This window comes from Octopus bimaculoides, chromosome 8 (genome assembly GCF_046866305.1).
Source record: "Octopus bimaculoides isolate indiv1 chromosome 8, ASM4686630v1, whole genome shotgun sequence".
Lineage (NCBI taxonomy): Eukaryota > Metazoa > Mollusca > Cephalopoda > Octopoda > Octopodidae > Octopus > Octopus bimaculoides.
Window position 1 is genome coordinate 75386878 of NC_142935.1, and position 66316 is coordinate 75453193.

At 36.0% G+C, this 66316-nt stretch overlaps 1 protein-coding gene across 1 annotated transcript; it reads right to left on the reverse strand.

Moving 5' to 3' along the window:
* Positions 1-40387: 40387 nt before the first annotated feature.
* Positions 40388-60520, reverse strand: LOC106875673 (acyl-CoA-binding protein). The gene is made up of 5 exons (XM_014923914.3): positions 59671-60520; positions 49205-49319; positions 46038-46100; positions 44642-44727; positions 40388-40494 (listed from the first exon to the last, which is right to left on the reverse strand). Exons 1-4 carry the CDS (start codon positions 59677-59679, stop codon positions 44657-44659), a joined length of 258 nt encoding a protein of 85 aa, XP_014779400.1. The 5' UTR covers positions 59680-60520; the 3' UTR covers positions 40388-40494; positions 44642-44656.
* Positions 60521-66316: the final 5796 nt, after the last annotated feature.

Here is a 66316-nt window from a genome sequence, read left to right on the forward strand (position 1 = left end):
TTCATTGGTCACTTCTATCACACCTCCACATATGGCGGTTTACACTTTGCTTTGCTCGACATTATTTATTTATTTATTTATTTTTATTTTATCTATTATTTTATTTATTTGTATATAGATACATATAATTATTATTATTTATAAACATACAGACATGTATTCATACATAAGCACATACGTATATACATACGCACATACATATAAAAAATGTGTTCGTAGATTATAGACACGTAAATATATACATAGATACATGAATATTCACATACGTACGTTATACATACATACATGCATGCATACATACATACATACATACGTACGTACGTACGTACATACATACATACATACATACATACATACATACATACATACATACATACATACATACATATATACATACATACAAAATTTTCTCCTTCACACCCAATTTCATATGGTTTGCTTGTCCGGTTGATTCTGTACTATACTATACTGCAAAGCTTGGGGGGGGGGGGCGTGTGCAGAAATTCATGGAACCCTTGATTTCTATATTACACAATTACTAATACTACTATAATAATAATAATAATAATAATAATAATAATAATAATAATAATAATAATAATAATAATCTTTGTTGGCCACAAGGGCCCAACATAAAACCGAAAAGAACAATACAAACAAAGGACATGGGGTTTTGCACAAAAATACGTGTATACAATAAAAACAATATCAATTAACAGCAAAACTTAAACGATAAAATTCCCCAAAAGGGGGAGTCCCATGCAGGGCCGACCAAGGAATCCCAAACATTCTGGTCAGCCCGGCCACCAAGGGCACCTCGGACATGTACTTCTCTCCTCCACAACCCCTCCATCCTACAAGCGTATGTTCAAAGTAGACCCATTCACACAGTCCATCCTCGCCATATTCACCCAGCTTTCAACAAAAATACTGGGAGACAGCCCTTTCCTCCCCACCCTCACTTTCCTTTTCAAGTGGAACTTTAAAAAGTTGATGAGAGCTTGACCGAAGAGGAAAGTATCTGTCTTCAGTCTTTTCATCCTCATCCAGCACACTACCTCTTTTACTATAGCCACCTGACAGAGGAAAACTAGCTTTTCTTCCCGCCCAAGAGAAGGCAACGGTGCTATCTTCACGATGGACTCGGTTAATAACCGGATTCGTCCCACACACGTCAATTGTTGTTCAACAAAGCTCCACATGTCAGCAATGCCCGAACACTGGATAAGTGCATACAGAGGGTTTCACCACCCTGCGTGCATTTCGGACAGGTTGGTCTGACAGCACTTTCATGGTTGTAGAGCTTATCTCGAACCGGCAAAGCTTTCTGGTAGCACTGCCAGGTCAGGAATTTCTGGAAATTATCCATAGGCCCTAGCCCGAAAGTCCTCCGGAAAGACCAGCTAACTTATCTCTCCCGACTCCCAGAGTTACTCCGATGACGCCGTCGCTTTTGCCCGCCACTAATCCCCTATAGAACTTCAAAGTGAGATTTCAACCGACTGCATTACTCAACTAGAGAAGTGGTGTGAGCGCTTGCCAACACTCCAGATGCCAAACAACTTTCCTCGGTCTATGCTTGATCCAAAACTGTAGCTCAGACAAAGAGACGAGCTGCAGAAAATCCAATCTGACTAACGGTGGCCACACCTACTCACCATTAAGGAAACGTCAGATATATCGCCGACTCAACGCATGCCTGCGCATCATTAGCTACCGTATGCCCAGTCCTTCACTCAGCAGCTACTGACAACGGATGTATCGTCTGAACGCGTCCCCTCCACAGAAAGTGGAGGAGCAAGCGCTTCAACTTGATCAGCCACGTAACAAGGCAAGGAACGACGGTTAGGCAGTAGTAGATAACGAAAGCAATGTACACATTCGCCACCTACGCCCGACTCTTCAGGGATAGCTTCCTCTTTGCCCATTTCTGAATGAAGTTGGCCGCGCTGCTTGTCACCTCCCCTCAGTTCTTGTTCACCTGGTGGTCCGGACCCGACCAGACCCTGAGCAATTTAACTAGCCCTTCTATCCAGCGCCCAACAACGCCGTCGGTCGGCGTGGACCTGCCTCTCCAGGCACCGAGCTGCAGTCCCACACTGCTTCGTACTCTTTTAAGGTAGTGCCGATCATCTCGATTTCCGAGATGTCTAACACTATGACAGTGATGTCATTCGCATAAGCCGATACGAACCTCCGGCATCCCATTTCACGCGGGATATCCCTCTAAACATCCAGCTTCCATAGCAATGGCTCGAGAGCCAGCATGTACAGAAGGGGCGAAAATGAGCAGCCTTGATGGACCGAACATTCGATACTAAACTATTCTGGTAGGTGGCCGTTTTCTTTGACCGCCGAACAGATGTCGTTGTAAATTGCAGCGATCTAACCTCTGAAAACGGGACCGAAACCAGCCACCGCGAGGACATTTTCCAAGTATTGGTGTTCGACCCTATCAAAAGCTTTTGATAGATCTTAAATTGATCAGGGCCTCACCCATGCCAGTTGTCACATTCCTTCCATACCCTTTATATGCTTTATATGGTTGTCGTGGATATATCTGTTCGGGATAGCACATGTCTGTGCATCACTATCTAGCTTCTCGGCAACAAACGCCAACTTCTTGGCTAACGCCTTGTCCAAAATCTTATAATCTACAATCAGCATAGTTATGGGCTTAAAATTGTCTATCTGATCCCTCTTGTTTGGGTCCTTTCTCAAAAGCAGTACCACACCACAGCACACAGTACCGGGAATTCTCTTGTTCTGTTGCCAGTTGCGATAGACATCTCCCAGCAGGTCCCCGAACAAGTCTGACATATGAAAATAAAGATCATCTATTGTGCAGCTAAAAGGCACGGCATTGGTCGTCGATCGGAATACCAAGTCCACGTACTCGAATGATGAACCAGATTCGTTGCAAGAAATTAGCTACTGGTTCAAATCTTCCCGAAACACAGGAGCTGGAAGTACCCCACAACAGGAATATTCCAACAGATGGCCATCCATGCTTGTCATCAAATAATCAAAAGAAAAAGAATGAAAATGGTCAAGGGGAGATAATAAAGAAGTTCTTACGGCCTTGTACCATGCCATATATTTCCCCACACATAAATCTAATACTGTACAAACCTTCTTAAACTGGAGACAGAAACACCTTGAAGTAAGACCCTACATAGACAGTAACAAACTTGTCAACGTCAGAAGAAACATTATGAAAAAGAAATTACTAACTGAAGTAGAGATTGACCAAATTAAACAAGCAGTAAGGGATAAAAGGAACGAAGCTGCAGCTAAAGAAGATACTACAGAGGAAATAATTATAGTCCAGCCAAGGGCTGATGAAAATACAGTAATGATTGAAAGAGTTAATGTAACTGATAGGCAAAGTGATATACTCTCTGAACTAACCATAAACACTAAAATCAAATAGATGAAGAAAGTCACACAGAAATTGACCCAACAGAACTACATGATCTAAAAAATCAAATCATGGTTGAATGGCTGAAATTAAAGAAACCAATATGAATGAACGCGACATTCCCCCAAAAATTCGCAATTCTAACCAAAACCTGAAAATAATTGGTAAAATCCACCTTGCACTTAAGGATATACTTTCAGCTAATGATGATATTACAGATCTCAACCACCTGTACTATGCATCCGAGAAAATCTCAACGATTCTATGTTGTGAAAAGATTAGAAAACGACAACATTCCAGTAAAAATCCTACTTGGCAAGAGCGTATTCAACACCAAATTCAGTTACGTAGGTCTGACATAGAGTGTTTTAAAAAAAACCTTAAGTTTGACAAGACTATCAAACCTACAAAAACCCGAAAATTAAAGAGAAAATGTAATATGAAAACTATATTTGACATTGATACCACCATAGAAACCATCAAGCAAAAGGTATGTGCTAAAGCTGCCCGCATAGCAAAGTATGAAAAGTGCGTTAGATTCTTCGAGGACAACATGTAAAAAAATAACCCAAAAAATTTTTATAGGAAGATAGGAAAAATACCAGTTACAGTAAAGTCTGTCCCATCAAAAGAAGAAGTGCGGGAATTCTGGAATAAAATTTGGACAGAAGAAAAAAACACACAATGAAAAGCCCCTTGGATTGATAGAATATCAACAGGCTTAGACTCCTTAGAAGAGCAAAAGTGGGAGGGTATCAAGGTATAGGATGTAATATCTGCTCTCAGGAAATCAAGCAAATGGAAGTCTCCAGGAAAGGATAAAATTCCTTACTTCTTGTTGAATGCCTTCCCAGAGAGCCATGAACTGCTAACAAAATTTTACAACAATGTTTTGCAACAACCTAGTATGATTCCTTCTTGGCTAGTTAATGGTGTAACATTTCTAGTTACAAAACATGAAGAAACAAATGAACCAAAACATTATAGGCCCATAACATGCTTAATAACAATGTACAAAGGCAATGATGATGATAATAATAAAAATAATAATAATAATAATAATAATGATGATGATGATGATAACAATAATAATAATGGCTTTAAATTTTGCCGCAAGGGCAGTAGCTTTGGGGGAGGGGTTAAGTCGATCACATGGACTCCAGTGTTCAACTGGTACTTATTTTATCGACTCCGAAAGGATGAAAGGCAAAGTCGACCTCGGCGGAATTTGAGCTCAGAACGAAGCGGAGGACGAAATGCCACTAAGCATTTCGCCCGGCGTGCTAACGATTCTACCAGCTCGCCTCCTTAATAATAATAATAATAATAATAATAATAATAATAATAATAATAATAATAATAATAGACAGGAAAACAAGAAAAATAATGACAGGATATAGGATGCACCACCCAAAATCTGACATAGAAAGGCTATATATACAACGCACAGAAGGTGGCAGGGGTCTTATACAGCTAGAAAACTATTATAAAATAACCACCATAGGACTGCAAAAATACCTACTCCAGAAGCAAGGGAAACTAATACAAATAGCCACAAAACACGAGCAAAACAAAAAACTGTTTTCAGTATTTAAGGAAGCTGACAAATACAAACAAGAAATCAATCTACCTAACAAATACGAAGAAGAAGAAGAAGAAGAAGAAACAACAAAAGCTATAAAACAAATGAAATCCAAACTAAAACTAGAACAGCAACGGACCATGATAAAACGATGGCAAGAAAAGCCCCTACATGGTAAATACTGGGCTAAACTAAATGCGAAAGAAATAGACAGAGAAAAATCCCAGCAATGGCTGAGAAGCTCAGGACTCAAAGCAGAGACTGAAGGATTTTTAATTGCTGCACAAGACCAAAGCCTCCCCACCAGAAATTACCAAAAACACATAATGAAAAGAAATATAACAAGTAACTGTAGAATATGTGGAGATCGACAAGAAACAATAAATCATATTATCTCTGGCTGCCCAGTCCTGGCTAAGAAGGAATATATTCACAGACACGACAGAGCTGGGACCTATATACACTGGAAGCTATGCCAACATTATGGAATAGCAACAGAAAAAAGATGGTATAAACACACGCCAGAAAAGGTCACAGAAAACGAGAAAGCAACCATACTCTGGGATATGCCAATACACACAGATAGAGAAATTAAGGCAAATAGACCAGATATAGTTGTCAAAGATCATGAAGAAAAAAAATGCTTTCTAATTGATGTATCAATACCAGCAGATGACAACGTTTCTCTAAAAGAAATGGAAAAACTTTCAAAATACAAAGACCTGGAAATAGAGATAACTCGAATGTGGAATCTAAAAACAGAAACAATTCCTATCATAGTAGGTGCCTTAGGTATAATAAAAAAAATATTCAGACAAATACATAACAAAAACACCAGGACTTAGAAATATATATAACATACAGAAAATTGCACTACTGGGTACTGCACACATTCTACGCAAAACACTTTCAATACAGTAAACATAAGAGCACCACAGCAAACCACAGCACATACCCAAGGCGCACAGAGCTGCGCTCGGTAGTGAAGTGAAAGCACGTTATAAAAATAAAACTACTGAATAATAATAATAATAATAATATTTTGCAACAACCTAGTACGATTATAATACTAATAATGTTTTGCAACAGCCTAGTATGATTCCCTCTTGGCTAGTTAATGGTGTTACATTTCTGCTTCCAAAAAATGAAGAAACAAATGAACCAAGAAAGTATTAAAACAATACTTGTTGTCATAGGTGCCCTAGGAATGATAGCAAAAAGTGCTGATTGCTACCTAGCTCAGATACCAAGGAACCCCAAAGTGGCAGAAATTCAAAAGATAATGCTCATGGGAACTGCCCATATCCTATATAAAATACTGTCTATGTAATCTCAAATTTTAAAACAAACTCATAATTTTCTTGTTTTCTTAAACATTCTCTAGAACAATACTATGTACAAAACCAAATATATGACACCCTGGGAATAACACCAACATTGACTTCTAACTTGTTGTCTCTTGAAGGTCTCTGGGTGAGACTTGGAGCCAACTTGTAGAAATACAAAGCAAAAGTCAAGCATATAACAATAATAATAATAATAATAATAATAATAATAATAATAATAATAATAATAATAATAATAATAATAATAGTAATAATAATAACGATGACGATGATGATGATGATTTCATTTATTTGTCACAAGGGCGAAGGATGAGGGGGACAATACAAAGACAGACATAAAGTGTGGGGATTAACATATAATGAAAAGATGAACTTTTAAAAAAAGATTACGTATACATAGTATACACTGAAAAAGAAGGGACATATACATAGTATACAAAGGTTAGAAAAAATAGTATGTGTGATAGAAATGCAGTACTTCCCCGCCACTATAATAATAATAATAATACCAGGCAGTGGCTCTCATGGCTTTTGATCTTAACAAATTGGAAGTGTATATTGTATATTGTTTTTGTCTTAGTATAAAAGATGGGCTAGAGCAAATAGTCTGCCCAAGACCATAGATTTGCTTTATCAGTTGCTTGACCTAAACCAGTTGAGCATGTCGCTTAGTGGCTGACGATATGTGCATCTCTGATCATGAGCAGAAGTAGTGGGAGAGCATCATAGCCATGTTTTGAGAGGAATTCTTTGGGGTTTGAATAATTCACCTCTGGAAACTGGGGTGTTTTGTTCAACATCCTTAAACAAACCTTATTCCGGGACCGTTTGAGCGGGATAGGTTACTCAACTTGAAGAAAATTCTAACTGGACCCCACCTGCAAGGTCATGCGCTGTTTATTTTGATATAAGATCACCCAACTTCATTTGGGTTCCTATCACCTTCTCAATCAACAACACATTGTTATTACTTTCGTCTTTCTTCATTTTGTTTATTCAGTTCTTCGTTTGTTTTGTGAAGAACTGTGAACTTCAATTTGACATCAAGGGAGATGAGCTTCTCTTCACAATTTTTACTTTGCCTTAGTCCGGGTTCTTTATCTATTCTTTCTTACGGTCTCCTGCAGTCTATCACCTATGTTGGCTTCATTATCACAAGACGATGGAGTGGTAATGCCCACCTCCTGGCCAGCACCTGAAAAATAAAAGCAAAGCGATCTCCGACAGCTTACAAAAAAACAATCAACCACACAAACTCCAAATTTGGTGCTAGTGAGGAGGTCCAACAAAGATTTGATTTCCTTCATAACCCAAAATAAAGAGATTGAGAGAAGGGGTGCAGTATATGACACCAATACTTTTAAAGTGCTGGAAAAGTTATTGTTAATGCGTATACCGCTAACAGTATTTAAAAAAAAAATTAGGGAGGTTTTCACTTACGACGTGGAACCCCTAATGTAAAAGCCACCAACGGACTTTTAAAGAGGTTCCCAGGGGAACCCCAACCAGAGCCAGAGGTCGGTCCATCCGACCACTAACAACACCGAGTGGTTATGTAACCCCGCCCTTCTCCTTCTTCTCAACCCTTTTCGGCCGACATAGCGACTATTAGAGTAGGTTCTATAAATGTTCGTGGCCTGGAGTTGTCCTGGAAGCAGGGTTGCTTGCTCCATGGCCTCAAGTCGCTAAGGTTGGATGTAATAGCCGCCAGTGAGACCAAGGTTTCAAACATGCTCACACTATCCCCCATTTTTAAAGGCTTTGAGATCTACACATTACTGGCTTGATCTAGAATGGGAAGCAGGGTAGCAGTGCTGTTTAGGAAAGGCTTGGATCTCGAGGTACGGACGATCTTTCTTGACCCGGACGGTAAGTTGATGGTCCTGGGTGTAAGAAATAGCGAAAGCGGTGTTTTATATTTGTCGCTGTGTACGTCCTGACTGGAGCGGGGAAATCAGATTTCTCAAGTGAATCATCGCTCTTCGTTTCACAGAAGTAGGATTTCTAACGTTTTACTATCAGTCGCAGTAGATATCTATCAAGAGGCTCCCGATCAAGCTTGGCATATGATGATAAAGGTATATGGGAAGACCATCGATTCCCCGGCGACTTCTCCCTTGTGCAATCAGTCATCATTTCTCTTATTTCATAAATTGTTAACTTTTCGCAGAACTCTACATCACTTGCCGACAGTCGCAGCAGATCGTCAAAGTGAGCGGTAAAGTCCATCCCGCCTCCGATCAACCACCCGTCCCAAACAGTTGAACAAAATACCTCTAAAATACCACACATAACTGCTCTTCCTCATGTAGCACGTGTCCCTCTTGATCCGTCAAAACCTTGTTGCCACGTTGCCCCTCTCCCATGAGGGCTCATCGAACACCTTTCGTTCTTCCAATTCTTTAGAGCACCGCCCTAGCTCTGATAACACAATCTTCGTGATTCGCGTTGAAGAACCTTACCGCCAGTACGTTAGTCGCAATACTTTTCCTAAGCACTTATTCGTGTTGCTAACTAGCTCTTCTGCTCGAGAATTCTCCGTCTTACTAACCCTTACCTACTCTAATGTAATAGCCATTTTCAGGATTAATCAAAATCGGTTACTGATGATTGCCCAATCCGTTCTCTAATAGTCTCGTAAACTGTATGTGCTGGGGAAAACGCGTTTAGTTTCCAATATCCAGGTCCCTATCTATGCAACCTGAGATCGATCATACAGCCTTGTGGTTTGTGTAGCCGATCAATTTGAATTGTGGATACACTATGCTATCCTTATCTGCTGGCCAACAGATGTGGCACCTCGGTCGTCTGCCCTCCACAATTATTCTTAACTCCTCCCCATTCGGCAGGGAGATAAGGTCTTCTTGGGTGCTAAGGCTTTACACAGAGGAGCGTTGTGGTACTAAACTAGTTCTCCTGCTTCGTTCTCTTCATATCCAGTGATGTTCCACTTCCCGCAGCATTATGCAATATACACCAGAACTCTAGCTCCTGTAAGACTTCATTACTGTTACCTTTACTGCCTTTCTTTCCAAATAAGTGGGCAAAAGAGCGAAATCTGCGGCGAGTGACTACTGAATGTTGTATTGCAAGGCCGGGCTTCAGTCTTAAAGAGGACCTCGACCGGCCAAACAGCAATGCTCAAGATATATCTTGTCACACATCGTGGAGTCCGCTTTCTACTGTCTCCAGGCGACGAGGTGTTAAACTCACGCAACATTATGTAACAGTCTTTCTAGCAATCGCTCAATTTTCCTAAAATCCTGTGGCGTCTTCTAATTTGGTAAAAGTTGCTGCTGCTGCTATTGCTGTTGTTTTCCGCAATAGCTGTGGTGCACTTAACTGGACTTTGAACTTACAAATTTTTGCTCTTTTTGAAGACTGAAGGGGATGACATTGACACGTACTGCACTTGTCTTTGTGAGTTACTTCTCACCTCTCCTTTCAGTTTGCTGGTTGTGGAAGCCGACATGATTGTAAGAAATTGTATTTTTCAAAACAAAATTTGAAAATTTTGTTTTCTAACTAGCATGAGCTCCACACGGGTGGGAAACGAAAAAGCCAGCTAGCCGTTTTCAGGTTGGTTTTAAACAAATGTTATATAATACAATTTCAACAATTAACAACTTCTGAACATGTAAACAGACGAAAACACGAACGACTCGAAGCGACATGTTACTGCCACCACCATCATCACAACAACAATAGTTAAAAACAACAATAATAATCCTTTCTACTATAGGCACAAGGCCTGGATTTTATGGGGAAGGTGATAGTCGATCACATCGATCCAAGTACTCAGCTGATACATAATTTATCGGCTCCAAAAGGATGAAAGGTGAAGTCGACCTCGGCGAATTTGAACTCAGAACGTAGAGACAGACGAAATACTGCTAAGCATTTCGCGCAGCGTGCAAACGATTCTGCCAGCTCGCCGCCTTGATGATAATAATAATAATAATGATAGTAATAATAATAATATTAATAATAATAATAATAATAGTTTCAAATTTTGCCACACGGACAGCAACTTTGGGAAGAGGTTAAGTCGATTAGATCGACCGCAGTGCACAACTGGTACTTATTTTATCGACTCCGAAAGGATCAAAGGCAAAGTCGGCCTTGGCGGAATTTGAACTCAGAAGGTAGCGGCAGACGAAATACCGCTAAGCATTTCACCCGGCGTGCTAACGATTCTGCCAGCTCGTCGCTTCAGACGGGTAGTCATGATGGGTATAATGGGCTTCGTATATTTTACCCCAGTGTCACTTTGATGGCATGCACTGCTCTCTCACTCAATAATAATAATGATAACAATAATAATAATAATGGCACATGGCCAGCATGTTCGCGAGAGAAATTTTTAGGGAGTAAGTCTCTTACATCAGTACTTGACAGATAATATATTCAGCAGAGCCTAAATGGAAGAAAAATAAAGTTGACCTCGCTGGAATTTGAACCCAAGACATAAAGAAACGGAACAAATACCACAAAGTTTTTCGCTTTGTTTTGTTTCTTCCAATGTTCTAACAATTCTGACAATAGTTTCTAACATAGGGACAAGACTAGGAATTTTTGAAAAGAGATTAGTCGATTATGTCGACCCCACGAAGGATAAAAGAAAAAGTTAACTTCGGCGAGATTTGAACTCAGAAGGAATATTGTCCAGTGCCGTGGGAATTCAATGTTTTATAAAATATCTTATTCCTATTTTGAAGTATGTTTATTGGTCGTTATAATATAGATTCATTATGTTATCAATCAATTTTTTGTTAAGTCTTGCTCTCTCTAGAATATCTCCGAATGGTTTGAGAAGGTACAGAATAGAATAGTGTGTTTTCCTTTCCCTTTCTCTTTTAATCTTTATTGCGAAAACTTTGGTGTCTTTAAAAGTTTCAATTAACTGCCCTTCTCTTACGAAGTGACATCCAAATTTTATTTTTTATTTTATCTACAGAGCAGGAAGCTATATAAAATAAAATGCGAAAGCGCATTAATCAAGTTATTTCCCTTGTCTAACCTGTCATTTAACGCAATCTCGTCCCTGTTTACCTCTGTTAATTGCACGAATTTATATGATTAACGATTTAGTAGAGTTCTTTGGATAAACAAACCGTTTTTTTTTTTAAGAAATAAACTTTCAACTACATAGATACTTAAGTGTCTTCTACTTTAGCCTTGATTTCGCCAATAACATACAAGAAGAACCTGGAAACGGAAATTATAATAAATCCTTACTGAGTTTCATGGTTCAATACTAAAATAATTTATTTCGATTTAAACTGTTGGCGATGGCGCCCAAGCAAGACCACAGTCGAATGACTGGGAGTAGTGAAAAAGTAAACAAATTAAATAGAGGTTTACATATTTTGATATAAACGTTTGACTTTTTGACGAAATTGGTTTCATTTGGCCGATAGCAATAGTAAACTGGCTGTAGTATTCATGTGGAGTGGTTTATATTATTGTTTTATGATTATAATGAACAATAAACGACATTCAGGCTCCACTTGCATAATCTTCGGACGAAATCGTTCGAGTTATTCTGGTTAGAATAAAAAAAAACTTGACTAATTAGAAATTATATATCATGTTTATTTTTATTGATATTCTTTTGTTGTTGTTGTTGTTGTTGAGATGGCAGTGGTGGTGATGGTGTAGTGGAGGAGGAGGAAGAGGACGACGACGACTGCGATGACAAGTACGAGGTCCACAACGACGATGATCGTGTTGTTCTTGTTGCTACGTTGTTATTGTTTTAGCTGTAATTTTTTCTCTAATTACATCTCTTATCATTTTTTTTTTTTTTCAGAATCACTATTCATAATGTTATTGGCGCCAACATTAGTAATACTGAAGGAACGAACACTAAATGAGTTGTGTTCAGCTATTATCTCGCATTAAAAAAAATAATAATAACTGATCAATATTTAATGCAGAAAGATATGCATACAGAAATGGTAGGCTGTCAGACTAAATATCTTTGTTTCGTCTCTCTTCGGTCTGAGTTGAAACCCCACAAACTTTGACCATACCCATCATCTCAATGGAGTGGATATGTTAGCTATTAGTTTTCTTACGAAAATTATTATTGGTGCAGGTGTGACTGTGGGGTACGATGTTTGTTTCCTGTTCATTATACAATCCCACGGTGTGATACCTTTGGCAACTGTCTTCAACTATAGCCCCGGGGCGATTTGATAGAGTGAAAAATGAAAGAAACCTGTCGAATGGCTCGCCACTTCATCCTTCGTGGATATCTTCTCACCACTATCTACACTGCTCTTGCCAGAGCACATTCCGTAGACCGTGCCTCTGCTCTTTCTCCCCGCACCCGCCCCGTCATTGCCCATCTCCCGTTTCCCCTCACCTACCATCCGTCCACCCTGCCCCTCTAACACACCATTCTCTGAGTCTTCCGGCGACTCCAGTCTGACTCCTTCACCTCGCACACCTTCCCCAACCTATTCCTTCCCTCCTTCAAACGAGCCCACACCCTGCATAACCTCCTGGTCCACAGTTTCTTCCCTAACCCCAACTCCCAGCCTGGCTCGTTCCCCTACTCCTGCCCATGCTGCCGTACTTGCCCCTACCTCTCCAACACCACCATCCTCACAGGCACCCATCATCGTTCCTACCACATCACCGACTCCTTTACCTGCACTTCCAGTAAATTCATTTGCTGCATATCCTGCTCTTTCTGCCCTTCCCTGTACATCGATCAAATGGGACGCCGCTTGGCTGGCCAGTTCGCAGAGCACCTCCGAGACATCAGATTCGGTAATGACACCCCGGTCTCGCGCCATTTCCGCTCTGCCGGTCATTCACTACATCTGTCTGTGTTCCGACTGTCTTTACAAAGGGGCCATCCGAACTCCTGCCTTCACCGTGAACAGGAATTAATCTTCTTTCTTTGCTCCTTTGCGCCATATGGACCCAACTCCCCTCCTCTTCATCTGACTCTCCTCATCTGATTCCTCTCCTCTCTTCATCTGACACCTACTTCCTCTCTTCATCTGACATCTACTTCCTCTCTTCACTCCTACCCACCTCCTCTCTTCATTGATACCACCCCACCCGACACCCCACACTATCACCCCACACCCACACTCCACACCACTCCACACACTAGCACTGACCACCCCACCCGACACCCCACACCTACACTCCACACCACTCCACACACACTAGCACTGACCACTTCCCAGCACCCACATCACACACGATCATCCACACACCCATATACCATCATCCACACACCCACACACAATCTTATATTGCAGCATGCATGCACACACAGTTGCAAGAAATTTTGTATGCATAACACTTGTAACTTCAGAAAGGTCTGCACATAACCATCTGTCATATCTTCAGTTAATTTTTTGATCTTGGTCGAAGTTTTTCTCGTTTGAGAAAAACCAAATCTTCTGCTGGATTTTTAAGTTTAAAAGCCTTTATATCTGATGTAGTGCGTTTCTTTTGTTTTTTCTGACAAATTGGCTTTCCTCATCATAAAAGATTTTTATCTGATGTCTTCGTGGACAACATTTCTGACTGTTCCTTCTGATATATGGAGATCTTTTGCAATTGACTTCATGGAATTTTTGTGATTGTAATCAATGATCTGTTGAACTTGCTGGATAAACTCAGGTATTCTGATGATTTCAGAGCGTTGAGAATGCTTTTTATGTTTTGATACTGTTGATATGTTTCCATCTTCAGTCTCTAGCTCCATACAAACTTTGTAGACAAAAGATTTCGCAACTTTTAAAAATCGAGATATTTCTCAATCGCTATGCTCAGCCTTTATAACCACAATATCAGCATGCCTCTTCATTTCTTGAGTAAGCTGAGGGTCTAGCATTATTATTTTCTGAAACAAAGATTATACAGAGTGAGCAAAAAATGCAACGTCCCCAAAAAGGTGTGTCCTTAAATACCTTACACACCCTATATATATATATATATATATATATATATATATATATATATATATATATATATATATATATATATATATATATATATACATACATACATACATACATACATACATACATACATACATGCATACATGCATACATACATACATACATACATGCATACATACATATGAATATATATATATATATATATATATATATATATATATATATATATATATATATATATATATATATATATAGGTGAGAAAATTGGTATGTGAAAGCACGTGGTTGGATGTATAAAAGATAAACAAGAGTGAAAAAAACTACATAAGGCTTGCGTTACATGGTTAAAGTATATATTTAAAATATGTCAGAAAAATGTTATAAAATTCTTTTGGTTTCTAAACATTGTATTTGGAGAAATATACCAAAAAAAATTTATAACATTTTTCTGACATATTTTAAATATATACTTTAACCATGTAACACAAGCCTTCTGTAGTTTTTTCACTCTTGTTTATCTTTTATATATATATATATATATATATATATATATATATATATATATATATATATATATATATATATATATATATATATATATATATATATATATATATATATATATATATATATATATATATTAGACAAGAACAGATAACAAAGCCAAGGCTGTGAGGAGTTTTCAGGACTTCCATACCAAGGTCAACGCTTAGCCTGTAAGTTATGCCTAAAAGAGGTATTCCACATATTAAAACACAACTCCTCGACACTACTAAATAAATATAATGAAGACCTAGATACATGCAACCACCGCTTTTTTCTCGTATCTGAAAGAATTGAGATGAGCAGCATATCGCTGCTTAAAAATTATGGTTAACTCGATATATATATATATAGCTGTAGAACTGTGTAATGTGTTGGGGCGGTGCATTTATAAATTACATTAGATCTTCTACAATGGGTTTGTAGAGGGAAGATGGACCCAGGACGGCAGTTACAAGTGGGTGTATTTTGGGGATTATTTTCAGGAATGGAAGAGGTAGTATTATCCAAGGGGAGGTTAGAGATGGGAGACTAAATAGGCACAATTCCAGGGGTGGGGGCTAATGCAGATTCGCACCTCCCCTAGAAAAATGCATTTTCGAAAGGGAGGTGCGAATCTGCATTAGCCCCATCCCAAAAATCTAGTGATTTTAGCGGATGCATCGAATAGCTTTTCCGCCATCCTCAAAAACTTCATGGATGCGAAAAACAAAACCGACGTATATGACTGGTATGTAGAACATATTTCTCTACTTTCTCAGTTTATTCGTATAAGTCACTGAAATTGTTGCTCGCGCACACACAAGCACAAAATTTCTCCAGGCATTTGGCTGTTATTTTTAGCATATTGACATTTACAGTTTCAGTCCATTTGGAGATTTTCATAGAAAATTTGAGCTTAAAAAAAAAGAATTTTCCATGTTCTTAATTTCCGTATTTTTCTACGTACATTGAAAAAGAATTTTTAATTTTGAAAAAGTTCAGCGATAAATATTCTCTCTCTCTCTCTCTCTCTCTCTCTCTCTCTCTCTCTCTCTCTCACCTCACGCACAAAGATATATTTATTTTAAATGGCTTCTTTGTAGAGAGACAACTTTTATTTTCTCTCTCTCTCTCTCCACTCTCACAAAAATTATTTTGGGCGCGAAAGATTCCCTAAAACGCTGGTATAAAGCTGAAAATATTTAGTCGAGGAAAAAAGTGTATTTTGTTGAGAATTAATCCATTTATTTGACAGCAAAGAGGTAAGTAGTACTTTGTCGGTGAATTTTTACCTGTCTACATACATTCACATACACGCTATTAGATATATATATATATATATATATATATATATATATATATATATATATATATATATATATATATATATATATACATACACTACGACTTCATAAAAAATATGTTCAACGTAAAATATACACAATATAAATGTCACATTCTCTATATATTTAATAACGAACCATGTAATTCACACTCTGGAAAATGTATTTCTGTAAAATGTTGGGAGTGGGTAAATTTCCGAGGGTTCCATTCCACTCCACCCCGTTTTTCGGACCCAAAAGAGGGGTAGCATATTAGGAGGTCACTCGAATTCATTCAACGAAAAAAAAATTTCCAATGATTCTGGGATATGGGGGATCCGGTTTCCCGCCACCCATCCACCCCTTTTCCAAACAAAAAGAAGGGGTTTGCAGCATATTAGGAGGTCAGGGTACTTGATTCCACGCAAAAAATTCCAGCTTTTTTTTCTTCTTTTTTTAGAGAAAATCGTGCGGGTGAAAGGATAAAAATTTACCAAAACAAATTACATCTTCCTTGTTTATAATTTAATGAGTTTATATTGTGCTATGGTCTATATCTTTTATATTAAAAACTATACAAAATGTTCAACGTGACACACTTTCGGTATTAATAGGTAGACCTTCTCTCCCAATTAGTATTGTAAACAGAGGGTTTACTTTGTGTGTGTATGTGTGTGTGTATGAGAGAGACTTCATTTAATTCCTCATTATCGGGACATAAGTATCTCATTATTCTTGGGTAGTAGCGGCCCTTTTTACTAATTATAATAGAGTAAATAGATGTCTGGTGGTTATAAGTTCCTCGTGCAATATCATAACAACAAGAATATCTTAACAATGTTCTAAACGATAACAGTATTTTAAGAATATACGTATAGGTGATATCTCAAATAAAGCTGAAATTCTTGTATCTTAATGTATTGTGTACAATTTGTCATGCCAATCTGTCTGGTGCCATCTGTAATCATACTCCTGATTTCATGTCCAATTAGCATAAACCACAGCTAATTGAACATACTAGTTCAGAAATAGTTGAATAAAATAAATGATAGTAATTTAATCTATCTTTTACAGCGGTGACATCATCATCAACGAAATATATCCCAAGTATGGAAAACTATTTATAAAGTAAGTTAGTCATATTAATGACAAGTTTGGTTTAAGGTTGAGTGTTTAGTGATATTTTTTTCTTTTAGAGATCAAATTCCACTCATGCGTACCTTACTTTTCATTCCACTGGTTTAACAGAATAAGTACCAACTACATACTGGTCAATTCACTGCAAATTCTTGTTCCAATGTAGGAAATTATTACTGATGAGTGATTCCGCTCTCGATGCCTGCTTTTGGTGTTTTTGTTGGACATACATTTATAAGTTTAAAGCTATGACTTCTTTACAAAAATAACATCGTCCCGATAGATGCCTAATCAACTTCCTTACGGTATCCTCTCAATATAGAAATCTACAATGTTCCTTCACTTTGTTGTCTAGCACTATATATACTTCTTTTAATCTATCGCTATACACAGACATTGCAAAAATAAATGGACACCATTTTTTTTTTTTTTTAGAGAGAGAGAGATTTATTTCTAGAAACGAAATAATGTCATTTGATGCATTGATGCATCTAAATACTTAATCTAGCATTTAGTAGACATGCTTTGTGTAGTTTTTATTGATTTAATCCGTTTGGGCATTGTACTAACGAGTGGTGTCCGTACAGACAAAATAGAATAATAAGAGACGTCTATTTACTTCTGAGGTGTCTGTGTACCTTTAGAAAGCAGACGGTAAAAGTTGGTCATAGAAAGTAGGCGCTAAAAGATTCGAACCAGTGCAGCATAACAGTCAATTGAATTGATAAAGAAAGTCATCTGTACGTGATCAGGGAATTAGAATGTATATGCACGATAATTTGGATATTCGAAATGTATCCAGAAGGATATATTTCTGGAATTTGGATCATTTTTCAGAAATATAAAATAAACTAAAGTAGATAAACTAATTTGGAGATCCTCAGTTTCGCTTTTGTTGTTCAACATTTAATATTGCTTTGGCAGTCAGTGATTAATTTTTCTTTCTTTCTGAACTCGTACCTGTGATCAGCTTCTCATAGGTTTAGAACATTTTCTATTGCTGCTCATTTGTGTTATTGTTGTGCGAACACATACACATATACATGTATTGCAAATGTACACAAAGGTTGTCTCAGGACAATCTGCGGTTATTCACTAAAAGACAGAATGTCTAATGTCGACCCGTTTAGTTAGTGTAAGATTGATTGAATCGAGAGTTTCCTTATGCTGTCACAATTGTGCTGCGCTGTTCGTATCGTCAAAATGAGGGATGAAAGAATTCCTAAGGTCTTCATGAACAGCCAGCATGATGGTGGACACAGAAATTTTGGTCGCCCATGGCTCAGATATAAGGATAAGCTGAAGAATAACCTCTCCGCAGCCAATATAGCTCCCAACACCTTTGAACAAACAGCCTTGGAGAGAACACAATGGAAATCATCGTGTCAAAATGGTATAAGGACTTTGTTTCAACCAGCATTACCAGGCTAAGGAGTGCAACGCAAAGGAGAAAGGCGGCTGCCAATATACCGCCTGCACTAACCCGCAATCCTTATACTTGCAATATTTGCGGGCTTCTTCGCAAATCGTTGGTGGGACTCAAACGTCACATTCGGCATAAGGATTATGACTGACAAAGAAAATGTAGGTTGTCGGAACCTCATACGTCGAAATCGACGGGAGAGACTATCATATATATTTTATCTCAACAGGGACTATATAAAGCCAAGATTGATTTAAACGCATCACAGTCCAATGATGGTTTAACTGACCGAAACTTCGAAGTCTCTATCAATACTATTGATGCTAAAGAATAATAATCTTGTACTCTACAAAAGCATGGAGTAATGCTTCAGATTAATTTAAAATTAGTTTTATTATCATTATTATTATTATATATATATATATATATATATATATATATATATATATATATATATATATATATATATATATATATATATATATATATATATATATATATATATATATATATATATATATATATATATATATATGGCAAGAAGAAAATGGAGGGAATCCAGAGGTAGTATTCATCAGTTGTTAGACATTATATTATTTCTATCTATTTATTTTAAACAGTTCAGATCATATATGAATACATGTGTAAATTATTAGTAATTTCTAGAATAGAGAAAGAAGAGCAATTTCTTACAGCAGTTTCAGCCAAGAGGTCACAGTACCCCATATGTTATTTCCATCTTTTCAGTGTATTGTATATCTGGAGATAAAATTAGGGTACTTGGGTATGCCTCTAGACTTCGCCAGAGAGTTTTATAAGGTAGTCCAAGAAGTTCATAGGGTTAATTTATGCATATATAAATATACAGGCTTCGTCAGAGAGTTTTTTATAAGATAGTCCAAGAAGTTCATAGGGCTAATTTATGCATATATAAATATATATATACATAAATATATATATATATATATACATTTACACATACACACCCATACATACATGCATGCATGCATACATACATACATACATACACACATGCATGTATATACTTATAACAAAATTAGTTATTAGTAGTTGTAGTACAATATTCTTATTAGTGCATGCATAAAAAGAGAAAGAGAAAGAAAAAGAGAAATAACAGTATAATCGAAGAAAATAATGGAGTTTGAGAGGATTACAGTTTTTTAGAACTGAAAATGCACACAGAAGGAGAAATACATATATATACATACATACAAATATAGATACATACATATATACATATACAAATATATATACGCATACATATACACACATATATTTCATGCGTTAGGTAAGGTGTATTTCTGCAATGGTTCGTATTGTCCTTGCATATAAATAAATTAATTAATGAATGAACTATTGTACACACATAGATGTACCTATACATATACACAAATAGGATCTTTGTAATTTGACGGGCAACATTTTTTTTATGTAGTGTTTTTGGTACCGAAACACTTTCAAACTTCGAATACTTGTATATTTTGTGTTATAGAACAGATAAAAAATTTTGTATTCTAAGTTGTTTCATGTAAAAAATTGTCGTATTTCGGTAATTTCAACCAATCACTGACGTCTATTGAGGTGAAAACAATTACGACGGGGAATGTAAAGAACGGTCCTACGGAATTTTTTCCCTTGAATAAAATTAGTGCCGTTGTTTGTCAACAAAAACTATCCGTTGTCAACAACAACTATCAGTGGTATATATTTCGTTTGTTAGTTATTTATGACATCATTCGTGCGTTTGTACTGGTTTTAGCTTTAGAGTTTTAGGGTTAGGGTTCGGGTTTTAGAGTTAGGGTTAGTTTTAGGATTACGGTTAGGGTTATGATTATTTTTGCCATAACCTTAACTCTAACCCTATAACCCATAACCATAACCCTAACCCTAACCCCAACCTTAACCCTAAAACCCTAACCCTAAAACCCTAACTCTAAAACCCGAACCCGAACCCTAAAACCCTAAACCCTTACTAGGGAATAATGATATAATTTAACATGAAATAACTTGCGATGTATAATTTTTTGTTAAGAAGGTTAAGAGAAGAAGTTGTTTTATATGACACATTCTACCAGTGTCCCAAGTTTGAAAGTGTTTCGTTAAGAAAACAAGTGTTGCCCGTCAAATCACAAAGATCCCACAAATATATGATGCATTTATAGTTGAGGGCCAGAAATCATGGTTCCCATTATGGGGTGAAAGTTTATATCAATAGTTATAATAGCAGTTGGTACTAAATTAGTAAATGTTTTAAATCTCCGGTCAGTTAACAAGATACTGTATTATCTTCCGTTATTTTTTCCGTTAACAAGTTGCTGAATCTCTATAGTTAATGAGGAGGGGGTTGTGGTCGTTCGCGTAATCTAATTGGTCTGCTAATTTATTTGAAAGGCCATGACGCTGCTATGGTTAGTTGGTGGTTAACAGATAATACAAACAAACTACATAAAAATTATATGCATGAAAACATAGAAGCAAATAATTCATATTTAACTATGTGTAGGTGTGAGAGAAAAAATTGACATTGAGACTTGATTCGATTAGATTTAATTAAATTAAATTATATTAAATTAAGAATTATAGAAATAAAAATAAAAAGTTGATGAGCGAATAGGTTAGTGAATATACTATAATAGGTTATAGTGATATGACTAGGGGATGTGGTTTTTAGATTATTTACGAGAAATAAGGTATTACAAATGTATGAAACCGTTTATTATTAAATATGTGAAAACGTGTATCCGTCTAGTTGTTCAATTAATCATTTATTTTTAGACCACCTGTCTATTTAGTTATTTAATTTTAATTATTTAATTTTCATTTTAGTGCTTTATTTCACTGGGGGTACCAACTAATAGTAGAATGTTTATATTTCGCCATTTTTAATTTTATTGTAGACATTTTTTCATCATGTTATTTATTATTTTAATAGTTGAAGGGGGATAACTCTTTATTCACCTTTATGAAAATAATATACTTAAAACCATCAGATAGTAAACTAATCAGTTAAATAGGTAATGAATTAATCAATTAATTTAATAATAAATCAATCAATTGGTTGTGTATAGGGGTTTCATTCCTACATATATACACTGACAAAATTCTGTGCTGTATAAATATATGTATGCATACACACATACATATATATATACATACATATGCATACAGATATATATGCACATACAAATTTGATTCAGTCTTGGGGATAGTACTAAATAATGTTATTATTCTGCATATTTGTGGATTTTAATTCAATTATTTGATTTTATTATTAAAGATGAGTTAGTCTATGTGTATTTGTTTAAGGTATATTAATAGATGGGGTATTAATGTCATTGCTTATATCATGTTCATGTATATTATTATTATCATTATATGAGTGTGGGAAAATATAGCATTTGTATAACATAATGGCGGGGGTGATGGTTTTTATATCTGTTCGTACTCTTGCTACAATCCTATCAAATATAATTAAGAGAAATAAATAAGATTAAATAAATTATAGGTATGCCTATATACATATATATATATATATATATATATATATATATATATAAAAGAAAGGTACGATTCTAAAGTATATCACCTAATTATTATACTCAGTAGGGTAATTGCCACGCAATAACCAACATTTGTGTATTAATTAGGTATTCTACCAGCAGTATATTGGATAGATATTCACACTTAGTTGTTGATTGGATTCACAACCTCTAACTTACTTTCTTTATCATCATCATCATCATCATCGTTTAACGTCCGCTTTCCATGCTAGCATGGGTTGGACGATTTGACTGAGGACTGGTGAAACCGGATGGCAACACCAGGCTCCAATCTAAATTTGGCAGAGTTTCTACAGCTGGATGCCCTTCCTAACGCCAACCACTCAGAGAGTGTAGTTAAAGATATATATATAAAAATTATATATATATATATATATATATGCATATATACATACATGTACATACTTACATATATATGTATATACACATATACATATATACATGTGTGTGTGAGTGTGTGTGTGTGTGTGTGTGTGTGTGTGTGTGTGCGTTTCCAAGTTCTCAAGCATTTCACAATCACAACTCTGATCTAGGAAGCACCATCTCTTATGATAGTTGTGGTGATTACAATGACAGTGACAGCAATGATGATGATGATGATGATGGTGGTGGTGGTGGTGATCACCATCGTCATGGAGATGGCTACGGTGATGATGATGATGATGATGTGCAAAGATCAATAGGTCCAACTTGAGATGTCCATTGTATTTGAACCAACAGCAGTTTGTAATATATATTGAGAGATGTGTATGTATATATATACATATATATATACACAAATATATATACATATATATATATATATATATATATATATATATATATATATATATATATATATATATATATACATATATATATATATATATATATATATATATATATATATATATATATATATATATATATATATATATACATATATATATACATATATATATACATATATATATACATATATATATATATATATATATATATATATATATATATATATATATATACACACACACACACACAAATGTATATACAGATGTATATATTAGGTTGGTGCACAACTATTGTGGCTTCTCTTTACAACAAATTTTATTCAACAAAAACAACAACAACATGTAACAAAAACATCTTTGAATGACTATTCCACAGCATATTCACCATCTTCTTCAATTACTGCTTCCGGTTTGCTTGGCAGACGATCAGACCGTCATTTGAAGATGTTTTTGTCAAATAATATTGCTATTGCTCTTGTTGAACAAAATTTATTGACAAAAAGCCACAATAACTACGCATCAACCCAATATATCTCTCTCTCTATATACATATATATATACATATATAGAGAGATATGTATATTGTGTGTGAGTGTGTGTGTGTGTGTGTGTGTGTGTGTGTGTGTGTGTGTGTTATGTTGGAGGATTAATGAGAGCTTCTTTAGTAATGAGTGTAACAGAGATTGACTTGAGATAGAAATAACTGGAATATTGTCCAACAAAAGACAGCTGGTAACCTTGGTGGGTGAATCTTAAGAGACCTCTGTGTAATCCATTTGGTTTGCGTTTGTATATATATATATAATGTTCTATAATGAAGTTGATTATTAATTAGTTATGAATATGCAACTTTTACTAAAAGAAAGCAATTATTAAAATCTACACTGTCTAGAAAATTCTTGAAAATTCCAATTGTATTATACTTTTATTAATATGTGATTTTAAATCCTCTATTAATATTAAAGATTTCAACTGCACGATTCAATTATATAATTTACTTTAATTCACTGCGAGATTGTCAGTGTTTAATCTGCAAGAAAGCACTTTTTAATGTCTTACTTCCTTCCCTTTTTGTCTCATCTCTCAATCAAATACTTCATTTATTTCCCTTTTCTTCTGTTTTCTTGCCAAGTTGTCTTTCACTCTCCTTCTATCTCTTCTTTGTTTACTGCCACTACTCCTATTAGCGTTCTTCTTTCTCTACCTTTAACTTTCCCTCTCTCACTCTTATCCTCATCATTTATTTCTTTTAACATATTTTCCTTTTACTGCTTAAATTTTTTTTATTTCAAGTTTCATTCTGTTAGATACAAATGTATAAACTAGGGTCTTCTAAATAATGAAAGCCTTGGGTTATTTTCTATGCCAACGTTGACTCTGCGCTTATTGTGAGATGATATATTGATTACAAAGCAAATATTACAATACATATACGGCGCTCTTTGCTTCTGGATTAGAGTTTTCAACATGGGTCTCCAAAGAATATGCAGCTGAAACAGAATGGTTGACAGTAAAAACACAACAGCAAAGGGAAAGAAGGGCAACTGAAGCTTCTCTCTCACACATTCATATCCTTTCCTTTGTTATTTCCTATAATACTTTTCATCTTTACCCTGCACTGTCTTTCCCTACAACACTCTCTCTCTCTCTCCTTCTCTCCCTCTCTCCCTCTCTCCCTCTCTCTCTCTCTCTCCATTTCTTTCCTTCTCTAGTGCCTCTATTCCATTGTTTTCATTAAAAATATGCGATTACAAAGTTTTTCTTTGAGATACTTTGAGAGTATTTGTGAAATGTTAACACTATATCTATTTGTCATGTCAAAATTTTTCTTTTCTAGTTTCATTCTGTGATACAGAAATGTACAAACCATGATCTTTTGAATAATGACAGCCTCTGGTTTTTTTTTTTTTTTTGTTCTTAAGTCGACTTTGCACTAATTGTTAGATAACATATTGATTGCAATACAATACACATATTGCTCTATTTATTTCCAAATCAGAATTTTTCGGTTCAGCATAGGTTCAAAAATATGAGGCTGAAACAGAACAGCTGACAGCAAAGAGAAAGAAAGACAGCTAAATCAAAGAAAACCAGACCAAAATAACTGAAATAAATGTCTGAATGCATATGTAGGCGTAGAGAATATGATTCTGTTTTTGCTTTACATGACAGATTGGCTAGGGTGTCTCAAGAAAAGTATAATCTACTTCGATTCACTGAGCCAACTTTCACAAATATCTCGTGTAAATTAGTAGTGAGATACAAACAGTAACAACAGTGCAAACAAACAGGGTGTTGAGAGATCAAACCAAATATGTATGTACAGTAGTAGAATAGATGTGAAAACTTTCAAACTAGAAACAAGTTTGTTGAAGGGTTAACACTGAATACCAATTTTGATGAATTTAAAAACAGACTGTCTTTTCCGTTATACACCCACAAAATGCAGAGAGTCTCTCCAACAATGTTTGCTCACATTACAAAGGTTGCAGATGGTTTGCTGAATCGAAATCCATAAACTGTTTTCAGGGGAAAGTAAAACTTGACAAATGACATCCTCCTACACCAAATATTCTTAGGTACTTTAATGTTGCTCAAATAGGAAATAGCTTGCTGGAAAATATACGCTCATATAACAATGTGCTGTCATTCATTTTTCTGGGTTGCAGAGAAATCACAGTCCCAGGATTTATTTAGTCCTACATCATACCAGTTTTGCACAAGCAACTGCTAGTGTGTCATCGTCGTCATTTAACGTCCGCTTTCCATGCTAGCATGGGTTGGACGATTTGACTGAGGACTGGTGAAACCAGATGGCTACACCAGGCTCCAATCTGATTTGGCAGAGTTTCTACAGCTGGATGCCCTTCCTAACGCCAACCACACCGAGAGTGTAGTGGGTGCTTTTACATGCCACCGGCACGAAGGCCAGTCAGGTGGTACTGGCAACGGCCACGCTCAAAATGGTGTATTTTACGTGCCACCTACACAGGAGCCAGTTCGGCAGCACTGGCAATGATCTCGCTTGAATGTCTTTACATATGCCAACTGGCACAAGTGCCAGGAAGGCGATGCTGGGCACAAGTGCCAGGAAGGCGATGCTGGGCACAGGTGCCATGATGATTTCGCTTTCACTTGCCCCAACAGATCTTCACAAGCCGAGTTTCGTGTCCAATGAAGGAGATGACGTGTGTGTGTATATATATGTAGACGACCGTGCAAACCAAAGGAGAAATGGTGACAAATGGAAACAGGCTCCTTTTTAACTCGTCACACGGTCAACACAAAATATATGAGATATGTTATAATACTATAACATAGAGAATTCGTAAATGCCAGTAAGGTAAAGATAGAAGATGACTCAACCGATAAAGATGAATAACAGTAAGGTTTATTAGGGCATTAAACTGTATGTCTGTGTGTGAGTGAATGCGACATAATAAAACACAATATAAGACAGGCCGTCATGTAAACAAAGAGTGTGTATACAAATATATGTATGTGAATGCAAGAGATACAGAGTATAGATAAGAGTCAGTAACACGGATAAGAAAATACCAGTTCTGTTACGGTAAACAGTAGTTAGAAAGTCTGTATATAAGAGGTTACGGTTGAGACAGAGCTAAGTCACTTGTCGTGCAGTTGAGGCTTCTATGCCGGGCCGGATTCTTGATACAGATGGTTTCTCACAGGTGTCGAATTCTGGCTGTTATTTCGTGGTGAGCAAATCACACAAACAGGGTTGAGAAGAGAAGCTATGGTTGCTTGTGTACGTGGAGAAGTCATGTTGATGTTGGCGACGTTGGGGACGAAAGTTGTAGTAATCAGTTGAACGATGGTGTTGATGTCGTCGCTGGAAACTGGCTGGCTGTGTTACGTGTGTGGTCAACGACCAGATCTTAGAAGATCTGAAGCCGCGACCAAGTGGCGCGTATAAAGCATGCTATTTATAGGTACAGATAGGCTCCAGAAAGCATCAGAAAAACACTCTCTCACGTGACCTTATTAGATGGTCACGGTTGGTCGGTTTGCACCCTGGCACGAAAGGACTGGAAACAATTGCCGCGCAAATAATAGTCAGTCAGGTGATGGACAACAGCTGGGTCCAAGGCGGGAAAGAGATGTTACCTGCTACGTTCGCATTTGTAAATAAATAACCGAGAGAAGTGGTTTCACTACATATATATATGCCCACTTTTGCATAGCAGAAAGTAATGCAAAAGAAGATATAACTAACTGACCTGGGTCATTCAAATCGCACACGATGGTAAAGTAACCCTTTCTCTATAGTAATTGTTCTTTCTGTTCCACATTACAAGCAAATAATGAGGCCCAAGCAGGAGCAACATGTAGTCATTGAGTTCTTGATGAAGGAGTGAAGACTGTCCAAAATCTGTAGAAGGCTACAGGTTGTTTACAGAAATGACACTATTTGGCAAGAGCAATATGCACAGATGGATGAAGAAGCTTACAGAAAGAGAAACCAGCATTGAAGACAAAACACTGACTGGAAACCATCGACCTCAACCACTGACACGAATCACCAGCGAGTGGACAAACTGATTCCTGCGGACAGATGAGTCACAATCCATGAGCTTGCTGCACAACTGCAGTGTGGTTATGCTTTTTTCCGAACTTCTGACAGGGGATGAAACAAGCCATATCTTTATAATCTGGAAACGAAGGCTCAGTCCACGGAATGGCGTCACACCTCTCTCTTCTCGCAAGATCTAAGGAGTTCAAGAGCCAGCGATCAGTACAGAAAGTCATGGTGACTGTTTTCACAGAAAACAAGAACATCATTCTCTTTGATTTCTGGAATGTGGCTGTACCATGAACAGCGAGTGGGACATTGAGGCACTAAAAAAGCTTAGTGAAGCCATTTGGAAGGAAAGACCTAACAAGTCTGAAAAAGATCCATATTCATCACGACAAACACCTTTGATAATAATTCAGATAATCAGTAAACTAAACTGATCAGTGCTCCCCAACACCCCCTCCACCATGGATTTGGTACCTTCTGATTGCCAACTGCTCAGTTCAATGAAGGACAGTCTTTGGGGCAAAGATTTGACCATAACAACAAGATGAAGAAACAAGCACAACGGTGCACACCTGAATATTTTCAAAGAGAATTCGAAAGCTTGTTTCAACGATGGTGCAAATGCATCACTAGTGATGGAGACTATGATAAATAGTACCTGTGTCCAATCTAAATGACCTGTGTCGATTAATAAAGTTGCCAGCAGGCACGATTTGAATAAGAGCTTTGAACAGAAGCCATGAAATTGTTGAGAAAAGTTTAGTCAATTAAAACAACTTCAGTATCTGTCTGGTAGTCATTTTGTTGAACTTGGAAGGAAGAAGGCCAAGTGAAACTCATGTCTTAAAAGTATGAAACTAAAAGTATGGCATCATCTTTAACTATCTCCACTTTACCAAGAATTATAATTGAATCAAGCATCACATAAAGAAGTATAAGACAATCTTGAAGTAATGTAAAAGTGGTGAGGAGTTAATGGCATCATGTCCAGTGATCATGGAGATCACTCCAAGTTTGGGGTGAGAACTGACAAGCTATAGTAGTCAGAATCAAGAATGATGATTTGTAATATAGACAAAATAACTTATTGGAATTGGCAAAGGAAGGTTAATTGAACCAAAAAGTTTTTACCTTTACTTATTCATCATCATCATCAACATCATCATCATTACCTTCATCATCATAATCATTTAACATCTGTTTTCCATACTGACAGGGGTTGAAGGGCTTGACAGAAACTGACAAGGCCGGAAAACGCACCAGATTTCATAGTTTATTTTGGCTTGGTTTCTACAACTTCCTAATGTCACCTATTTTACAGAGTGTACTGGACACTTTTTACGTAGCACAGGCACATATGCTTTTCACATGGCACCTTGATTTCTAGATATCAATTCTGATGTGGTGGGTGGATCTTCTTGAGTACAGCAATGTGTCACATTTCTCTGTCTTCAGTCATCTACTTCATAAGGCTCAGCGTTTTGAGATCGGCCTTCAATACTTCATCCCATGTCTTCTTGGGTCTCCCTCTTCCACTACTTCCCTCCACTTTAAGTGATCGGCACTTCTTTATTATTATTGTTATTATTATTTCTCTTTATTACAGGTTTTATTGGAGCTCCTGGAGTCTTGCATTATCATTATTATTATTACCAAAACTCGGCTTGTGAAGACCTGTTGGGGCAAGCGAAAGCAAAATCATGATGGCACTTGTGCCCAGCGTCGCCTTCCTGGCATTTGTGCTGGTGGCATGTGTAAAAACATTCGAGCGAGATCGTGCCAGTTTCATTGGACTGGCTCCTGTGCAGGTGGCACGTAAAATACACCACTTTGAGTGTGGTCGTTGCCAGTACCACCTGACTGGCCTTCGTGCCGGTGGCCCGTAAAAGCACCCACTACACTCTTGGAGTGGTTGGCGTTAGGAAGGGCATCCAGCTGTAGAAACTCTGCCAAATCAGATTGGGGCCTGGTGTAGCCATCCGGTTCGCCAGTCCCCAGTCAAATCGTCCAACCCATGGAAAGCGGACGTTAACCGATGATGATGATGATGATGATTATTATTATTATTATTATTATTATTATTATTACCTCCGCCTTAGAGAAGGTGGAGGTATTGTTTTCAGTCGTATTTGTTTGTTTGTTTAAGAATCGCTGGATGGATTTGAATGAAACTTTCAGGGATGTTTGGCCTCGTGACTGGCACAAACTGATTAGATTTTGGGATCAATCCAATACCGGACAAGGATTCTGGATTAATTTTTGAGTGTGGTCAGGTTCATTTTTAGTATTCTCGTTTGTGAGAGCAGTCGTGTTTATTTCAGATATTCTCATTTTAAAAATCATCTCCAGCTAATCGTTAAGAGGACATTGGTGTTGCCTTGGCGGAGGTTTGCACTCTCTGAGTGCTCTTGTTATTATTATTATTATTATTATTATTATTATTATTATTATTATTATTATTATTATTATTACTATTTTAAGGCGGCAAGCTTGCAGAATCATTGGCATGCCAAGCAAAATGCTTTACAGAATTTCGTTTGTCTTTACATTCTGAGTTCAAATTCCGCCAATGTCAACTTTACCATTAATCCTTTCGAGGTCGACAAAATAAGTACCAGTTGATCACTGGGATAGATGTATTCAACTTACCTTTCTCCCGAAATTGCTGGCCTTGAGCCAAACCTGCCCGGCGTTGCGTTCCAATGGTCAGGAGGTCAGTCTGCTGCCAGCACCCTCTGAGCAGTGGATTAGGTATGCTGTGGCTTCTAATGCACACACACGCTCTTAGGTTGCGTCACTTGCAATGATTTCTGGATGGTGAGCATGTGTGAGCTCCAATGGGAGGCACGTCTTTCTGCAGCTCATCTCCTTGATGCTGCAGTCTTAGGTGAAGAAAAGACCAAGACTGGGTGTCTGGCAACTAGAATGTCAACAGGCACTCACAGCCCTCTACCAATCAGGCAATAGGGTGGTGGATGTTCCGTTTTAGCAATTTATAGAGGTTTAGTGGCGGTGTAGTGCGATGATGTTCTCAGGGAGAGTCTGGACGTCGAGATAATTTCCAGATGTCCTTGGTCTGGCAATGTTAGGTGGGGACGCTGTCAATTTGAGATAAACTCTACAGGCATGGGTGTGCTGTCAGACGATTTTGTCTGAGATGCACGCAGAGTGACAAAACCATTCTGCAAGCATTCGTTCATTGTCAGGGCATTGCTGACTTGTGGGGCTATGTGAAACAGCTGCTGTCACATGTGGGACAGATCCATCTATTGGCTGAGTCTATAGTAATGACTGCCCTGCCGCCCTCCTTTACTCAGGTAGACAAGGCAGTTTTCCTTTGCCTGGTGGCTGTGGCGAAAGAGGTTGTCTGGTAGACAAGGCTGGAAGGCATGAGGACAGATACATTCCTCTTTGGTAGAGGTTTCATTGACTTCTACAAGTTCCTCTTGAAAAGGAAATTGGGAGGGAGAAAGAAGTGCTGTCCTTGATTGAGTTTATTGAAAGGTGCGTGAAAGTTGTGAAAATGACAAGAGTGGATGGTACCTCTCTAAGTGTAGACCTGTGAGTCGGAGAAAGGGAATTGGAGAGGGCACTTGTCCTTGGTGTTCAAGGAGATCTTGGACAGTGGGGTTCCTCGATTAACCCTAGAGGTCATCCTGTATCAGGACTACATCTCTATGATCCCCACTTTTTCTTTTAACCTTTGCATACTATGTATATTTTCCTTCTTCTTCATTATATACCATGAACACTTTCTCTTTTTCTTTTGGCTATTTATTTCATTATTCCATTATATGTAAACCCCCACATTTTATGTCTGTCTTTGTATTGATCCCCTCAGCCTTCGCCCTGGTGTCAAATAAATAAAATCATTGTCATGATTATTATTATTATCATCATCATCATCATTATTGAGTGAGAGAGCAGTGCACGCCATCAAAATGACACTGGGGTAAAATATATGAAGCCCATTATACCCATCATGACTACCCGTCTGATAAGGGTACCCCAGGCACATGCATCACAACCATGTGTGTGCGACATGGTGATCTCATATCAAGATAAACAGCACATGAGCTTGCAGGTGGGGCCCAGTTAGAATTTTCTTCAGGTCAAGTGGCCCATCCCACTCAAAAGGTCCTTGAATAAGGGTTGTTTAAGGAATTTGAACGAAACACCCATGTTTCCAGAGGTGAATTATTCAAATCTCAGAAATTTCCTCTCAACACATGACTATGATGCTCCCCCACTACTTCTGCTCATGATCAGAAATGCACATATCATCAGCCACTAAGGGACATGCTCAACTGGTTAAGGTGAAGCAGTTGACAAGTAAATCTATGGTATTGAGTAGAATATTTACTGTAACACATCTTTCATATGAAGACAAAACAATGGACATGATAACACTTCCAATCAGTTAAGATCAGAAGCCATGAGTGCCAGCACCTGGTGCTGCTTATTATTTTAAAGCAGTGAGTTGGCAGAATCATTAGCACGCCAGGCAAAATGCTTGGCGGTACTTCATCCATCTTCACATTCTGAGTTCAAATTATGCTGAGGTTGACTTTGCCTTTCATCTCTTCTGAGGTCAATAAATTAAGTACCAGTGAAACACTGGGGTTGATGGAATTGACTAGACTCCTCCACCAAAATTTCAAGCTTTGTACCTTTAGTAGAAAGAATTATCATTTTAAAACAGCGAGCTGGCAGAATTGTTAGCATGCCGGGTAAAATGCTTAATGGCATTTTGTCCATCTTTACGTTCTGAGTTCAAATTCTGCTGAGGTCAACTTTGCCTTTCATCCTTTCACTGAGGTCAATGTAATCAATTAGTCCCCTCCCCCATAATTTCAGGCTTTGTGCCCTTAGCAGAAAGATTATTATTATTATATAGGCCACAATCTGTCCATCAACTTTGCTTATTATCCTGTCAGAGAAACACAGAAACAGTCAAACGCACACGCACACACACACACACACACACACACACACACAAAGTGGCATCAATACATCTCCATATGATATCTGAAATTATCAAGTAAAGGAGTGGGAAGTTAAAAAAAAGTATCCCTTTAATGTTGTACTCCCCACTTTTAATAGGTTTGAACACTCACAATCTCACATGAATAAAAACGGTTGGGTGATTATGAAATGAAACAATTGTTAGCTTCCAATGTTTTATGCAAAAAGAAAAGCATGTGATAGTTCCTGACTACATTGTAAATAGCAGTAGGGTAAAGGGAAGTTAACGAGTAATATTCAAAATAAGAGCAGCAAAGAAAAATTATTGTAAACAGATAAAATACAGAAGTTACAAAGGGCAGAAAGGGAGACTAAAAGCATCTCCTCACCATCATCTCTCTATCAACTATTATCACTTTCTCTCCTATCATCCATCAACGTTTCTCCCATAAATAAACCTCACCCAAACCACTTCCCCACTCTGTTAATTGAATCAATGACTGGAAATGGCAAAGATAAAATTAATGAAAAAATTTTATTTCATTTAAAACAAAACTTTATTCTCATTGCCATTGATGCCGTCAGGATCCATTTTAGTGACAAATGCTAAAAAAAAGTTGAGGGTTTAAAAAGACTTTAGCTAATTTTATTACTCTATTTCTATAAACAGAACTATTCTCTATTCTAAATCATGCACAATTACTGCATTTTTACCTGAAACAAATGGACAACAATGTCTAATTAACAGCCCCTGCCTTTTGTCACTAGATTACATGAAAAGATTCAAACTTCTAAATATGACAAACCATTTTTATGACATGGCATCATGAAACCCTTCCCAGCTTCACCACAACTACTTCACAATAGAAAATAAATTCAAGGTCTAACATTCATAATTGTCTCTATACATGTGATAAAAGATCCTGATTTTTTATCAAACCTAGTGATGAAAGGCAACAACTTACAGATTAAAACTCTAAAACAGAGGTTCTCAAACTTTTGGGGTCACCACCTCCTCGTGGCCACATAATACCCTCGGTGCCCCCACCCCTATTTTTATGTATAAATAAATATTTTATATTTTACTAATTTATATATACTACGAATCATTTGATATTTAATATGATATATATTTTGTATACAATACTATAATATTATAATTCATAGCGTCCCCTAATCCACTGCCTTCCTCCCAACGCCTCCCTTTTGTCTACTGCCCCCACCACCCCCTTAGGCACCAGCACCCAGCTGGACCATCTCAACATCCACTGGGGGTAGTGCTCACTTTGAGAACCTATGCTCTAAAATATAGACAAAATTAAATATTGAAAGATTTAGTCAAGTTTTCTTGTTTCAGAGGATTAACCAGTTCTTCATAACAGTTGTCTATAAATTTTCAACAATGATCTAATTTGAGATCTTCATTTCTTTAAAAAAGAAAAAGAAAAATAGGTTAACTACTATCAGTTAAAATTTCTTAGCACACAAACCAATGAGGATGGGAGGCACTATGCAGTCACTCAATCTGCTAGATATAGTAGTCAGATTTCCCCCAAACATACCTTGTTACCTCAAAAAAGAAAAACATTGCTATCCTTTATATCAGGCATCGGCAACCTGTGGTCCGCGAGCCAAATGTGGCCCACAGCACCTGATCCAGATTTCCATTAGGTGTGTCCCACAAGACATTACCCACGATCCAATGGGGTTTTTTGAACCGACGGTAAATTTAACAGAGCCAATCAGCAGCCATCTTCTCCCCAGTCAGAACAGTATCCTACTTTCATGATACTGACACTGAATAAACATAACTTTTGGAGAAGAATTCTGATAGAGTTAGAGAGAAAGAGGAAATCCTCCTTTTGCCCGATACTGTAGTATAGTATAACTGTACGATAAGTTATTTTTCACTTCTACTCCAACTGACTTGGTTATAAATATTTTTTCTGTGTTATTTTAGCTGGCTGAAGGTACCCAACCTATGAAGAAGAGAATGCTTCCCATTCAAGAAGGAATGGGAAGCATTCTTCTTTGTGGAGTGCAAGGGAAAAGCTTTGTGTGTCATCTACCATGAGACCGTCACCGTTATGAAGGTGTGCAATGTAAAGCGTCACTTCACTTTGGTGCACCCCAAGCAAGCTGCATTGCCTGACGACAAGAAGGTAGAGTTTGGGCGTCTGAGTGCTCAGCTGGAGAAGCAATGTGTCTTCATGAAGAGGATCGTTCACATGAAGCTGATAAAGAACAAAACAAGAGTACAGCTTACAGATGCTCATCTTCAAGACATTCTATCTGTTTCAAAGAACCACAAGCCTTCACATTAATCGTTTCACATTGTGATTATTGCAAGTCTTCATAAAGGTTCAATTTACATTTATCATTGATTTTGTGTGTTTATTATCTTTTCAGGATGAGAGCGGGGTGTGGCCTGCAAGGTGGCCTAGATGTGGCCTAGTGGCCCGCAGCCTGGTTTAGGTTGCTGACACCTACTTTATACACTATCTTCATGCACATCTTCTGACACCTGATCAAAAGCACACCAGGCTGATCACATCATGGGAAAATCTGACATTGTTCCAGGCAGATCCAGCTGGGTCTTTTTAACGTTTCCTAACCCAGGATGAGACAAAGAAAGAAGCATGCAATGGAAACACTCCTCTTCCCCTGCCCCAACAAAGGCCAAGGTCATTTTATCTACAAGCAAGATGATTGCCTGTTTTGGGGGGCACAAAAGGCATTGCGTTTATTGACTATCTTCAAAAGGGCCACACCATTAATGGAGAGTACTATGCCAACTAGTTGAGGCAGTTACGAAAGGCTATCAAGACCAAAAACCCAGGAAAACTAATGAAAGGGGTCATGGTTCATCAGAACAATGTTCCAGTACACAAGTCCTTGCTTTCAATGGCTGCTGTGCATGACTATGGCTTTGAACAGGTTGGTTACCTTCCCTCTTCTCCTGATTTAGCCTTATCTGACTATCATCTGTCCCCCAACATGGAAAAACACTTTGCTGAAAACCAATATCACAGTGATGAGAACTTTTTTGATCAAGAGGATGAAAGTTCCTTCACCAATGGGATCCAAGCACTGCAACACTGATGGAAGAAGTATGTGAACTGAAAGGTAGACAATGTTGTAAAATAAACCTCATACCATGAAAGTAACTTGGTCGGCCTATAGACTTCTCACCCAACCTTCATATAGGAGTCTTGAGACGTGAACAATAAAACTAATAATGACGTACTAGGAATGGCAAATAAAATTTTATTAAACAGTTAGGAAAAAATTTTTAATAAAAGGTAAAATGAATGAGAAAAGAAGGGAAAATTAAAGAATTACATGGATGGATAATATCAAGAATTGGACACATCTTAAATGCAGTGAATGGATAAGGGTAGCTCAAGAAAGACCAAGTTGGTGATCTATGACATTTAATCTGTTGAGCATGGATGATACTTGATAATGATTATTATTACTGAATAAAGAAGGCTAGCAGAATTGAAGCCACAAGCAAAATGCCTAGCAACATTTATAAATACCTTTTATCAGTAGTGGATCTACCATAAAACTAATGAAGCTTAATCTTCAGGGCCCCTAATCCCGGAGGGGCCCTTAATCCCAGAGGAGCCCCTCTGAAGCAACTTAATTCTTTTATTCTATCAACTTTTTCGTTTTTGTATTTTGCCATGCAGATTGCTGTTACCAGTCTTAGTGGACGTCATATCACACTCCTATGCAGAGTCTAGACATGCAGTGACCAGCCAAGAGTTGTTCACCTGCTGTTTCTGCCAGTGTGGAGTAGCATAAAAAATAAAAGTACAAACGACTCGCAGATAATTCACTTTACTTGAATTATTTTGGTAACTTATATGAAATAAAAAATACTAACACACAGAAAAATACTAACACACAGAAGCACAGAAAAATATGTAATATACTAACAAACAGAAAAATTAAAACAAAACACGCGGGTGAAAAGAATCTCGTGGTATGAAGAATTAAGTGTGGAAAATCAACATAGACAACAGTGGCACGAACAACAGTGAAGCACATCACAGCATGTGGTTGTCATGGTAACAAGCTGTTAATGCCACGCTGTCTGTCGATTGACTAAAATTACCCAAATTTCCCAACTTTACTGCTAGATAACATCAGCTTCTTTAATTTACGAGATAAAGTAATTGGTTGATTGTAATCAAAATTCAGAGTTGCATCAATACACCAAAATTGAAAGCAATCTGAGCAAAATTAAGAGGGGCTCATTTTGCAAATGAGAAAGACTAGATCCTTACAAAGACAATATTGACCACAAATTAATGTGTATTATCAGTTCAAAGAGTATTTACACCTTAGGAAATCCCGGAACACAGAAGAAAACACACCATCTAAAATGCAATGCACAGTTCTTCAGTATATTTATGAGCAACAATTAATTGAAGCATCCCCTAATATTAGCACTGCACATAAGCTGTACTTATGCCTGTCATGAGCTGTGAGCAGAAAGGAGTTCCTCAAAACTTTCCTTTATAAAGAATAAATTTCAATCTACCATGACTGAAGAGCGCTTAAATTCCTTAATCATATTGTCTCTAGAAAATGACATTGCAAGGAAGCTGTCATGTGACAAAACTGTTGCTACAAAAAACAGAAAGAAAAAAGTATTTTGTAATTTTCATATGTATCTTAATGATGCATCATGCATGTATATAATGCTTCCCTAATTTTCAGCCCCCATAGCTCTAAAAATATAAGGCATAGCCTGGAAAATATTAGTGATCTGCCATGGAACAACTCCACCATTTGGGCTATCAGAGCCTCAAGCTGGAGTTCCTTGCAAGGGTATGAAAATTCTTTGACTCTTGTTAGTTGTTACCCTACTGTTACTGGTTGTAAAGGGAGCCCCCAAAACATTTTAAGCTTCAAGACCTCAATATTGCAGACCTGCTACTACCCTTTATAGAATTTCAATTTTATCAGGATTCATTGTTAGTCATCCAGGGTCAATAAAGTACCAGTGAAATACTGAAAGATTGATACAGTTGACTACATCCAACCAAAATTGAAGATTTGTGACAAAGTTAGAAGTCAATATTGCTTAAATAGTAGTTATTATAAACAATAATTATTAATATCCTTTCTACTAATAGGCACAAGGCCTGAAATTCCAAGGGAGGAGTAAGTCAATTAAATTAACACCACCACCACCACCCAGTGCTCAACTAGTACTTTATTTTATTGACCCCCAAAAAGATGAATGGCAAAGGTGACCTTGCCAGAATTAGAACTCAGAACATAAAGCCAAAAGACATGCCACTAAGCACTTTCTCTGGTTAATTATGTCAGCTTGAACTCTTAACAATTATTAATTACAAATTATTATAATTACTATTATTAATAATACATAAATATTATTTCTTGATTTATAAAATAATCCACAAAAATAAAAGATCATTATCATTTTCATTCATTCCAAGGCATGTTTTCCCAGCAGCAAAACAACAGCTTATAAAAAATGTAACACTGCTACATGCTGGAACTACCATGACTAACATATACACCAAAGACTGACGTAAACCACCACAGGATAAATAGTAATCTGAAACAAAACAGGGTTGAAAAAAGCACCCAGAATCTAGAGGGCCAACTTCTTTAGTCACTGGCCATCCTCATCATTACTTTTATGTTCATTTTTACATGCTAGTATGGGTTGGACAGGTCATCTCTAGTGCAGCATGACACCACTTGTCACAGAACTCCTTCATGAGGTCCAGTATCCTGAGATCAGCTTCCCTTTTGCAGATTCCTTCTTTAACTTGGATTACTCAACACTTCATTACTGAAATGTCATCCACCATACGCATCACACATTCATACTAGTGTAGTTTCTTTTGCATTATATTTGATTCCAGCAGTTTTTTTCCACCACCTCCTCAGCTTGTACATGCTTCGTTGTTCATGTACACTAACATACATCCACCAGAGCATATTCACTTCATTTCTTACTAGCCCTCACACAACTTTAGCACCCAAAGCCCACATCTCACTATCATGTAACATCACAATTCGTACAAAAGCGTCAATCAAGCTAGCTTTTACTTAAAATGAACCTCGTTACCAGCAGAGGTAATAGCTCCCTAACCTTTCTTCTTGGTTCTTACTCCAGCAACAGAACTCATCTCCATTGTTTTTAAGTCATCTAGGTAAGAGAAGCTATCAACTAATTCTATGGGATATTCCTAACATTTGAAGGAACTTCAAAAGTGTTCTCACTGCTAACTACTTCCATGCCTATGCATACAAAATATTCCTTCTCTGTTAGTCTGCTTGTGATCTCACTACATTTAGTATATCATATGGAATCATTCTTATTTTATTTCTACATACTGAGCAGGGCACTTTCCATGTAGTTATAGAGTTCTGTCTTCTCTATTAATTAAAACTTGATTCAGTTAACTTTGAAACCTCTTGATTCCAGGTTTTACTACCATGTTTAGAATTCTTCAAGTCAACAGATTCAGTCACAAGCCTATAGCCTTCTTCCCTAGGCCAATGACATACAATTCTTGTTATCGCTTGAAAAGCTATAACCAGGAAGCAGAGGGAAAACCAGGTTCCAATACACACTAAATTCCTTGCTGAACTCATTGCCCTCTCTCACTTTGCTAATGGCATCTCAATAAATGACAACTCCCACACCTAGTTTCCTCAACAACTATGTGTGGCACCCTGTCAAGGCTTCCTTCAATTTGAGTGGCTTGTTCCTTGCAGTTGTCTGACTGTGAAGAGGGTGCCAGTAGCACTATTTCTTGACACATGCTTTCAAAACTTATCCATCTGCTTCATGCATCCATAGCTGCTTCTTTCTAGAACATTCCTTCTGTTGAGTAGTCTCTTTTTCTCCTATGCATCCTCAACAGTCAATAATAATGTTTCCAAGTCATTTTCTTCAGAGTGTCAGTGAGCTGCTGTCATTCTGAACAGACTTTTCCCCAACATCTCAATTCATATTGACACACTGCTTTGCAATCCAGAACACTTTAAATCTCTGATCAAATAACATAAGTAAACATCTTACTTCCTGCTTCTTGTCATGCTCTATATACCAGCTGTCTGCTGTATGATATTCTAATTTCTAGATGCCTGATACCAGGCCTGTCCTTTGGCTTTTACAGTTCTCTCTACTGTTACCATTCAACCACCACATCACCTTCTGTCTGGCTAGTACTTTGTTCCAACCACAGATGATCTGGTCTCTTGAAAGTTCTAGTTCTTAAGAGACAACCTGTTGTCTTTATGTTATTACTCACTATATCCACTTTCTCAACATAATAGTCACCTAGACCTTCTCTGAACCTATGGCTAGCAGTATCTTTTAGTTGTATTGCAACTGGTTAGGTTATTTGCATCACAGATTTCCAAGAGCCTAGATCGACTTTTCATTCCTCATGAATAACCTCTTGTACATGAAAATTTAAACTATAGTGTTACCCAACATATCCTTTAGAGTCATTGTTGTTCATTACTGATGTGATCTGTAAATGGCTTCATAGAAATAGCACTTTATACCAAATCTGTGCAACCCATGGACAGACAGTGTATTCCAGATTAGTCTAACCCAAACCAGCATAGAAAAAAACTGAGAAATTGATGATTTTTATCTGCACTATTTCAAAATGATTATGTACTATTAGTACAAGCACATCAAAGTTTGGGTGTTTTTGAATTTGCTCAGGGGTAATTATTTCTCCCAGAACAGGATATTACAAGTAAAAGATTTCAACTATTTCAATGAACAAAACATAGCTACAATGAAGCAAGAAATTGAATAAGTCAAAACAGAAAATTATAGAAATTATTTTAATTTTAAGAAAAAAATTAATTTAGCAACAGATGTTCATAATGGCTGCAGATGTGAAAGGAATCAAATCCTGGCTCTATCAGGTCACTGAAAGAAAAACAGAAATAAATAGAATTTAGAATATTCCTCAAAATTAATCGATAGATATATACTGCTTACTGTATTTTGGAAAAAGTGTCCATGTGTTAAAAAAGTAACTAACTTCACTTATTAGACAACCATGTTTGCACTAAGATAACTAATCTCTTCAAGAATATACTTTTACATGTCTAATAAAATTCACATATTTTTGTTATAGAATTTTAATAAAACCATTATTAATTTGCAGTCTGTGTTTTACATAAACTAGTTCAGTCTTCTTTACTATAGATAAGCTTTAGGAATGACAGCCATGTTAAAAGTCTTATACTAAATATGCTCATAGAGCAGTGGACACTAACCTAACACATCAGATGAAAAATAACATTCAATTTATTAGTCATCCCTCTAACAAAATACAATATATTTAAGGAATAACTATTCAATGAAGAGTTAAAATATCTACAAAATCCTGAAAAGGATTTTTATAAATCATATTATTGAAGAATTACTCCGGCATGGGAATGTCAATTTGAAATTAAAATATCTAGAAACAATGTCAAATGGTCCCAATTATTGAGAAGGTTAAGAGTGGCTGTACTAATTACAACTGAAATAGGTAAGAACAAAGTTTTGATGGGATTCAAAGAGGCCAAAATAATATGTGTACTAACAAGACAAGGTTAAGTTGATTCAGCATGTGTGTTGTATTGTAACCTGCATAAATAATATCAGATAAAATTTACTAAATAACACAAGGTGATAATAAAATAATTTAACTAAGCAAATAGTGAACCACTTTCAGAGAGATGATCAAATTTTTAATCTGAAACTGAAATACAACTACAATAAAAAAAAAAATCTAAATCAATAAAAATAGTTCCAAATTTTTCTTTATTGAATTTCAATTTCATGTTCTACCACACCTTCCTCAATTTTGGAGAATAAAAACTTTTTTTTAATTAGAAATTTCAACCAAAGAAACTAAATAAAGCTACAGTCAAAATATTATCTATGAATTTGATTGCTATTGCTATATAGCCCTGATGAGCCTTACTTAAGAAAGTATCTAAATAAAGGTCGTTCATTTAATGCTGGAGGAGTGTGACACCTTGATTTGATGTATCAGATATGTTATAATGTAAAAAGTAATATTTATCCCCACTTAAAAGTGGACGTTGTGTTAGAACAGAGAATACTGCAATAGTTATCATGAGAGAACTTCTCATAAGCTTGTGGTGCATATAAGCACTCGTGTTTGCATCACCAGCAGGAGATAATCATCTGCCATCGCTTCCGGGACTATCAGATCACATTATTTCAGACTTCCTTGGCCTTATTAATAGCCTAATCAGGCAGTAGTGTCTCAAACAGCCAGTGGCCTTATTAAAATATAATTAATAACGACAGTGTATTCTGACCCAAGATCATGTTGTTTAAACATGTAGCAAAACACATCCCAAAGCCAACTTTTCATTTGTGCTTACTTCCCCTATATACAATCTATTTTTCCAATTCCTAAATATTCTTATTAACCTTCCTTAAAGCTGTTCTACCATCATAGTTTGTAGGACAGAATATGGTGCATGCATATTTTGTCAAAGAAAATTTAAATATTAAATATATCAATTTTCTGCAGAAAACTTGGAAAACAGGCTAAGGGAGATAATTCATTCATCAATTTCAACTGGACACGTTTTCATCAGAATAAATTTCAACTAAATTATTTTTTTTTAGTGAAAATTAATACATTCGATGTTTTTCACATATGTGACATCTATGGTTAGAACGAAACACAAAGTGAACCAAACCCAGACCAAAATGAAAAGAAATGAACATTTTATATAATATATTTTTGTTTTGGAAAGTCATTTGAAATTTATCTGTTAAAATGACTGGCACATTTTAGACACATACAATAGTAAATGATTAAATTATATCTTTAAATATGAAATATCTATTCAATGCTTATAAAAAGTTTTTCTTTCTTTTTGTCAGGGGACGAAAAGCAATACCTGTGACTTCTGAGATTGGTGAGAGTAAAGGAGGAAGAAATCATAACATGGGTCACAATAGTATGCAACAGCAGGTCATTATAGCAAGTTGTAATCTTCAGACCCAGTTCATATGCTTTCAGAAGAATGAACTCTACCATCTCGCTTGTTTTCTGTTGTTGTTGTTGTTTTGTTTTGTTTTGTTCTTTCATTTACTTATTTTTTTAATGACAAGATTCCAAGTTTCTATCTATCAAACTTAACTTGAAGCTAATGTAAAAGACACTTGCTCAAGATACCAAGCAATGAAATTAAATCCAGACCCAGTTGATGGCAAAATAAACTTTTTAACCACTAGGCCATAAATACATTAACATTCAAGCTTCTTAGCAACTACAGTTAATATAGCACTAAGTTGTTTGTTATAAAGAAAAGGGCAAATGAGTGAGAAAACGACTTAACATCTATGACCAAGACAGATAATAAATGAAGTAAAGTTTATACAATGTATTCAAAAATGAAGCATCGCTCCAGAATATAACTGATGACTTCTGACTATGCAGTAAATAAACTGTTATGATATAGTTAAACTTCAGGCTGAAAGTTGTCAATGATGTGTGCATGGTTGCATGTACACACAAAGTTGTGCATGCAATTCCTTAACAGCAATATACTGCAACTTGCATCCTTTATAATAATTATTGCATTATCAATCTTTTTTCAATTAGAAGACAAATGTATGAAATAGTTTTAATAATATGCTAAAATTAAGTATTGTACTTAATGGTTCCTCTTAAATACTTAACTAGTACTTATTTTATCAGTCTCTTTTGCCAAACCACTAGATTATGGGAATATAAACACTAACACCAGCGGTGATGAGGGTGGAGTGGGGGACAAAGACACACACATAGATAAATATATACATATATATATCTACGTATATACATATAGTAATGAACAAATGGACAGAAAGACATACTAAATGCACTGAAAGCATAAATAAAGGGAAAACAAACACAGATGGTCACTGACTGAGGTATCAAGAAACTGATGACCTTCTGTGTTTGTTCTCCATTCATCTATGCATTTAGTATATGTCTTTCCATTCATTTGTTTATTACTATACATATTTGACTTCTGAAAATATTAGTCACGTAATGCAACGCACTCCTTATTTTTGACCTGTGTGTGTGTGTGTGTGTGTGTATATGACAGGCTTGTTTTCAGTTTCCATCTATCAAATCCACTCACAAGGCTAAAGACTATAGTAGAAGACACTTGCCCAAGGTGCCATGCAATGGGACTGAACCTAGAACCATGTAGATGGGAAGCAAGCTTCTCACCATACAGGCACACCTCCATCTATATGCCCTTTTATCACAAGAAAGAGATGAAAGAACATGATAATGTTACAAAAATGTGTTTGTAAAGGTTAAACACTGATTTCTTTTGATTAGGTACAAAATTAATATAGGCAAAGACAGGCCATAATCAATGGAAACAGTCCTAATATTACTAATACAAGGTCATAACCAGTTCAAATATGTTTGGAGCATATTCAAGCCATTCTCTGAGTTTTGTCATGGACAAAATTTCTTGCCATAGACAAATGGTGTAAATACACTAAAATTAGCTCACAGCACCACCTGCCCAGACTGGGATGCAAGCATTTTGGAGTGGTTATCTCCTCTTCAGCCAGAGAAACTAGACAGGGGGCGTCTACAAGCTTATCAGAGAGATTATTTTACTGGTACAAATTTTTTTTTCAACCTCGATCAGATATTCAACATGTAAAGGAATGGCATAAAATTCAAGTTTAATTTTCAAAGCCACCTTTACAAAATGTGAAAGCAAATACTTAATAAAATTACTATTCAAATTTAAAAGCTACAAGAAAAATTACTAACCATTTTAAAGAACTATATATATACTAGAAAATTCTAATCAAACTAAATTGAAATAAAAAGAAAAAGTACCTGAATCAAATAAAAACACTGAAGAATACTTCACCAAATTTGAAAGTGGAATAAAAAAAAAACTTCATTTAAATCATTTTCAGACACCCATTACTGATTCCAGTGCACTTTAATAGTTAAATACATAAATTGTACAAAAAATAATTGCATAGACTGTACTTTAAAATTTTAGTTATTACTTACAGAGCTTGTTTAACTTTATCCTTGTTTGGATTTCAACTCTTTAACTTTTTTAATGTACAAGGTCTCTGCTTCTTCTTTTGATGTTCCTAAGAAATTCAAAAGCAGACTAAATGAATACAAAATTAGGTTTAAATAAAAATGATATTTTAATGAAAACATCTAATAAAACGACAGCAAATATTGGGTTGGCAACTAAGTTCCTGTTGTTTTTTTTTAATTTTGGAATCTATTTTTTTCAAGAATTCTATTTTTGAATCATTTTGGAATCTATTTTGTTTTTTTTTGTTTTTTCTTTCTAGTTAATTTTAGTTAATTTTTATTTATTTTCAGATCATTAAAATGGAATGTCAAGTTAAGAAAAATAAGCATTTTTGACACCTTCTTTTTACCTTTAATCAAGGTTCTAAGGCCGCAAAAGCTGCTCGCAACATCAAACGACAAGGGAACTGGCAGAGAAAATGGAATGCTCCCACACTACTATAGAGAAGCATCTTCACTCGATGGGAAAGGTTCATAAGTATGAAGCTTTAAGTGACAACAGCAAAAATCAACGAGCCACAATCTCTGCTGGTTTGCTTGCTTGTCACCACTCAATTCATGCTTTAGATGGCTTCTAAGAAATGATAGCTTTTGTTACCTCGGTGGACGTGAATTTTCCAGAAGTATAATAGCCAGCATAAGAATGTTGTGAAAAAGTTCATAGAGCTATTACCTCTGCTGGCAACCAACAGAATCTCCTTCTGAATGAAGGGCAAGTTAATGCTTGTACAAGAAGTGTGATGTTGCACATGGGTGAAATATGGGCAGTTTATACAGAGCATCAGTGAAGGCTGGAAAGAAATGAGGCAATCAAATTCTGGATTACACTGGATATGTAATACCAGTATACATAAGTGGCAGAGCACAAATGAGTTGAGAGAAAATGGGACATAAGAAGAATCAGACATAGCATGCTAAAAATACTATGCTGGTACAGATAAGTGATATGTATGGAGGATGACAACTGGCTAAAAATGTGAGTTGTAGAAGAAGACACAGGAACAAGTGATGAAGATTGGTGTCAAAAGGCTAACTTCATAAAAAACATGATTAAGAATTACAAGAGACAAGATTCTGTACTGAAGAAGGCCTGTCCAGCCCACGTAAGCATGGAAAACAGTCATGAAGATAATGGTGAAATTATTTTTTCCCATATTATAAAGAACATTTATTTCATATTTATTGTTGAAAATTTCATAGAAATTTTGAGGAAATTTACCACATACAACATTCAATTTTGGTTCATAGCTTTAGAGGCCTACAAAATTAGGATTTTACATGGAACAAGCAGTTTTTTTTTTTTATAAATTCAAATCAATGTCTTTATAACTCCAACACAAATAGTTGATTTATTCACCTTTTCTATCATTCCAAGCATTCCATTTAGCCTTAGCTTTCATGTCCAAAATGCCAGGTTTTTCTGCAAGAAAAAAGAAAATAATAAAGAAAAATTGGTTATTGAAGAAAGCATAAATCTGTCTAGTTTGATACAATATTATAAAACATTACAAATTTATTTATATTTCATCCAAAGTTTATTAACAATTTCAAAATTTGATTTCTTGAAGGTAAAATAAAACCTAAAACTCTTATTTTAAAAATTTCACAGAAGATACCTGCCTTATGGATAAAATTGAGTAGATGAAAACTGTTACAAAGTGACATACTGATTATGCCCCAGGAGTACAGCAAGTGTAGAAGTGCGTACTCTACCACATATACTAACATTCAACAAGTAAGGAATTTGGTTAATCAGATGAATACAATATTCAGCAGTGAAACTAACAAAAGATGGGTTTATTTTATATATGTGCGTGTGTACAAATTTCCAATTCCCTTTCGTCACCTTTTCCTTGCTCTACAACTCATCTTCCATATTTTTACTTAAATTTCTCAACACTTCTCATTTCTTCAAAAAGAATTCCAACTGAAATGTCAGAACTGACTTTTCATGCCAAAAAGAATCTTATTCTATTTTTGCAGTTGTACATTCATCATATGCTTCATTCATTCAGCCAACCATTTGGTTAAAGAGTTCTTTGAACAACCACATAGTTCTGAGTTCCATCCTATAGTACACCAACATTGACAAGTGTCTCCTACTGTAAGCTCACATTAACCAAGGCCTTGCAGTTGAAATTTGGTAGATGGAAGCTAGGAGAAAGCCCATTACAAGTATGTGTGTGTATGTATATATATATATACTTTCCGTATTCCCGAGCGTCATACTAATATATACTTTTGTTATTTACACCACCTGTCCTCGTCTGTTGTTATTATTTGTATATTCTCCCATATATATATATATATATATATATATATATATATAAGTGTATAATTGGGTTATCAGATAAATTTATTCACTTCTTTCCAATATTATTTGAATTACCAAAAAACTATTTTTATTGTATGCGGGGGGGGGGGGATATATTCTTTCTCTGCAACTTTTGTTCATCATTTTTGAAATTTTATCTCTTTTCAGATATACAACAATGGAGTACCAAGCTGGAAAAAATAAGCATTTTCAACACCGGCTTCTCTTTGCTTTCAATCAAGATTTCAAAGCTGTTGAAGCCACTCAAGGCATTTGTACTGTGTATGGAGAAAGTATTATTACTAAAAGTGCTGCACAGGAATGGTTTACATTCTTCAAGGAGTAGAATTTAACCCCACAGATTCTCAACATTTGGGCTAACTTGTTCAGTTTAGTGAGGATCAATTGAATGAGTTCATCTGCAAGGATCCATACCAATCAACTAAGGAACTGGTCCAGCAGATGAGATGCTCTCATGGTAATGTCATCTGTCAAAGTCCAAAAACTCAGTGCATGGTGCCACACTGAACAAGAGAGACAAACTCCTGAGCTCCTCTATCACCACCACTTTACTTGTTCACACCAGGCTACGCATGGACACAGAGATCTCGTTACCGCATCAACATAGATGAAAAATGGTATCATTAGGGACAGGTGTGGCAACATGGATAAGAGCAAAAGAAGCTAGGTTGGTACCAGGAGTGGAGAAGAAGCTACAGACTAAAAAATCGTTTAGGTTATGGGCATGTTTGAAGGAGGAAAGAGGGGAGATTAAAAAAGATGTAGGAAATGGAGGGGGTCAGATTGGATTTGGCAGAAAACCTGAAGAATGGTGAGTTTGAGGGGTAGTAGGTAATGGGCAAACAGAAGCAGGTAAAGGTAAGGTAGGTGCAGGGAGAGAGAGTCAATGCATGGTCAACAGACTGGGCACAGGCAAGGGCAGTTTGAGAAGTATTCCTGTTGAATGAAATTGTAAGCCATGAGTTGGGACCTGTGTTTCGAAGTCATGGTCATCACTACAAAGCCAGCAAAGACAGAGGAACAGAGAGAAAGGATGGACAGATTGGTGTGGGTAGGGTGAAGGAAAGAGAAGTTGAGATATGGGGAAGGGGTAGTGGAGGCAGTGGTAAACAGGAAGGAGAGAGAGAGGAAAAAGTGGTAGGTGGAGTGTCGGCTGCAGGGAAGAGAGAACAAGGGTGAGAGCAGTGGACGGGTTGGGTTAGAGAGAGTGGAGAAAGGGTGGGTGTAGTGGCATCAGGTAGGACAGGATGAGAGTGTTAGAAATTTGTAGTGTTTAGTGCAAGCAAGAATAGTTGTGGAAAAGGTGGTTGAGGTAGAGAATGAGATGGAGGATGGAGTGTGCAACAAAGAGGGTGCAGCAATGTGTGTGTGTGTGTGTGTGTGCATTTGTTTGTGTCTGTATTTGTGTATTTATGTTTACTAGTGTGGCCAGTTCCATGTATTATGTATTATTCAAAAGTAATCAGTTAAAAAAGTACTAGACTAAACTAGAAATTAGAACAATATAATCAACTAAAAATTCTTTGTAGACAGTGCTCCAGCATGAACACACTCCAAACTTTGAAACCAATAAATGATTAAAAGAAAATATGAATTCAAGTTGACAATAATTGGAGGAAAAATTCAAATACAATCAGCAAAGCAGGATTAAAAAATGAAATAGGAACTCTTTGTATCACAAATTATAAGAGATATGTATTAGGAAATGTTCAATCCTCTAACCATATTTGTTTTAGAGTTAATCAATAAATTGATCAGTGGCTCTTTAAATGATTTAGTGGCAAGTAAATATCATTGAATAAATTCAACAGAAATATTAGAAATGTAACAAAAAGTATGTAATAGAGAAATCACAAGTCACCCGGGAATGTGAATGGCATAAAGAGTTAAGTGCAAAAATGATGCCCAAGTAACATTAATAATTGAAAATCCCGTGTTGCATCAGTGTGACATGAGAGATTTTTATGAGGATGAGCTTTAGATTGTTTTTGAAAATAATATCTTAAAATAAGTTGTCTTTTTTTACAACATGGAAAGATTTCAACTGGAGAGAAAAAGCAATAAGCAGATTTATCCAATCCAACAAGTTCAAATTGACAATGGATATACAACTAAAGGAGTACTTTTCTTATGTAACTAATGATTCCATTTTACACTTTACCAAAAATGCTATCACTAATAATAATCACCTGTGTTAATATCACCAACTGTAGCTTGTTTGTAGAGAGAATATAATTCCAACAACTCATCATTTGATGGAGTTATACTCAGCCCCTTCACCTCTTCAGCAGCTTTTGTGAATTCCTACAAAAAAAATTTCTATTAGAAATAACAATACTATTTTATTTCTTACCAGCAAAAAGAAATCTAACAATAATGAAAATTATAAAATACTAATCAATTTCAATTAAAACAATAGTCAATCTAAGCAAATATTACAATACATACCTTATTCTGTGCAAAGTTTTTTTATTTGTATTATAGAATTAAAATTTTTTTTTATCGAAAAATAAATTACTTTTTCAAGTATTTGTTAAAATCAAATTATATTTTGTTGCAAGATTAGGTAACCCTAATATTTATTGTACAATATCAAAATAGAAAAAAATTTGCAAAAAATATAATTTCCATTTCCAAATGCTTTCTTCTTTGATTTCTCAGCATATTTACAGTAGTTCAGATTCAGCTATAACAGATATCAATACCATATTTATTCCTATATGATATACACAATATTTCCAGATTTTTAAACCAAAAAATTCTGGGTGCAAGAAAACTAAACATTATTCATTTTCCTAGTTCAGAATGTCATATGTCATATTTTCTATTCAAGCTAACTTATGAGTAAATGAAATATTTAATACATTAAATGTTTGTTCTATTTCTTTAATGTTTTGATTAGATTGTAGCACTCAAAGTCGGTTAGCATCTTAAAACATCAAAACAATTCAGAAGCAAAATGAAAACAGCAAAATGACAAAATATTCTTAGTTTCTGTTTGAGGCTATTCAGTCAATATATCATTTAATATATGTGCAATATATATCATTTATTATGTTAACATTCTTTCACAATATATATACATTTTATATAATATTGTATTTTATTAAACAATTCTAAGATTATATTAATTGATGTATGTAATTAAGAACAAAAGAAAAATTGCCAGATCTTACATGTCTGATATTCAAAGCATAAAAACCAGGCCTTTTTCTTTTTTAAAAAAAAATTACTTGATAAGTAAAATAAGAGCAATTGTTTTTTTTTAAAAATTCTCACTAAAATATTTTCTCCTGTGGTAACATCATCATCAACATTTAACGTCTGTTTTCCATGCTGGCATGGGTTGGACGATTTGACAGAAACTGGCAAGCTGAAGAGCTGTCCAGGTTCCATGCCTAATTTGATATGGTTTCTAGGGCTAGATGCCTTTAACAGCAACCACTTTACAGAGTGTACTTGGTGCTTTTACACAGCACCAGCACAAGTGCTTTTATGTGGCACCAGCACCCAGGGGACATGCTAATGTGCAACGACAACCACAATTTTACTGATCTTGATGTGTCTTCTCAAGCACAGCAAACCACCAAAACTAAATGTATACATCATTAAAAACAAACCAATTTTCTAAGGATAAAAAGCATAGTTATGTTAACTTTATACAATTATTCTTTTACTTCCAACACCATTTTAAGTTCAAAGACAACATTTTAGAAAAAAACAAACAAAAATACATTTATTCATTTGAAATTATCAAAACAGATTCTCCAATGTTCAAAACTTGGAAATTCAAAACCAGTTTGAAAAAAAAATAAATAAAACAGACAGTGGTGTATGCTTCCCCAATTCTGAAGCAGTTTGATAATTTAGGAAATTTATCTCAGTAATACCATTATAACTAGTTTAATTTTTTTTGTTAATTATCTAAATAGTGCATTTTATACAACATATTTTTTGGTATTTCATTTCCAATAGTGGTGTGCAATATGATTCCTTATAATTATAAATCATGAGTGTATATCATATCTTTTATTTTTCTACTCATTTCAATCACTGGACTGCAGCCATGCCAGAGCACCACCATGAAAGGTTTAGAAAACAAATCAAAACAAGAGCTTATTTTTAAGTTTAGTATTCTATTGGTCTCTTTTGCTGAACTACTAACTTACAGGGATGTTTACAAACACCAGTTCCCAAGCAGCAGTAGGAGATATACACACACACACACACACAATAGGTTTCTTTCAGTTTCTATCTACCAAATTCACTCAGAAGGTTTTGGTCCCCCAAGAGTTATAATAGAAGACACTTTCCCCAAGTGCCTCACAGTAGGACTGAACCCAAAACCATGTGGTTGGGAAGTAAACTTCTTTCCACACAGCCATACTGCACCAATTATAAATGAATTTTTTTTAAATCAATCGTTCTGTCTATTCATATTTTTCAATCAATTTTATTATCAGCTTTCATTTATGCAGTATCTTTCTCATGCATAAAGTTGCCCTTGTAGAAAGAGAGTGTTTCTAATCTTTCAGTCACAATTAGCCTCCACAGCAAACAGCATTGATTAGATCAAATGTATAGCTTATCTCTTATTTGAAATTAATTAACAATGCATTTTGACTTGTCTATCATTAATGTTATAAAATTAGGTATTTCTTATTAAATAATGTGAATTCTAAGTGTGGATTAATATTTTGAGAATATTTCGGCCAATATAAACTATAATAAATTTTAGCAACCAGTAAGTAAAGTGTGATGAATTTTACCTACTAATCAACTCTTTTCTAATCATCTTCACCATCCACTTTCTTTGCTGGCAGGTGTTGGATGGTTGGACAAAATCCAGTAAGCCACATAGCAACATCAGGCTCCAATGTCAGCTTTGGCATGGTTTTATACCCTCCCTAACACCAACCACTTTACAGAGTGTACTGGATGCTTTGTTTTCATGCTACCAACACTAGTAAGGTTACCAGATGCAGGAGTAGCTGTGCAGTAAGTAGCTTGCTTACTAACCACATGGTCCTGGGTTCAGTCCCACTGTGTGGCACCTTGGGCAAGTGTCTTCTACTATAGCTTCAGGCCAACCAAAGCCTTGTGAGTGGATTTGGTAGACAGAAACTGGAAGAAGCCCGTCGTATATGTATATATATATATATATATATATATATATATATATATATATATATATATATATGTGTGTGTGTATATGTTTGTGTTTCTGTGTTTGTCCCCGCAACATCGCTTGACAATCAATGCTGGTGTGTTTACATCTCCATAACTTAGCAGTTCGGCAAAACTGACCGATAGAATAAGTACTAGGCTTACAAAGAATAAGCTCTGGGGTCGATTTGCTCAACTAAAGGCGGTGCTCCAGCATGGCCACAGCCAAATGACTGAAACGAGTAAAAGAATAAAAGAATGTAATTTGCAAGACAGAAGAGCAGGGAGAGATCACTGTATATTTCTAGTTTGTTTTTTAATGCCCCATACATTAAATACCTAAAGATATTCCAACATACTACACTTTTATCAAATTAAATTGCTTAAAAGCTTCTGCTTAAAATTACTGTCAACTTACACATTCAAAATGTACTGAATCTTTCTTGAACATCAGGATAAAGTCATGAAACAACAATTTATAAGTTTATTATTTTTCATCATTATCATTTAATGTCCATCCTCCACGCTGGCATAGATTGGATAATTTGTCAGAAACTAGCAAGACAGAGGACAACAAACTCTGTTTATTACCATTATATAATGCTGTATTTGCTCGCTAATAACTTTTATCCCTCACTGTGCAGAAATAAAAACCTATAGTGGTCTATGACACAAACATGTCAAACAGTAACAAAGCAAATGACATTCCAAGATTTATAAGGAAAATGTGTTGCCCATCTCCTACATATTTTCTAATCCATATCAATTAAATATGCTATATTTCACTCCTCACAGTATATTCTGGCCTAAAGTTGAAGCTGAACTAACTAAATTCAACCACTTTAAATGTTCAGTGAACATATCAGAGAAAAAAAAAGTAAAATTCAAGGAGAATATTGTGATACTAATGATAAAAGATAGATCATAGGTTAAAATAGTAATAATAAGAGTAATGATTTCATAAATGAAGTACACTTTAAATGTAACCACACTAACCTACATAGATATTATCATTGAGAAGATAAGAATTGATATGTACATAATCTTAATCTATACGTAGCTTTAGAACAATATGTAATTTCAAGTTATTTTAATCACACTATTCTATCTGAATTTGGCAGAGGGACTCATGTTTAGAAAAGAAGATGTCCATGTTACTCCTAGAGTGTAAAACTAATCAAAGATAAAATAGTTGCAAAAAAGAATTGAAACTCAATAGCAGATTTGGTTCACAAGTAGCTACCGGAACAAGTGTAGTTAAAATCTATTTCCAAAATAAAGGTTTCTCCATTGATTGTTAAAGCATTATGAACACTTACTCTCCTTGTCCATAAGGGACCAGAAAAGCAAAAGTAAACAACTTTAGGGTTTATTATGAAACATAAGAGCCAAAATGTTTGTGGTAAATTTAGATAAATAAAAATAATTCAAGATACAAATTTAAATTATTTCATTATTAAAAGAAAGTCTTTGCAATTAACATAATACTAAAAATTTTTATAAAAGAAAATAGTTAAAAATTCCTTATCCAAAAACATCTGGATTATATTATTTCCTCAGAAGAACTATGAATGAAGTAGAAAAGAAGGTTTGGAGAATGAAGGCTGAGATGGCACAATCTAGAGAACCCTATGATTTGCAAAACATCATGTTATCCATATCCAGTGTTGATACCCAGAATAATTTGACTTTGCCACTTAAATATAAACAACTGATAGTTTTAAATAGAAATATACAGTTTTCCAAATGACATTTTAAGTTCCACAAACATTGATTGGCATCAATTATAATTTATGAGGAACAGGTCAATAGCAATCACCAACTCAATGATGACACTGATTTTATTGGTGACAAAAGATTTCCAGTTGTTGAACTGAATGAATTATAGGTATGTGTGTGTGTGTGTGCACGTACGTGTATCTACATACATGCATGTAATGTGTCTGAAAGTTCTTGTGTGTGTGTGTGTGTGTGTGTGTATATATATTTATATATATATATATATATATATATATATATATATATATATGGTTAATGTGTAAGCTACCTGGTATAAACCATTTGTTTTATTACCTAATATCTAATAATATATTTATATATATATATATATATATGTATAGGTATATAACTCGCAAAGCCTTTCGGATTTGTTTATAAAAATATTATTTATATAAATATATATGTATGGGTCTATATGTATGTGTCTATATTCATATATGTCTTTTACTTGTTTCAGTCATTAAACTGTCGCCATGCTGGGGCACCGCCTTGAATTTTTAGTCAAACGAATTGAGACCAGTACTTATTTTTTAAGCCTGGTACTTATTCTATCAGCCTCTTTTGCCCAACTCCTAAGTTACAGGGATGCAAACACACCAACACTGGTTGTTAAGCAGTAAGGAGAGGACAGACAACAAGACATGCATAGGCATATATATATATATACGACGGGCTTCTTTCAGTTTCTTCTACCAAATCCATTCAGAAAGCTTTGGTCGGCCTGAGGCTATAGTAGAAGACACTTGCCCAAGGTGCCTTGCAGTGGGACTGAACCCGGAACCATAAGGTTGGGAAGCAAGCTTCTTGCATATCTGTAAATATGTAGGTATCTACAAGTGTGTATGCATGTTGTGTCTATTTATGTCCATATGTTCCTTAATGTGCTTATATGTGTTGATGCCACATAAAAAGCACCCTAATGCCAACCACTGTAGAAACCATGCCAGAACAAACAATGGAGCTTAGTTCAGCCCCGACCTTACCAGTGACTGTCAAACTGTTCAACCCATGCGAGCATGGAAAATGGACATTAAACAATGATGACGATGCTATGTGTGTATAAATATGCAGGAGTGACTCTGTTTTAAGAAGCTTGCTTCTGAACCACACGGTTCCGGATGCAGTCTCACTGCTTGACACCTTGGGCAAACCAAAGCCTTATGAGCAGATTTGTTAGAAAGAAGCCCATCACATATGTATGTATGCATGCATGCATTTGTGTGTGTGTTTGTCCCCACCACCACTGGTTGACAACCAATGTTGGTGTGTTTACGTCCCCATAACTTAGTGGTTCGGCAAAAGAGACCAATAGAATAAGTACCAGGCTTACAAAGAACAAGCCCTGGGGTTGATTTGTTCGACTAAAGGTGATGCTCCAGCATGGCTACTGTCAAATGACTGAAACAAGTCTATTGATATATATTGAATGAAGCCAGTATGCTCCGATGGATGTGTAATGTCAGTGTGCATACTCGACAGAGTGTAAGTACCTTGAGAGAAAAGTTGAACCTAAGAAGCATCAGTTGTGGTGTGCAAGAGAGACGATTGCCCTGGTATGGATGAGGATAGCTGTGTGAAAAAGTGCCACACCCTAGCAGTTGAGGGAACCTGTGGAAGAGGCAGGCCGAGGAAGACCTGGGATGAGGTGGTGAAGCACGACCTCCAAACTTTAGGTCTCACCGAAGCAATGACTTTTGACCGAGACCTTTGGAAATATGTTGTGTGTGAGAAAACCCGGCAAGCCAAGTGAGACCAAAATCCAAGGCCTCTGCTAGGGATGTATCCAGCCCACTTATGCGTACCTTTCCTTCATTGGACACTAAACTCCGCTTGCAAAGACCTATTGAGGCAAGTGAAATCGAAATCGAACTAAATTCGAATGGCCCCCCCCCCTGCCAACGTCTCCTTCATTGGACACTAAACTCGTCTTGCGAAGACCTGTTGGGGCAAGTGAAAGTGAAATCATGATGGCACCTGTACCAGTGGAGCGTTAAGAGCACAGTTCGAGTGTGATCGTTACCAGCGTTGCCTTACTGGCACTTGTGCCGGTGGCATGTGAAAAGTCATTCAAGCAAGATCGTTGCCAGTGCCACTGGACTGGCTCCTGTGCAGGTGGCACCTAAAATACACCATTTTGAACGTGGCCATTGCCAGGACCACCTGACTGGCCTTCGTGCCAGTGGCACATTAAAGCACCCACTACACTCTCGGAGTGGTTGGCATTAGAAAGGGCATCCAGCTGTAGAAACTGTCAAATCAGATTGGAGCCTGGTGTTGCCATCTGGTTCACCAGTCTTCAGTCAAATCGTCCAACCCATGCTAGCATGGAAAGCAGACGTTAAATGATGATGATATAAACAATTGCAGCGTGAGAGAAAACACAAAAACCATTAGTTTCACTTCAACATTTAATTTTCACTCATGCCAAAATATTTAAGGAACGAAAATATTTTGACACAAATGAAAATTAAATGTTGAAGTGAAACTAAGAGTTTTTGTGAGTTCTTGAAAGGCTTACAAAATATCTTCCATGCTGCAATTGTTTTTGTTTCAGCACACGATCTCAGATCAAGTCACTTGCTATGCAAGTACATCACCGTGACAGACAGACAGATTCGATGTATATATATATATATATATGCTGATACCCCCTTCGGTCATGACTAACCATGGGATTGCACCTAGAAATTTACCCTCCCAGGCACAAGTCCGGGCAAGGTTGTTTATGGAAGACCAGCAGTCGCCCATACATACTGGCCTCCCCTGTCCACGCCACCAGTGTTATCCAAGGGAAAGGCAAAGGCCAATACAGCTTGGCACCTGTGACATCGCAACTCATTTCTACAGCTGAGTGAACTGGAGCAACGTGAAATAAAGTGTCTTGCTCAAGAACACAACACACAGCCTAGTCCGGGATTCAAAGTCACAACCTCACGATCATAAGCTTGACGCTCTAACCACTGAGCCATGCGCATATATATATATATATATATATATATATATATATATATATATATATATATATAGAGAGAGAGAGAGAGAGAGAGAGAGAGAGAGAGAGAGAGAGAGAGAGAAAGAGAAAGAGAGAGAGAAAGAGAGAGAGAGAGAGAAAGAGACAGACAGACAGACACAACAGGTTTCTTTTATTTTCTGTCTACCAAATCCACTCACAAGGCTTTGGTTGATTGAGGCTTTTGAAGACACTTGCCCAAGGTGCCGCGAAGTGGAACTGAACCTGGAACTACATTGTTGGGAAGCAAACCTCTTACCACACAGCTGCACCTGGGCACTCAATGCTAACCCTACTTCAGTATCCGACCTCTGTGTGTTGTTTTGGGATGTTCGCTAATATCTTTATTTATTTACACTAAGCTCACCACTGAAGAAAACGTTTAAGTTATTTTTATTGGATACTCTTCTATACCTATGAGACTGTGTGAAATGTTTATCTACTTAAAGAAAACCTGCCTCGCCCACATTTTTTTATTCTAGTTTATTTATTTTCTATGTTTCAAAATTTATTTTTTGCCCCCTCTCTTTAGAAACAAATAAGTTTTACTGACTGTTAAGGCTAATAAAATCTGGTATATGGGTCTCAAAAATTATTTACCCTTTCACATAAAAACTGACACTAATTCTAAAAGAAATATACTTTCTCATGATAAAGTGTTACATATATAGGCCCTACTGCAAAGTAAATGAAAGGCTGTTGTATGTCAACAGCCCTCTGTCACCCACCTATATTGTGTTTAAAAAAATTGTAATGTCAGTAAGAAGATTTCAAATGTCCTCACTATTACAAGGCTTTCACAGCCAATGGTTTGAAGGACCACATCACCTATATGCCATGACCTAACACCCACAAAAGAAAGCATAAGCTCCTTTGGTTTGCCCTACCCTTCTCAGTGTCAAAACCTGTGTGAGAACGGGTCTTCCTTAGATTAATAGCTTAGTTTTTCACACCATCTCACAGGTATAGATTATTCAATCGCTATAACTTAGGGGCTTATTCAGCTGTGTGCCTAATGTAAAAAAGATATTAGTGAACACTCCCAAAACCCTGCATAGATGCAAGACACTCATATAAAGTTAAAAGTCAATGCCCAGTTGATGGTCGATGCAACACTGAGGCAGAGGTGGTGTCCAACAGTAGCAGGAACAAAAGGACACATACACAGAAATATGTTGGAGCACCAGAAAACCAGGCTAAATAACTATAGGTCCTCTTTTAGGATCCCAGAGACGTACAAAGTTACAATGTTAGCCAGCTACATGTAGCAATTAAAAGAGGGAACGCCATACAGAATTAACTGCAAGCAGCTGGAACAACCTGGATGTACATGTATATGAAAGATAATGCATGTGTGAGAGAGAACAAGTGCCCTCCCTCAAAAGGTTAAACTCCAGTTTCTGACCCGGGCAAAAAAATTTTCGTTTACTACATATTCGTTTACTACATGTTGTTTTACACCTATTACACTATTTTACCCCATTTTTTATTTTGGGCCCGGGTCAGAAACTGGAATTTAACCCCTCAAAAATGTTAAGCCTTGTGCCTATAGTCGAAAGGATTAATTAGTTTAGGTTATTCAGAAAAGCCAAGTTAGATTTTCTATTTTTTTAAATTACGCCGCTTTTCTCTCGTTCACCAAATGATGAATGTTTTGATAACAAGTAAAAACCGTTAAACGAGGTGGGGACAGGTTTTTGTTAATTAACAAAATTATATATAAAAGATAAATAAAATTGCTCAAGCTTTCCATATCTAATTAATGTTCCAATCCAACCAGGGATAGCTGTTGATTAGTTGGATTCTGTCGCAACTAAATACGAGTAACCAACGGGTCTGAAAGCCTCCTACTGCTTGGAATAGGAAAAGGGTGGGGTTTTTCTTTCAAATTTCAGAATTCATATTTTTCATACAACGGGAATCACAAATCTGAGAGAATTCTTATCGAAACATTTCAATTTTAACACCCTCTTTAATTTTATGCCCTTTTTGTTCTCCATGAGGCAGGGGTATCTCTTCCAAAAACTCCGCCCAACAACGAACGCATGCAATTGTTAGAAGATTTTTCTTTTTATTTCTTTCAAAAGAAATAAGGTATCGGTTTTGTTTAAATAAACGTGTTCTAATCCAGAGAAACATGAAGATATGAGATATAAAAAGGAAAATAACGAACAAATATACAAGATGGCGAAATGAGTAAATTATAATAATGTCATTGTGTCGGCCGAACAAGGCATTTAGAAAGCAAAGAGAGAGGCTTGGGCGCAAGTTTTACTTTGAAGAGAATAGAGTTCGGACATGATTAACTTTACTCGCCTATTTTTACTATAAAAAGACGGATGAGATTGAAGAAATAAGACATCAAAAAATATAAAATGTTTTACTATATCGATGTCAAATGAAGTTAGAAGTAATGGAACAATCATGAAGCTCTCTTTTCAGTCCACACCTCTTTAAAACTACTAAAATCAATACTACTTCTCACCGGCTTCACTGAAAGTTATTAGTCATCTTAATTCATTCATCAAATACAATAGATACCCATCTCTTCTGCATTGTCTTTCTAACATGAGGCTTTACCTCAACCACACTACATTAAGTAAAACATGTTAAATTTCGGTTATATTTAGTTTGTAATTAACAATGGTTTAAGTAAATAACAGACAAGAGAAAACACAGACAACATGTGAAATAACTTACCTCTGACATGATAAAAATTGTGGAATGAATTGACAGCTATGTTACAACAACAATGTAGACAGAATGTGATTCTCACTCACTCTCGTTCTTTCCCTCTCTTACAACTCAACACTATCTGCTACCTCCCTCTCTCTCTCTCTCTCTACCTCGCAGTTAGCTCTCTCTCTCTCTACCTCACACCTCTCTCTCTCCAGTTGATTACTCCACTAACACGAAAGTTTTTTTATGTGGTGCAAGAAATAGCAGCCAAGTTCCCTATGTCTTAGAAAGAGACGGACACTGACAAAGTAATCACGAGTTTACCAAAAACAAAAAAGTAGTCACAACTGGAAACCCTCGATAAGGCAGACCCGGGGCTGAATAACAACATCTTATCTAATTCCATTATCTTTAACAAAAAGCTGATAATTTTAACTACTCACATAATAGCTTTTGAGGATACATTACTTTCCTAAAATTATACTAATCTTGAAAATACTAATAACCTTTGATCAAAGTAAATATTAGACGTATGAGGAGATGCATGTATTATCTTCTCACTGACTAAAGGTTGTTGGACTGGTCTGTGGTGGTGACAGTTGATGAATGTAAATATGTTTCTTGGGTTGCGTGTTGGAGTAGATGAACAACACTCATGAAGATTATGTCATCACAGATAAAGACAAACTGCGTTAGCCTTTTACAGATAACAGCAGCAATAATTATATAGTCGGAGAGATATTGAGTTTACGGCAAGTTATTGATACGGTAACCTGCGGCTTGCCCAACATAACTGAAAACTATTGTGCTATATATTCATGGTGACGAAGGTTCCTATCATCTATCTAGGTCATCTGGCTGGTAGAAATGCATGCCAAACTGCGTTTATTGAGGACTGGAAGTCAAATTCTAGAATGTTCAAGAAGACCTATCCATGCCATTGCTTCTCGTTGATTTGTAGATTAATAGACCAATCATATGAAACTATGGTGGTCTGCTCATGATGTCTGACTACTTGTTTCAGTTATTAGACTTTGGTCATGCTGAGGCATTGCCTTGAAGGGTTTAGTAGAACACATCAACCCCAGTACTTATTTTTAAACCTGTTACTTATTCTATCGGTCTCCTTTGCCAAACTGCTAAGCATAAACAAACCAACACCAGTTGTCAGCCAGGGTAGGGGACAAGCACAAAGACATACACACACACACACATATATGTATATATATATATACACACACACACACACATATACCGTTTAAGAATCCATAAGTCAGAAAAAAATGCACTCGTATATTTGTTGTCAGTAGAGTGGGCATATTAATCGAAGTGTAATGGATTATATATCCATTACAGCCGATCTTATGGGTCAGTTTTGTACTAATGGTTCGATGATTATGTAACCCTGCACGCTTCAGAGATGACTGCTATGGAATGAAATATGGCAACTGCTCTCCATTGGTGGAGGTGAACAGACACATCCAGTTTGTGGTAGCTGTGAAAAAGATGATGAAACAAACTAAGCAAGGATTGAGCTAAGAGTTATGTCCCAATGTACCAAATACACAAAAAATACATTTCCCATATACTCTTTTCCAGAAAACTCTTGCTGCCTTGCAACACCCCTAGAGATAGTGTTTTGGTACCATGGAACATAACACTTAACTCAACCTTTGCTCAGTTCATTTCATCAGCTTCTTCACAGCAACCACAAATCAGATGTGTCTATTCACTTCCAGCAATAGAGAGCAGTCATTTTATTTCATAACTGCAATCTCTGAAGAGCGCAGGGTTTCATAATCAGACTGTTACCTAACACTCAGTTGAACCCCATGTGTGAAACTGATCAATAAGATCAGCAGTAATGGATGTATAATTCTGTACACTTCAATTAATATATATATATATATTTTAATGTCCATAAGTTGATAAATACCACCTATTGATCCCCTCCATTTTCTTATTGCTCTATAAATTAATGGTAAAATAACTCTTTATCCTCACCCATTAATTACACTTGGTAATGTAATTGCCATGCAATGAAAAAATACTTGTGTATTAATAATTGGGTATTCTACCAGCAGTATATTGGATAGATATTATCCATTAGTTGGTTGGATCCACAAACTAACTTTCTTGGAATATTTTGCCATCTATATATATGTACACTTATGTAAGTATTATACTATACATTTCAATTATATATATATATACATACATATATATATATATATATATATATATATATATATATATATACATACATATATATATATATACATACATATATATATATATATATATATATATACATACATATATATATATATACATACATATATATATACATACATATATATATATACATACATATATATATACATACATACATATATATATACATACATATATATATATATATACATACATATATATATATATATACATACATATATATATATATACATATATATATATAAACATACATACATATATATACATACATATATATACATACATACATTATATATATACATATATATATATATACATACATATATATATATATATACATACATATATATATATATATACATACATATATATATATATATATATACATACATATATATATATATATATATACATACATATATATATATATATATATACATACATATATATATATATACATACATATATATATATACATACATACATATATATATATATATATACATACATACATATATATATATATACATACATACATATATATATATATACATACATACATATATATCATCATCATCATCATCGTCGTTTAACGTCCGCTTTCCGTGCTAGCATGGGTTGAACAATTTGACTGAAGACTGGTGAAACCAGATGGCTACACCAGGCTCCAATCTGATTTGGAAGAGCTTCTACAGTTGGATGCCCTTCCTAACGCCAACCACTCAAAGAGTGTAGTGGGTGCTTTTACGTGCCACCGGCACGAAGGCTAGTCTGGCGGTACTGGCAACGGCCACGCTCAAAATGGTGTATTTTATGTGCCACCCGCACAAGAGCCAGTCCAGGGGCACTGGCAACGATCTCGCTCGAAAGTCTTTACACACACACACATATATATATATGTATATATATATATATATATATATATATATGTTGCGCCATATATATATGTACACTTATATATGCATAATATTATACATTTCAATTGATATATATATATATATATAAATAAAATATACAAGAATAAGGGCAGGGAATCGTCAATTAATAATAGAATTAATAATTAACAATTTTGCCAAGTAGTTCAGTATGAAAAAACCTTTATCGGTAAAACCATTTATCATCATAAATATACAGGGATTAGCATTGAGTTGCTTCTCCAACATACTGAAAATTTAGAAATAGCAGTCAAAGAACTACTGATTCTAAACTACAAATTTATATATATATATATATATATATATATATATACTAGTATGCCCATGTCGTCAGAAATGATAACATGCAAATGATACAGAAAATAAAATTAGAATTGAAATATTACAACTTTTATCTAAGTAATTGCTTCAACACCATGTTTCTAGTGAAAACCCTTCCACCAAATGATCTTCATAAAATAGAAACAAAACATTTCACTGGTGAAATGTGTATTCTGAGTGTCCATTAACCGTTTTATAGGGAAGCCTCTGCAGGCATATATAATGTAGTAGGATGTGCTGGACATGATACTTTTCAACAATTTCTAACTAACTTTTCTTTTCAATGATAATCCTGTTAATATTTACTTCAAGAAGAACCTTTCCCAAGGTCTTATGTTGGTAAAAAGAATACATATTTGATTGGTAACTTTGTTATATTTCTTTCATTACAAAATAAATAAATATATATATATATATATATATATATATATATATATATATATATATATATATATATATGTATGTATGTATGTATCCGTTCCTTTTTTGTCCACGTTTTTTGACGTCCTGTACTCGGATATGTATCTATATATACATGTAGATGTAGGTATGTACATATATGTATGTATATATGCATATGCTCACATATCATTTGTATTATATATATATATATATATATATATATATATATATATCAGGTTGAGTAAAAAGTAAGCAATGTTTTGAACCATGAAGAATTTGTACCAGATTATGGCAGAGTTTTGAATTTTTTTAAACATGTTTTTGCAATTATCTGATAATACAGTCAAAGACTTGCCCAAATGCATCAATAAATTAACATTGATATTTTTTCATCTCGTCTTGTTCATACAATTTTGTGCATTGTTCCAAAGGTCAGTAACGTTTATTGAAAGGTGTTTATTGTTGATTGTTGTAGTTTTTGACACTTGTTTTTGGCCACATTTATCGCACCGAGGGATCCTGCCCTCCTCTCTAACCCTCAGTATTGTGTCTTCAATTGTTATAGTTTCTATCATCTGTTCTAGGCCTTTCAGGGTGGCCTGGATAAATGTGGCCAAAAAGGTCACATTAGAGTAGACTGTCCTTCACCACCTGCAGATATGCAGACCTAGCCCTTGAGCAGAAAGGAAGCTGCACCTCCACCACCAGCAGTGACCAGTGTGGAAGTAAAAGATAGATGAAAATAAAGAGGAAGATCGATAGGAAAAGGTGGAAAAAAGGAGAAAGGAAAGGAGGAAGGCACAATCTGTGCTCACTCTGCCCCGCCCTTCTCCTGCAGACACCAATCCTCTCTCTGCCCCACCCAATATGGATGAAATGAGCACATGCACACAGGAGCCCCAAATTTCCCAACCTCTGCCCTGTAAAGAAAGAAAAGAAAAAAATTACATTGTTTTTTACAATGAAGCAAATACCAAACTATTAAATGAAATCCCTTGTTGGGATAAGACAATATATGTGAACATGTATCTTTGAGTCATTTGACTGTGGCCATGCTGGAGCACCGCCTTTAGTCGAGCAAATCAACCCCAGGACTTATTCTTTGTAAGCCTAGTATTTATTCTATCGGTCAGTTTTGCCGAACCACTAGGTTACGGGGACGTAAACACACCAGTATCGGTTGTCAAGCGATGTTGGGAGGACAAACACAGACACACACTATATACATCTTTTCTCTTTTACTTGTTTCAGTCATAGGACTGCAGCCATACTGGGGCATTGCCATGAAGGAGTTACTCAAGCAAACCAACCCCAGTACTTATTTCATCGGTTTCTTTTTACAGGAATGTAAACAAACCAACACCAGTTCTCAAGCATTGGGGTGATAAATACAAACATAAAGACACACATGCACACACACACTCAAAACGGGCTTCTTTCAGTTTCTGTCTATCAATTTCACTCACAAGGCTTTGGTTAGCCCAAGTTATAGTAGAAGACACCCAAGATGTCATGCAGTGAAACTGAACCTGGAACCATGTGGTTGGGAAGGAAATTTCTTATCACATACCTGCACCTATACATACATACATACATACATAAACACAGATGAAATTGACTATATTGAGACCAATGGATCAAAAGAATTATGGTAAAACTTAGAAATTAAAACAGCCACCAAGTTAAAACCAACCAACCAGATGTTGTATGGGGCTGCAAGGAAAAGGTATGTTCTGTTATGAATCAGCTGTCCTCTGGACATCAATGTGGCTAGAAAAATACAAGAGCAAGAAGACATCTATGGACCATTAATGAAAAGATTGAAAATCTACTACCCAAGATACACTTCCTGCTTCACACCCATTATTATTGGAGCAACAGGATACATACCAACCCATCTGGAGCAAAGTATAGCTGAACTTGGCTTCTTGGGGAGCAAACACAAATCATGAATTTATACTCTACAAATGATCATGATACCTTCTTGAGGTTTAAAGGATGATGAACAAAGCATGATGCTTTCATTCACAGCTTTGCAACCAAGTGGCAGGTCAAAATTTACTTTAAATTTAAAAAAAGAGAACAAACATACATTTAATACAACCTCAATTACATATACCGGTGTTGCTTGTTGCTTGTCACTTGAATTGCAGGAAATAAAGAAGTATTTCATTGGCTGCATGAATAATAAGTAAAGCAAACTCATGACCATTTAACTGAATATTTATTGCTGGACATAAAGATATTTGGTGTTGGTTATTTACAATGAACAACATATATATATTTACTGACTGGAAGAGAGAGAAAAATTGCACCTCATCCATAGAAGTTATTTATGAGACATTGTGAGAATGTTCTGTTTGGTGTCCTAAAACATGGAGTTGTCTGCCCAATTGTCCATGATAAGAGTAGAGGCACGAGTCACTCAGCTGCCTTCAACACTCTGCAATTAGAAAAGCACCAAACTCGATTTTTATAGCAGACAAGAGGATTTATTCTTGAACAATCAAGGAAACCATATCACAATACAGCCTCATTCTGTATGGACCAATCATGTGAATCTATGGTGGTTTGCTTGTGGTGTCTGACCAAGTATCTGGTGGTTAGGTTTCAAATCACCACTATACTGGGTTTTTATTCTGCCAGACGGCTATACACAACATCAGTGAATGTTTTGTTTCCCTATACCAGGGGTGACAAATTTTTGTGGCCGGCTGCCACAGTGTGATATTGCAAAGACCCAGAAAGGCCAAAATGCATCTTGCGTTCTTGTT

Excerpts from the sequence above, each read along its gene's own strand:
- LOC106875673 (XM_014923914.3), bottom strand. Across the intron at positions 46,101-49,204 it reads AGTTGGTGATATTAACACAG|AAAAACCTGGCATTTTGGAC; the intron begins GTGATTATTATT and ends TTTTTCTTGCAG. Across the intron at positions 44,728-46,037 it reads TGCTTGGAATGATAGAAAAG|GAACATCAAAAGAAGAAGCA; the intron begins GTGAATAAATCA and ends TGAATTTCTTAG.